We start from the raw sequence: 70,554 nt of genomic DNA on the forward strand, positions 1-70,554 counted from the left end.
CTCTTTTGGGGAAAGAATGGTCAAATAACATCATAAAGGTGTTTTCTTTTCCAGGAAACTAGATTTGGATGCTCTTATTATTTTTACTCCTTGGTGTGAGAGGGTAATTTTTAGCCTAATCTACAGGCTATGTCATAACATTTTAGATCTCCAGTCAGGAGAGAATTGAGTTCATACTTTGCAGCTTTCTTGGCTGGTACTGTGGGAAGGTTACCTTCTTTTACCTCATCTCTTAAGTTTTATTTTATAAACAGATTCTCTCTGTAAACCAGGCAGGCTTGGAGCAGTAATTAGTAGAAAAGACAAGCTTTATACATATCAGTAAGTTATTTGCAAACTAACGGGGAGGAGTAAGAGAGAAAGATTTACACAGCATAGAGTCATGCATAATAAAAGCCCTAAAGTAAACAACCATTAAGTGTTGCTGCCCAGACCTTTCCGAGTTCTACGTTTCCTCAAAGAAGTACAAAGAAGCCCCTGGAGCGTTATGATCCACCTCTTAAAGGAGTTGCCAAGATGTATCACCTTGCCCTAATTGGCAGCTCTGAACGTAACTGTTTGTATTTGAAGGACTCGCCCACGTTTTCATCCAGGCTGAAGGTTTTCTAAAGCACAGCATTGTTTAAATTGAAAATTTCTGAAGGCTAATAAACGTAGGTTGTCAGGTTTTTGTTGCATGTAAATACTGTGTGAACATTTAATGTTGTACTGGGTGTGCATGGAGGGCACCTGCAATACCTCATCCCTGTTCCACAGACGGCTCTCACTGGGGACAATTCAGCCACAAGACTAAAAGGCAACTTCGTGCCCACAAGGATTTTTGATTAACAGGAGAAAACCGGGATGAACACTGCAGGGAAATGCTGGACAGCACCTGAAAGCTTTGTAATGAAATAATTTTAAAGAACAAGTTCATTGGTTGCAAAACTTCTACTGAGGAAGCTATGAAAATGAAACATTCTCATTGTGCGTGTGCAAACCAGGTGGTTTGCATTTAGTTCTCAGATTCCCTATGCAAACACATGCAAATGGTTTTTTCTCTCTATTCCAGGCATATTCCTGGAATATTCTATCTATTCCAGGCATATTCTACCTTTCTTATGCTCTCCCTGATGCACATTCGTGCCATCTTAGACAAACCTATCTGACACTATTCAAAAGCAGTTTGTTCCCATCTAAGAGCATAACTTCAAAATTGCAAGTAACAAGAAATGTAAATTATTCCAGGTCTCTGTTAAACAAAAGATGACATGGTATGTGTTTCCTACATAGGATCTGCAGCCACTTGCTTAGTAAAAACTTGTACCCAACCTTTTCATGTGAAACAGCAGTTCAGAAACAGGACTTGATGTTTATTTAGCTTTTGAAGGCTGCCATTAACTCAACAGGTTAGATATGCATCCCAGATTAAAGCAACCAAACCATATCTTTTAAGCATCATGTAAGACAAGTGAGTTAACTGCAGCCAAATCCATATTTTTGAGAACTACATAAGCACCAGAGCAGTGCTTTAACAAAAGCAAGCTACCAACCAGCTGGCTGCATTAACCAACAAGAGAAGATCCCTTCCCAGCACAACAGGCCCACGACACTGTGCAGATATTAAAAGCACTTGACAGCTTTGATTGACAGAAACCTGGCCTAAGCAGTTGAGAACTGTGCATTTCATGCAGAGCAAGTTAAAAACAATGTATTAAATAACTTGGCCCTGACAGAATTTGTCAGGCCTTGCCCTGCTAGACAAGCCCGTGTGTGGCCTGCAGTTTCTCAGGCATGGTGCTGCAAAGAAAGGAAGTGTTACACAAAAGCTGCATTCTCTCTGCTGTTTGCCCCCATCCCTTCTTTGCACAGGATCTTCTGCCTTTGTCAGTGTGTACACAGACCAGGGAAAAGCTCCAGTTTCTGCACACCAGTAGTCAGGACTTCTGGAAAACAGCTATTCCAGTCATTTGTACATGTAAGCTATTGCTTACATTCCTCTTCTAGAACTATATTGCTATAGAGACTGTTTTTTAAGATGTGGAGAATTTTGGAAGCATTTATAAACAAGCCAGCATATTTATAAACAAAGCATTTTATTAATAAAATGTTTACACCTTTTTTTTTTTGCACAATACATCAGACTGGTAGTGATTTAGCATGTTATTACACTATAAAAGTTTATTATGAATGCTTAGGCTGAAAAGGCTGTTTACATTATGTCAAATCAACATTTCTTTATTTGCATTCTATGCACTATATGGGAGTGTAAGGACTCAAACAAAAAGGAGAGAACAAAAGCCTGGTTTTCCTCATTAGCCTCTACAAACCAACAATACAGACAAACCTGTACACGCTCTCAGGACCAGCCCAAGAGAAGACTAAAAAAAGTCTCAAAACATTCATAAGCTTGGGAATTCATCACTACAATATTTCATCACTAGTAATCTGACTACACTTCATGCAGTGAAGCAATGGGTGGGGATTTGTGCAGTTTACAGTGCTGCAAATGCTCTGTAACTTTGAGCGGCTTAAGTTGGTTTTAGTAAGAGACAATAGAGTAAGAAGGCACAGACCTTTCAACCCTTGGAACAGGTTAACCCATCCTAGAATGAAAAGGCAGAATGTTGTTATGAGTGACAGGAATTGCTGACACAAAGGTTAACCTTTACACATTTTACAGGCAAACATTTACTATACTGCAAGAGCTCTATGCATATCAGGTTTTGTGTCCTGAACACTCAAATGCAATTTCTCATTCAGAAAAAAACCTCTTTTTCTTCATTGTCCTCAGTGTGGGGGGTACAAGTGGGAAGATTGCCAGAAGTCTTAAGCATCTTAGCTACAGAAATGCAATCCATTTCTGTGCCTTAATCAATTAACTCACCATCACAGTGTCAGTGTTGGATACACAATTTCAGAAAGAGGAAGTAAAGAAAGAAAGTTAAAATACAGAAGAGTGGACCAGAGGCTTACAATAAGTTGCTCCTCCAAGTAAATGTGCTTTGAGCCTTCATTATGTGGTAAAACACAGTCATGGCACAGGTCTCAGCTGCTGTGACAGTTTCATGAGGCTGTGCTAATGAATTACCCTTTTGCTTACAAATATTTGCTGCTGTGACAGATACTTCTAGAACTTTGTGGCAAAAGAGACACTCACCACCTATCCTTGTCTAAATCCCATAAGGAAACAAAGACCAAATTGCCAAGAAAACATAATGGATTTAATAGGAAATACATACTGTAACATGAGTAAAAGTGAGGCAAGATAGTAGCAGTGAGTCTATCAAGGTGTCAGAGTTACAGAATATTCAAGTGCAACAACTGGATGGAGTATCACACCCACAGTGATGAAGAGCATGACAGAAGAGTGGTCTGTGTCCTTCAACATTTGAAAAAGTTGGTTTGTTCAACAACACTTATGTGAAAACATCAACAGAAGCCAAGCAAAGCAAATCCCAACCTTCTTAAAAGAAAATCTTTACAAAAGTAATTAGCTCTTTAAATAAAATTTATACTTAGTGTTTAAGCAAAAATTTAGGAACATCAATTTGCAGGTTGATGTAACAGGAACAGTAAAATTGTTTCTTCTTAGAAGTCTTAGTTCAACAGTGAGCAAACTCATCCTACTGCCTTGATTCTTCATGTAAAATAGGGAGCACCAAGTAACTCTCAGCCATTAGAACTTTTCTAGGTATTTCTGAATAGCTCTTTATGGCATGTACACTCTGACAACACTATGTTAAAAATTCAGGGTTGGGTGGGGTGGGAGGAAATGGAGGGGGGAAGGAGGAAAAAGCTGACCCTAAGAACATTTTGACAAGTCAAAGGCTAAGCTCATCAGTATTTTTGGATTTCAGGATAGTCTTATATCCTTGAAAGATTTGCATCTGTGACACTTTAGGGATAAAGTCTGGTCATTCTTGTTCAATTTTTTCCAAGTTGTGCATTTTTGACAGTAGCTGAGCAAGAAGTGATTTGCACTCAGACTTTTGAGACGTCCAGAATATCAGAAGGGATTTTTCAGAAACAAACATTAGTGTCAGAAGGCCTAAAATAATTTTAGGGAATGAGGTTTTGGCACCTGAATTTTTGTATGATATAAAAATATGTATTTTCAAGCATATTCCTTTTGACAAGCTAGAGCCAAATGACTCAAAGGAAAGCTAACATGACTATTTTAATACTAGAATCTGTATTTCCATCTTACATTGGTAATTCACACCATCATCATAGTTCTGTAAATCTTCTGTGACCTACCATCACTAGGCTGTGATCTATTACCAGAGATGGGATCTGAACATCAAACACCAACAGTTTTCTTTAGGGAATTTTTTGCAGATTTTTAGAGACTTAATTCCAAGTATACAATTCTTCTGCTTTGAGTAACTGACTTGTGATGTACAAACCATCTCAGGTGGCTGTACAATGACTTCCTGCTAGAAAAGTTAAGAAAGTTTGTCCTTTTCTCTCAACTATGAATCAAAAAGCCATTTTTAGAGGCTGTAAGTATTCAGGAGAGATACATGAAGCCTTTTTACAAAATGAGCAGGCAGTGTAGAAGTTGAGGCCAGTGAATTATGCAGGTTCTCCTTGTTTTGGAGATGATTTTGCCCTGTTTGTCTGTGGCTATTGCTGCTGAGTGAGGTTCACTGCAGAGTGAGCAGCTCCACTGCTCTGACAGCTCCTGTCCTGTAAATCATCCAGTCCTGTGCAGATTGCTGACACAGCTCACCACAAATAGCCTACACCATCCTTAACACACACTAAAGACTGTTTCACAAGCAAGTAATTCAAACATCACTGCTAAAGCTTCCTTTTCCAGCTAGTAATGTGTTCTACTGGAACTAAACACTAATGTGAAGGAATAATTTAACCTTAACAGTGTAAGAAAAAAAATCTTGCTGAGGCCAACTTTTAAACCATTCAAGATTTTCACCGTGAATTCCTTTTTGATAATTAAAATGAAGCTCTAACCAAGATTGTAGCTCTCCCTCAACCAGGTTGAGGGATTAGACTTCCAAATCAATAAGTAGGTCTTGTCTCCTCTCCTCTTACCCTCTTCCCAAGCAAGTAAATAATCCTTCTTGAGCAGGCTGGTAGCATCAAATGTAAAGCAACACATCAAAGACTCCAGTCTGCATAAAACATCCTCTAAACCATTAACTGTCTGATCCTGCAGCACTTAAAGGAAGGGTCTCACTGATGTCAGCAGGGATCTGGAGTGCAGTGATTTGTTGGACCTAAAATAAAGGCTTTACCTTCACAGTAACAGCAAAAGTTGTTAGAATTGTCTTAGAACTTTTCAAAGCACCTGTAACAATTTTCACTAGTATGATTACTAAATGTCAGCTTCCAAATTTCACCTAGTTGGGTACTTGACATAGCAGTTTTCAGCATGTATATAAAATATCCTACAAAACTACCTGCAGCACAGATTGAGAACCTGGCAAGTCAGCTAAGTGACTGTTTCAAGAGAGGGTCAGATGAAGATACCTTCCAAAACCTGGAGAGCACATTCAAGTTGCTCCAAAGCTTAAGAATGAAATATTTATCAAATTTAATTTTTGTTCAATTCTATAACTTTCATGAGAAAGAACTGGTGGTGTTTAGAAGTTGCACTAGTCATATTTTTTCAGCTAAAAATGCTCTGATCAATGATATAACATACACCTCATTACATTTTTACATACATGACACTTTGCCATTTCAAACATGTTCTGCAGAAATTAATCTGTGCAATATGCTCTGGAATGACCCTGCTTGAGCAGGGAGGTTGAACCAGATTAGTCACTGTGGTCCCTTTCAACCTGAACCATTCTGAGATTGTGTAATTCCCTTTGACAGTATCTGAAAGTTGAGTCTCTGATGAGCTCCACTCATTAGACAGAAAGACATGGTGGAATAAAACTTTAATCCTGAGCTTTTTGAACAGCTTCTTACCAGGAAAAAAGCTATTAAAAATTTAGCTGGAATGGTTGATAATCTGCACTCCAAACACTCCAATACCAATGCATCTCCAAATAGAGAAGCTATGCTAGGAGAAAATATAATCAATTCCAGCAAGCCTAGTGCAAGATCAAAGCAGCTGACCTAACAAATTATTAATACAAAAGAAACCACTTTTCTCTACCAAAAATGAAACAATGAGCATGTGCATCTCATGCAGGGAAGATTGCATTCCAGCATTCAGCAGGGCCAGTGATCAATAAACACTTATGTGGACTCAGAAGAACTTACATCAACTGTCTGTCTTTTTAAACAGGCAAATATTAAGCAGCAGCCTCACTCCAGGGCTGGCAGTTTGCACAATCTGGAACACTGGCTGTTACACTTCACCTGCTGCAATTCCAGATCAGAACTGCAGAAAGAGTAGGGTGCACACCCATGGAGTTGGATTTCTTGGGCTCTCTGGAAGCATGGAGCCTGTGGGACTATGGCAAAGAAGGCAGAATTGGCAAGGTGGGCAGGGTAAGGAAAAGGCATGACAAAAATGTAGTCACCAAATATCATTAAATTCACTGACCTGCCCAAAAACCTCAATGTACCAGTTTGCCTGTTCTGCTCCAGCTCTCCAAGAATTTTCAGTAAAACACAAATGAATCTGAAGTACAAGTCCTTTAATTTCTTACAAATTTTCCTACACTTCCTTCAGAGAAAATACTTGAGATGATAGAAAACCAGATTAAAAAAAAGAATAAGCATCATCATGAGCTCAGTTGGATACTAAAGCTAACCAGCATATTTTAGTATATACTCAAGTCTATTAAGCTCTTTTTCTTCAAAAGTATAAAAGTTTCTCACTAGTGCTGGTAAGAAACAAAAAAGTAAAAATAAATAAAATAGCACAAACAGGTATGGTCAACCTATAGTTTAATTGAAAGCCTACTAAAACCCATACAGAATAAGCTAAACACTGATTTGCTAAAAACCCTCACAGATGAAAAACCCCAGGAAGCAAGAGGTAATGATCTACATTACCACATGTCTTAAGGTTACTTCCTATGTGTATTTTTGTGCCTAAAATAGGAAAGACTGGGTGCACCCCAGATGAAAGTTTGTTCAACAGACAGGCCTTGTGCTGCCCCACCAGGATGTTTTATTGGCCCTTTCAAATGTCATTGAAAGAGAAAGAATTTCATCTGCCTCTGGATGAACTCACAGTGACAATACCTAAAATGCAGGAAAAAAAACCCTGATGGAGATTCCTCAAGAGTTTATCCCTAGGTGTGGAATGGAAGGAGTGTAGAAGACTCTATTATTTTTTACTGTTTTTACATAATTTATAACACTTTAAACACTGGTCTCATAAATATAATATGAACACTTTACACATGCCAAGCAATTAAAAGCTTTCCCCAAAACCTTGTAGGTCTTATCAGAACCACTGGCAGCATCTGTTTACAGCATCTCTTTTTAGTCAGTAACCACTTCATTTAGTCAGACCTGTGAGTAATTTTCTTTAACCAATACCTTAATATTAAAAAAACTCATAACAACAAAAAGATGCCTATAAGCATACCAGTTTGCCTTAAAGTGATTACAGTCAGCATGAAAAAGAAGATTGTCTGTGGTTTAAGATCTGTTGCTTGTGTCCCCACCCCCAGTGCAGATCATCCTTAAATAAAAAGTGCAAATGGGATTTGGGGACTGGATGGACTGATTTGCCTACTATTTGTCTTCAGTTGCTTATTCTGTAGCCATCTCACATCAACTGTCCCATCATACTTGGAGTAGCTACACCAAAATTTAAAATAAGGCTCACTGAAGAAAAGGAAGAAATGACATCTAACTTCCAGACTCCTCCTAACCCTATCTCCCACAAAAGTGCTCATTTCCCTTTTTACAAAAAAACCTCCCAAAACCTTGTTTACAAAACTACGAAAACATTTCAGTTCTACCATCCACGTAGTCACCTTCCAATCAGGCAAGGCCAAAGAAGTGATGATGGATCCCTTTGGAGCAGGGGACACCGCAGGCCGTGGAAGCCAGCAGGCTGCCCTGACCGCTGCAGTCCTTTCTGCGCGCGCAGGCGTCCGAGGAGCCGGTCCCTTCTTGGGGACCTCGGGTGTCTGAACACCAGCAGATAAAGATCTAAGACTGATATATAAACCCAACATGAACTATTAACTTCCAAGACCACCTACTGTATATAAAGTTTGACTTTCTGAGGGGTCAGTCAACAGCAGCTGCGCTTTGTCACCGATGGCTGGCGTCGAAGCTTGAAGCCCTTCCCACTGGAGGCGGGGTTGGTGTCAGTGGATGGAATTCTGCGACCTACAAGGAGGCAGGAAAAAGAAATACATAGGAAATGTTAGACTTGAAACTGGTTCTAAGCATCTGGTGTATGCTCTGTATACAAAAATGTGCCTTCAATTAGCTGTAGGTCACCAGGGATGACATTCCTGCCCAGCAGGATGGCAGCAACAGTCTGTGTTGTGTCTGTAAGAGGGATGGCTGCACAAAAGGACAGCAGAGGCAGTTTGAAGTCAATTTAGCAGCAGTTACACTTCAGATTCATCTAGACCTGGCCAGCTAAGCTGCAAAAGCACTTGGAGAATACTTTGCAGGATGCAATACCATCTGGAATAGCTTGAGAACAACCATCTTGACCTGGATTTCCACAGATTACCTGCATCAGGCTTAACAAAGGAGTGCTTGTAGAGAGAGCTGCTTTACTCATCTCATCAGTCTTTAAAATGGACTGTTCCTGGTTGAGCATTCTCTTCTGAGGAGGATTTATGATTTTATTCCCCCCATAATTTATTCAAGATCAATTTTAGAGAGCAACTATTAAGTCAATAAATCAGGAGGCTAATCTACAGCACATAGTTTTTACATCAGCTTCAATATATTCAGCTGCTTCTATAGACCCTCTTTTTTTTCTGAAGTCTGATGTTTCTGTAGTTTTCACAAACAGGCTGACACACCTGAACATTGGTGCTGCTACTTGATACATATCCTCCAAACAGTATTGCATAGAATTCACTATGGAATAGTGTCTTTTTATTCACACATATAAAAAGTATCATTGTTGTCCTCACCACAAATGGGACAGAAAAGATTTGCAATTTAATATAAAAAACCCCCAAGGTACTACAAACATACTTGAGGAAAATTTACATACAGTAGTTGCTATTCCCCATGCAGTAATCTGGCATTTATGAATTTTTATATTTTTAAAACCACATTTTTTTAGCCTAAGTACAAGCACTAAGAATGAGAACTTAATTCCTCAGATATATAAAGTCTGGATCGTCCTCATGCCATTTCCTTCCTCCTCCATAACCTTGGAAGTACTAATTGGAACATTCAATAACAGACATGGCAAGAGGACACTGACTTCTGACAGGAGTACCCAGCCTGCTATTTATCCAGCAGCATCACAGTATGCTGAAAACCTCTAGAAGGAATATTTAGAGGTCATTTGGTGACCAGAAATTCATGCAGCTCATTTTGCAGTTTGTAGTCATGTCAGATTGTAACGACTTTATACTAAAGTCTGTAAATTTTCACCCAAACAGCACAAAAAGTAATAGAGAAATCAAATTTCTACTCAAGTTTTTCGCAGAAGAAAGTAGTTTAAATACTTACTAATTAAACATTTTAAATACTTACTAATTTCTATAAAGAGTTCATTAATGTTTATTGCATTTTTCGCACTTGTCTCTACAAATATTGCATGAATGGAATCTGCATAGTCTTTAGCATCTTTTTCCATGACTTCTCTGGGGAAAAAAAAAACCAACAAAAAAAAACAAAGAGAAATTCATGAATGCAAAAGAACCCCATTACTCAAAACCTTAAGGGACAGATAAAGTTTTTAAGTGTCTCCTATAATGAATATTTTACCTGTTTAGCATCACAGTGCTCCCCTCATGCTGAAGCTGATGCTCATTCTTTACTCTGTGCTGTCTCCCTGCCTTGAAGTATGAGCACAGTCATGAACTACCCAAGGCCTTCATCCATCTGACAACACTGCAGTGATTTTGTCTGGAGTGCTCTAAGCTTAGGCCTGCAATCAATCCTTCTGCTGTGACATTCACCCCACCAGCTTTATATGTCCTAAGAAGATCCTAAAGCATTATTTCCAATCATGCTGTGCATTTCTTATGACTGTTTACCAAACCAAAGAATCTCCCAACACTGCACAAATCATCAGCACAGCATTTACTTTGCATGAATATGTAGCTATAAAAAAGGAATATTTTTATACTAAGCACACAGGTGCACAAGTTATTCTGCACCCCAAAGTAGGCAAATTGAGGATTTTGTATATTTCCTGAAACAAAATAAAAAATACAAACCCCAGTAGCTGTAAGGAACTCTGGACTTTACATTGTATCACTTCATGTACAATTTCTACAACACACAGGCTACTTCCAGTAATGAGGGACTTTAGGATATCAAGAGCATGGACTTTGAGCAGTGACTCAATTATTGCCTCTGATTAAAGTACAAGGAACCTTCCTCATTAGCTTGAAGAGCAATGTTTGCACTTATGATGCCAGCTGAGCATGTGAGATGTGAATTCTGTTTTAAAGAATTTTACACTCTATTTCCTTCAAAAGACATGCTACTTCTCATGAAAGTTATTAGAGCTCACTAGATAACTTCTAGGTATTAACAATTTGTAAAACCATACTCAGAGCAACCTTTGCAGTGGTTCTTTAAACATATAACCAGCTGTCTCCTTTGAGACACCAGCTGTGGTGCCTTTTCCAGCAAAACCTAAACCCAAGAAGTTTACACACACCTTCCTTCTGAATTTTGGCTTATTTAACCAGGACATCAATAAAAAAGGCCTTCTTTTGTTTTTAGTACATGCCTTCCTGAAAGTTTGGCTCTTCATAAAGTTTCTCAAGAGCTTTTCCCGCTCCCTGCAACTATTTTGGCCACAGCCAATTCCACCCCAATATTTAAGCAGGGAAGGAAGGCACCTGAACAAGCAAGTTAGAAAAACCTACACAATGCTTTCCAACAGGCTTGGTGTTTTTCCTAACAAAATGAGGTGCTACAGACTGACAGGGGCACTTCTTGTAAAGTGAGGTAAACAGCTTCTATTACACTATAGCTTCACAGGCAGTTTAGGTTTGTGTAACTTGGCACTGCCACCAGAAAAGGTAATCCTGTCTCCCTGTAAACTGCTCATTCCTAACTCTGCTATCCCCACACCATTATGCCAGCAAGTGTTCATGGTGTGAGAAAGATAAATATACTTGGATCAGTTTTCTTTTTTTTTTTTTTTAAGGGTTAGTTTTAATCTGGATCTATTTTACAGCCCAATTTACTGCCCAATCACACATGTACTCACACCAGCACAGGGGAGGAAGTGGGTGAGACCATCCAAGGGCAGCCTAACCACATCTTCTGACAGCACAAGCAGCTCAAACCCCATGTCCTCTGACAGCAGAAACAGCTCAAATCCCTTGTGAAACTACAACACTACAGCAGAACAGCTTAAATTGTTCTATACCTTTCAGCTGCTCTAAAATATTAAAATATTTAATGCTAGGGCTTAAGGAAAACCCTCAAAACTGACAGCAGTTATTTACCTGACATCATTAAGGTCACACTTATTTCCTGCAATAGCTACAACAATGTTGGGAGGTCCATGCTGGCGAAGCTCTTTAACCCAGTTCTTTAACGTTGAGAAAGTTTCCTAATGTGGGGGAAAAAAAAAAAAAAGAAAAAAAGAAGACGGAAGGAATTAAGAAATTAAGAGTCAGAACTGGCCCATGACACAAATAAAAAACCCCAGAAATTGTAATGCTGGGTCAAGATCAGGTTTCTTACCTCTTTTGTGATGTCATACACTATAATGGCTGCTGCTGACCCTCGGTAATACATCGGGGCTAAAGCACGGAACTGGAAAAAAGACAGCAAACATAAACCTGATCTTCCTGTGACCTCCAGAGCCTCACCACCATTAGCATTATATTGAAAAAAGGGAAAACCAAGATGACAGCAGTGCAAAGCTCTCCTTTACAGTCACCACAGTCTGTGCAGTAGAACACACGATCTCCCAGGAAGGCATTGTTCTCCTGAGGACAGGCAATAAATCGTGGGGGCTCAGCAGCACCTGCTGCAAACAGCAGCAAGGCAAACTTGATCTTATTTTGCCTAGATTAGAACCTCTCCCTTAACAGACTGTCTACACAAACATGCATGTGCTCCACTTTAAACACCAAACAAGGGCAAAAATGCAGGGAGAAGCAAGGTCAACTTTGACTAAGACAAAAATGTTAAGAAACCTAGCATATATTAATTTTGATCTGAAATGTTCAGAAGTTGCTATCAACTTCTAGCCCCATGGATCAATTACCAGTCTTAAATGCTAGAAATGTTGATTTCTTCAGAATCTAACTTATGGCTTTAGAGATTTTGCTTCAGTTTTCCCCTCAAATTTAGAAGCATGTTTAAACCAAAAAACTGCAAAAGCCCACAAAACTATCTGCCCTGTTGCAAATAGAGCTTTAAGGAACACACCAGATAAAAGGCTGCTTTCCTGTGATTTTCAGAATTAAATCTACAGCAGGTCTGTTTGCTTTGTAGGGCTGTACTTTTGAGTGGACAGAACCTTATGAATCCAGTGCTAAAAAAAAGTGATAAACAATCAAGTTGCATCAAAAATCTCCATGAAGCATTCTTAAGAACAGTGGGATATTCTGCCAACTTTAAAAAAGCCAAGACAACTGATCTAGCAACCAGAACTCCCCTTCAAAGTGCAGAGTAAACTGCATGTATTGGTTTCATGTAAGCATTATGATTTAGAGCTTTTGTGCATCTTATTACTCAGGGTAAAAATAATGAATTGGATACAGTTTTTCATAAAGGCTTATTCATTTCTAATAAAATACCAATTTCCTTTTGCTTAGTACAGTTCAACTGAGAGCAATATAATAAATCATAAAAATCTTGCTATAAAGCAGAATTCCAGACCATTTACATTTGGCTCTCAAATTCTGTTTTGAAAATAGGATTTTGAATGCAAAGTTCAGAATATAAAAATATTTAATAGTGGGAAAGGGAAACATGGGCAGGCATTCAGTTCACATTGGGACATAATCCCTCTCTTCCTTCTAAGTACTAAAATATAAAGGGAAACATATTTGGTAAACCACCACTTGGACTGGTTGCAACCTGGCTTTTTGATTATTCACTATTTACATTGGGAACAAACCAACTTTCACTTGCTGATTTTGTATTACTCTCATTTCCTGTCTGCTAACACTTAGATACTTTTTTCCACCTAAGAGCAGTCAGCAGATAAAATATATTAACAAAACAGATGTTACCAGAAACACTGGATTTTCCTTCTGCAATTTTTCCAAAGACTTCAGCTTGCCCCCCAGCCTCCAATTTGTGTTTTGAGAGAATTATTAATGTAATTATGCATAATGTAACTATGCAGGGAAACTCAAAACTGTTAGGTAAGAAGGCAAAAACCCTAATTACTGTAAGTCACCTCCTATCAACTGAACTCAGTGCAGAAGAAATGAGAGAAGAAATAAGGTATGTGTGTAAATGAGGTGTGTGAATGACTTGGTGCACATTTCCTGCTCTGGAACAAGGCTGTCCAGCCACCCCAAAGCACTGAGAGCAAGGGGGTGCCCAGTGCAGTGCAGCACCATTTGCAGCTGGGCTTTTGAAATGGGAAACAGCAAACACTCCTCAAGGAGCCAGGACTGTGGATTCCATGCATTCCACACCACAGCTCAGCAGAGACATTTCAGTTCCAAGAATGGTGTGGACATTTTTAGTATTCCAGATCTATTCCACAGAGGGAATCCCTTCCATAATTCATTGGCAGATATGTTGCATGACCAGAAAACTGTGCTACAGATTTCAGGGCCAGGCAGGTGTACAGCCCATTTGTGACAGCAGTGACAGTGCTGTCCTGCTCTGGAGAAAGGAACCTTTGTGAAGATACTGAATCATTTCAGAGTAAACATCCCTGCTCACATTTCACTGACTTCCTTGGTTATACTGGAGTCTCAAGTGACTTCTCTCAGATATGGACTACAAACTTCACAGGTATCACAGCTCCTGCTCTGACTTCTCTCAGATATGGAATATAAACTTCACAGGTATCACAGCTCCTGCTCTGAGTCCTGTAAAGACACCTTTCCTTTTTTGATTCAATAAAGATATCAAGCAACTTGTATGGAAGAGAATTAAAGAGGTATCACTGAGAGTCCAAAAATAGACCAGGAACATGCTGGCCATGTACAGAGATGCTTCCTCAGATTAGATGTGCTGAAGGCAAATTACAGGGTCCTCCCATTGCTTGCACAGTTCAAGTGAACAGGATGGAATGCTAAAACATAATGGATGCTTCCTGCCAAATAGTGGCAGGCACGTTTATAAAGCTTTTCATTTAAGAGAACCAACCTCTAAAAATTCATACTCTACCTCTCAGAATATCACTTTGCAGCAATAACATTCCAGAATGGGCTATGAGGTTCACTTAAGACAAACTATTTACAGCAAATGCTGACTGACTGCTGGCAATGGAAGGGCTCAGGATATTTTTGATAACACAGATACTATTGGACATATTCCTGGGAAACATCCCTGACAACTTCACTTTGCTTTATATGGTGCTGTTGGAAGGAAATAAATTGTCATTCAAAATTGACTAAATCACAATACAAATACACTGGAGTTACTTCCTAGGCTGTTATCAAGCCAGAGGGCTGGCAGCTCAGTTCCACCAGGATTCCTAAAGGTCAAGTCCCTATGCATAGGGATGACTGAGGCTTTACAAAGTGTTTGTTTTGTTTGTTATTATTGGGAGGGTTGTTTTGTTGGTTTGTTTGTTTTTTTGTTTGGGTTGTTTCTCAAGCCAATCCTGAAAAGCAGTACAGCTGTATTTGTCAATTGTTATCCTGAAGTTATAAGCCAACCTTTATCACAGTTACCTCACATCCCAAATAAACTCATCTTGAGTAATGCACAGCTGCCAGTAGTTCACTTGCAGCCAAAGCAAGAAAAAGCACTGTTAATGCAGCTACTGTAATTTCTACCACTCTCACTAGTAATCCATAAGCTAGCAAGCTCCCTGGAAAAGTCTTCCTCTTAGTTCCAAATGAAAATCATGCAAATTAATTAGCTGGGATTTCATTTGATTAGTCATTTTCTTCAAAGCTTTTGTTGCCTTTCCTCAGAACTATGAATGCTGCAGAGATCAAAACCCCAAACTACCAAATTAAAACTTAAATTTCAAAAGAGATTTGACACAGCTTCTAACACCATCAGATTTGATTAGTAAAACTTTACAGAAGAATAAAAGAGTAGTTATCACCTGTAACACTGCTTGAAACTGCTCTGGAAAACCTAACTCTACATCCTACTCACATTTACAACCCTAACAGTGAAGCTAACAGAATGTGTCAGCAGTTGTGTATTTTTCCAGAATCAAGGCCTTACTTGTACTATGAAACATGGTAATTTATCTCACTTTGATTCTTGTGCTGCTGCACTGACTGCAAATATTGCAGTTGAAGGTTTAATACTCAGCTAGAAATGGTACTAGAGAGAGCTGCTGGCTTCCCCCACACCAGCCTTGTCTTCTGTGGAAAGACCATTCCCCTTCAGTGAATCTAAACCCAGACTACTGCTCCATAAACTCCTCTTAGGTAATCTTCCTTACCTTCACACTTAAATCATGACAATGAGAAATAAAAACATATCTACAGCACCCACATCTTGATAGGAATCTGCACAGAAACAAGTGTTGTAATACATGTTTGTAAAACCAGATCACTTTGTGATTTCCAGGGGCAGAGTTGGAAACAACCCAAGCCCTGGCCCAAACTCTCTCCACAGATGCTGACTTTACTCACCCGCTCCTGTCCAGCTGTATCCCAAATCAGGAATTTATGCAGCTCATTTTGATACTGTACAGTCTTGGTCATAAATGAGGCTCTGAAAAAAACCACAGAGTTCATGCATTTTGAGAATATAAAAACATCCTTAGAACACCCATTACCACCATGAGCTTTCAAGAAGGTCCACATTCCACTAAAAGTGAGCCTAATTGCATTTCAACACCATTAATTAGCTGATGTATTTCTGCAATGAGTGAAGAAAACCAAAGTGATAGGATATTCTTGTAAAGCACAGCAGAGACTTTCACTTCCTTTAAGACTGCTGCAAATTATGCATCAAATCTGAATTTTCTGGTCAATATGGAAACAGTTTCCTAAATCATAGATTCTCACCGAATTTATCTTACTGGTTCTATAAACCAAAACATCCCTGTACAGTCAATTTGAAGTGAAAAGTTGTGTTTCTGTAATTCACATCACAACTAAACCATCCCCAGTGGTACCTGACAAGAAGCTAAATGCTTCTCAAAATCCTCTGACAATTGGCTGAACAAAACCCTCCAAATTGGAGTTATCCTTGATGACTTTTAGTAGGAATAATGTTTGTTTTGATATTAAATTTTCCAGCTGCTTTTCCCAGCCAAGTAGACACTATAACTTGTTTGATATTCCTTTTTGGTGCTCTAATGAATATTCTGCAGCACCTGGAAGTGTATGCTGGTTAAATCTGCCCTCAGCATCCTGAGGGGAGGAAAGCTGCAGAATTGGGACAAGGCTTCTGCAGCTGCCCGTGGCAGGAATTGAGCAATGACCATTGACAACAACAAAGTGTGATTGCTCAGCTGAGTCTAAGAGGAATGAAAACAGGACAGGAAACAAGATTGTATCTCATGAACTCAAAGACCCAGAGAATAAAGTTGAGGCATTCTCAGCTTTAGTTTTGCAAGACGCTCAAAGCTCTTCTAATCCCTCCTTTGTCCTCTCCACCTACAATTCTCAATTGGGAATTAAAAGCAAGGCATAAAAAAAGTTAAAAATTAATTTACTTTAAGTTTTTGGACTGTGTATCTTGTTGGAGCTTCACATAATCCCAGCATTTGGGCAAGTTTTGATTCATTTATGTAGCAAATTACCAAAATAACCAGTCTTCAGAGCAATGAATGATTTTGTTAAGGCTGGTAAAAGATAGATTTTCAGTCTGTCACTTCAAGCAGCTATAATGCTCTCAGTTCTGTTAATAAACCTCTGTTAACAGAGAAACATAAACAAAAGCACGCTTGTACAGAACATTTTGCAGTTCAATGTCAGTATTTATACTCAAAAAAAAAGGGGGGATGTAAGGGAAAGAGAGAGATCACAGAGACCCCAATTTTTCAGAAGGACAGGATGAGACACAGCTGATCTTTATCAGCAGGATCTTTTTTGGTAGAAGCTGTAGCAGAGCCTGTGGGACACCACACCTGAGACAGGAAGTTGTACTGACACTCCCAAACACTTCTTGGCAACAAGCAAAGTTCCACAAGCCAAAAATTGATTCTGATCAAAGCAGCCCAAAAGACACTTGCTAAGCAAAAAAAACCCCAAAAAAACAAAACAAAACAACAAAAAAAAACCCCAGCAAAAGAAAAAGATCCAACCACTCCAAGAATTCCTGATGCTTGCTCTTCCTTCCATCCATTCAAAGATTTGAGATTAATAATGTTGCTACTCTGAGGCTCAAATTTCAAATATCCCCCTTACCTATGAGACTTACTGCAAAACCAGTTTCATCAGTTAGATTTGTGTGTGCATTGCATACAAATGTGTAACATTTTAACTAATTAATGGTGAGACCTACCTGAATTAGTATGCTAACCACCCTCCAAAACCTAGGAGACTTACAGTACTTGAGCCTTTAAAAAAATGAACTAGAAACCGTGGAGTTGCATAATAATTAGAATTTGACATGTAAGGGTTGTGCACAAGAAAAGCATGCTGTCCCTTTAAAAGAAGCATCTGTAGTGTAATTTATTCATTGTTAGCTTAGATTAACAATACAAAAATGGGTCCAGACCTTACACATGAAAATAGAAGCTGCAGGAGTGCTGAGAGCACTCCTCCTATGTGTCCTGAGGTAGCTCACAAGCTTAATTAAGGCTGCAGTTATGTTTATTACCACACTCAGCTGCCACACACGAAGAACTCCCAAGTGATCTATTCAGGTAATTTCATTTTATTCTTGCATAAATCACATTTACTTCATTTAGTTTCTTACCCTATTGTTGGGTTGATGTTGGGATCAAAGCTATCTTCAACAAATCTCCACACAATACTTGATTTGCCCACACCAGTGTCCTAAGAAAAGAAAACAGTTGAAAGCAGTATTAATTACTATAGACAGATGATTATTTTGTCCTCAAATCCTTCAGTAAACTGCAGTGAATAACACATTCCTGCAGAGAATCTCAGAGAAGTTGTGAAACACTTCAGGTATTACATTAATTTAGTAGAAAATGAAAGGTCTGTTACAAGTTACAGTCCTCTAAACAAAATTGTTAAGATTTTTTTGAAGAACCACAAAAATCTGCATTCACACTTACTGTTACTCAAACTTTGAGCTTTTTTACAAAGCTATGCACATCTTCCAATGGAACAGCAGTGGGAAAAGACCACTCTTGGTAAAACATACAGCAACTGAGTACAGCTTACCAGGATAGAGGACCAGTGGAGTACATGAAATTATACAAGGGTGACACATGCATTCAACCTCTGACTAATGCTGTCCCACCCTGCTTAATGAAAGACTTGAAATTTCTTCTGTGATACACCTGAAACACGTTACTAATGCAACTCTACGTGCTAAAAATGGTGAAAGAGGAAACAAACCATGAAAATTCTTTGTATATCTTTGCACCATCAACTCCACGGTTAAAAAGCAAAAGATATAGAGAAGTCACATTTAGAAGTGAAATTAAACTCTTAGTGGTAAAGCACTTCTCAGTAGAAGCTGGACATTTGAAATTGTATTTTATTTAAGATGTGTGAAGACAAACTTTTTGCTTTGCATTTCCTGAGTCATTAAAACTTTAAGAAATAAACCCCTGAGGAATTGTTTCACTGAAAATGAAGTTTTACATCATTCATGCTTTTTTTTTTCAAACCTCCTGAATATTGCAGTAATTTGGGTACACTATGCATGATTGTGTTCATCTTGCCAAGCTATTTTCCTCTTGAGAAAAAACACATTAACATAGCTCTGTATTTTACACAGTTTGCAGTCTCATTAATCAGAGCAAATCTTAAAAAGAGAAACACAGATGTGGCTCCTGGCTCAGGGAATTCAAGGACAAGTTTTCCTGGGTGCTTATTCCCCTTTTCTTCCGTGGCAAAAGGTTTCTCAGGCCAGGTGAATACAAACAGTAGTTACCCCAAATACCTTCACAACACGAAGGGCACACAAACACATAATCTTCCCCTCTGAAGGGCAAGGTGGCCATTTAAAGCAGAAAACAACTCTGAACAGAAGGTTTCAATGCTGGTAGTGACACCTCCACCTGTTCACCGTGGGGCTCTCCAACCAAACCAAGCCAAAAAGCAGCTTCATACCCTTACGAATTTTTAAACTTCTGCTTCGCTTCGCTCCACGTCTCCTCCTTCCACCACCTGCAAGATCTTCCTGCCTATGTTCCTACAATATAAGTTCAGGCCCCTCCCTCTCTCCCACCAGTTTGATTTCAGGTGCTTCTATTTATTCTGTGGACTCCAAGCCCGAAAGGGCCTGGGAGGAAGAGGGACAAAGGCATTAGATAGTCATGCTTCCTCTCTTATTTTTTTAAAAAGGAGAACAGGGCAGAAAAGGAGCGATATTGACCCGTGGCAGACGCCTCCCTCGCAGAGGGGAAGGCGCGTCCGCCCGGTCCCCTCAGAGGGACGGGGCGAGGGCCCGGCAGCGCCCGGGGAGAGCTCCCTGCGCTCGGCGCCTCTCCGGGCTCTGGCAGAGGCTCTCCAGGCTCTGAGAGAAGCTTTCCGCCATCGCCACAGAGCCTCTCCAGCCCCTGACAGAGGCTCTCCGCCATCACCAGAGGCTTCCCGAGCTCTGACAAGAGGCTCCCCGCCACCACTGAGCTTCTCCAGCCAGCCCCTCATTCCGCTCCCACCCTCCCTCCCGCCGCCCAGCACTTACCCCCAGAAGGCAAACTTTCAGCTCCCTCAGAGCCATGGCGGGGCAGGCAGCGTCTTCAGCGAGCGCCTGAGACGCGGCCCAGCACGATCATCGCCGTCCCCACGGCGGCCGCCCCCCGCCCGCCCCGGTTACCCGCACACCGCGCTCCTCCTCAGGCTGCGCGGACGCGCCGCCATCTTGGGCGGCCGCCGGAGTCCCCGCCCGCGCCCCCCGCTCGCTGTTGTCCCCCTTGGGCGCTGAGGGACCACTCGACCCCCGGCAGCCGCTGCTCCTTCACCCGGTGGCGTTTCGGGGCTGACCCGGTGACAGGAAGCACCCGCGGCTCCTCCCTGTGCCCTCCCGCTCCTCCTCCTCGCCCATGTCCATTCCAAGATGGCCGGTAAGTGGGGCCGGCGGGCGGGCGGCTCAGCCGGGGCTGCCGCCGTCCCTCCGAAACCAACCCCCTGGTATCTCTCTTCTGTTTTTTGTTTGTAGGGATCCCTTTGTATTTTGTGGATTTGCAGGATGACTTAGATGATTGTGAGTAACTGTTTTTTATTTTTCCGCTCCCTGTTCAGGCCCGCGCTCCCACCCCGGGGTCCTCCTGTCGCCCTCTTTCCCTCTCCGCATTTTCACCCCGGTGAGGGCGAGGGGAGGATTTTGTGGCAGTTCTGGCAGGTGAAGGGTCCCGGGGTGTTGGGACCATCCCCGCTGGTTCCAGTGCCCGCTGGGCTCGGTGTAAACAGCAGCTCCAGCAGCCTGGGAAAGGCGCACGGAGGGACGAGGGGATCAGCCCCGCTCCTGTTGTCAGTGGGAATTAGGACACTTAGCCCAGGGATTGCTCAGCTCAGCAATGAGACTTTCCAAAGCTGTAGGGGCTGTGAGGACGCGTTTTCTGCTGCTCCTGCAGCTCGGGATGAAGGGAAGATCTCCGTGTGTGCTCCGGTTGGATCGCACAAGCTGCTGGGTTTGGGTTGGGTACCGAGCCCCGGTCCCGCAGCAGGGAACGGCTCCATCACACACCCGTGTAGTGCAGGGCTGTGTTCTAGAAGAGCTGGACACCTGTCAGACGTGAACCAGCCTGGTAAGCGCTGGGACTTCAGGAGATAAAGCTTTGACAGTGATACGAACTTCTGTTGCCTTAGAAAGCAGCTCTCTCTGTGGGGTGGCTTCCTTGACGCTTTGGATTGACTTTTCTATTAAAAAAGAAAGATGTTGTATTTGTTTCTTGTGTGAAACTTTGTTTCTCGCAAGACTTTTATTGTTTGGTACCTCTTGGAAATGTGAAATAGGTGGACCCATCCCACCCGCCTTCCCAGCTGAGCATGAGAAGCTGATTTAGGAGAAAGGTGGTTTTCAGGAACACCAGGGCAAATGTTGGAATACAACTGGGACCTGAATCTTCCGTTTGGAAGGTGTGCAGGGACGTTGCCTCTGTGGGAGGAGCTGGTTCTGTGGCGTTCTCTTGGTTGTTGCTCTCAGTCTTTGAGGTTTCTGCTTTTCCCTAGTAGGTAGCAGTGTGTAAAGTGTGAGAAGTAGAAATAAAAGCAAACTCAAAGGTCGTTTTCTTACGGGTTTTGGCCTTGGACCATCGCTGGGAGTGTTTGTTGTCCATTAGTGTTCACTCCTTGGCTGTTCTGTTTAGACTGTCACAGATTTTTTTGCCAAGTTGATTAAGAAGCTTGATGCTCGTAAGGCAAAACTCGAGTGAACAAAAATGTCCAGATAAAGACAGTTTTGCCATAAGTGGTAATTCATAAAAGAAGTTATTCCAGGATGAGCATGGAAATGAATGTACCTTTTAGAGATTTATGAAAATTGAATTATTTAAAAATATTCTTTGATTATGTTAATTAATTTGACGGTGCCTTTAGAATTATGGAATTAAGAGCTCTCTGTTGTAGCAGAGTTCAGGTATCCCATGACTAAGATAATGTTGTCCAGAGACTAGGCTAGCAAAGAGTTCAGGATGTGTTTCAGGAAAGCCTCAGTGAAATAAATCACTGGAACTGGATTCTTACTTGCTTAAGTAAATAGGTGCAATAGTGTCATGAACACTGAAGATCAATTGTGTTGAAACAGGAAGTCTAGGGACTTATTCTGAATGTGGGAAAAAGCTGTAGTAAAATCTAGCTAAATTCAAGTGCAGCTTAAAAGTTGCTTTTCATAAGGTAATGGGTCATCTGGAAGAAAGAATTAGCTTATTTATGCCCTTTGTGTAATTAATAAGAAAGTATTTAAATAATTTGTTTTTCCTTCTACAAGCACCAGGAGGGAGAATTACCTTCTTGAGCTGATTAAACCATTGTGCTGGGTGCTGGTATTTACTGGTTTGTGCTGTGAAATCTGAATAGTGACACTGGGGGATGACATTGAATTGCTCCACTAGGTCCTGTGACCCTGAGTTTCTCACACCTCTGAGCAGCATTTAAGCACAGTGAACTCAAGTTCAGCTGTGAATACTGTCACCTTTATTTCTGTTTATAGGTGAACAGATTTCAAGCTCACTTTTTTGATCTAGTTTGAGGAAAAAATACTGAATAATAGATGTACCTGTGAAGGAAGATTAGATAACAAATACTAGTTCAGTATTTGGGATTTGCTTTATTTGGTGTATTCTGAAACCTGGGGGTATCCATTGTGTCCTATTTTATGGAAAAAGAAAACTAAAATTCTTGAGAGCAGACAAAATGGATTCTGCCATGATTATTCCTTACTTATGTGTAGTGAGAGTGTATGGAAAAAATGTCAGGTATTTAACTCTCAATCCTGGGCATAAGTAGTGGTGCTCTGTTTTCTCTCTGCTCTTGGAGGCACTGGTGTGTGCTTAAGTACTTTAAATGAATAATGGAGCTGCTCCATGCAGTAAAATTAAACGTGTTCATGATGTTTACAACATTAGTCCCAGGTGTGGTATTGTAGTCAAAGTTAGAACTGGGATTTATTTCATTGTTGTTTGAACTGGTAGGAATTCTGCACTATTTGAAGTGAACTAATAGCTTTAATTGTTAAAGTGTTTCTAATTAGGGACAGGTGGGAACTAGGCCAAGCTAATGACAAGTATATTGATTCTGATCAGTCTTTCTTTGTGTAACAGGTGCCTAACCTCAGAAGTCAGCTACTGAGTGGCTGGCCTGTGTGAATTTCCAATATATACACAATTATTGCATAGACACAAGGGTAGTCAGAGTTTGTTGCAACCTCAGAAGGGAAATCTGCAGATGCTCTGTAACTTCCCCTGAGCCGTCAGGGGCACAGAAGTTTCTTCTGAAGCAGCAAATCTGGATCTTCCCTCTTCAGATGCCTTGACTGGGGGGAAGTCCCAAAGCAGATTTATCCCAGACAGATCTGGGCTCTGCAGAGTGTTTACACTTGTGCAGAAAAATGTTTTGAACCAGACAGACCCTGCTGTTAGGAGCAGGCATGAGAAATAATAATGACCACTGGAGGGGAAAGAAGAGTGTCAATGCAATATGTCATCATTTTAAAAAGCTGGGAATAATTAGCATCTGTTTCCTATTGTGTGGCTGTGGGTTCACTTGTAGTATCTGTGTGCACATTGGAAATGTCAATGTTTAATCTAATCCCACAGTTCTGTTTGTTTGAGATCTGTTGAATTTGTTGAGCATGTTGTCTGTGAGAAAAGCAGAATTTGGAATTTCTGTAGTATTTTAACTCACCTGGCTTCCTTGGAGACCTTAAACCAATCTGCTTTTTTTCCCCTGAAGACCCAGATATAGTATTTTTCTCCAAGTATGTTCAGATGACTTCCTCTTTTACTGAGTTGTATTTCTGAGTGTGTTTTGACTTTTGCTGAATAATTGGAAAGCAGAGTTTTATATAGGAAATGTTGGGAAAAAACTGAGGCTTGGAACAGAAGGATTTTTAACATATCAAGTGAGAGAAGAGTGGCTTTACACAGAAAAAAGCCCATAGTTAATAGGGAGCTCCCAGCACCTTCACAAGTGCTGTGAAGTTGAAGTTTTTTCCCAAAGTTTGTGATGTGCAATTGTCAGCTGAGCCCTCTTAAATCAATGCATGTGGATCCTTCCCTTAAAGGGCAAAGTAAAGCTTGTTTAAAGCCAAGGATTTTGACAGTTAAACTTTAAAGCTTGAGTTTACAAGTCTGTGTGCAAGTTTGTACTCAAATTCATTAGATACAATTTAAGACGATTTTGTAAGCTGTTTGCAGTGATGTGCAATTACTTTTCTTTTAAAGAAATAGTTACTGGTTTCTTGTATTTTACATTGTAACATCTCTTGCTGACTCTTGAATTTTTTTTTTTTTTTTTTTTGGTTACTTTTCATGTCTTTCAAGTTGGCTTTGAAGATTATGGACCAGACTGTGATAGCATGAGGATAACAGCATTCTTGGATATTCCTGGCCAGGATAACTTAACTCCACTGGCTCGTCTAGAGAAGTATGCCTTCAGTGACAATGTATTTAACAGGTAAGGGCACAGCAGGCACACTTGGTGCCACCTGAGTCTGAGTGCACTGTGCATGGTTAGATCTTGCTGTGTCTTTCATCATTCTCCCAAATACTTGCCTGATGTTATTTCTATTTGAATAACTTGTAAAACACTTCCATGAAAAGAGATTTTCAGTCTTGATTATCAAATAAAATCTCTTGATTCCATCTTTATTTTGTTGGCATTGGAATGTTCAGGGAACAGCTTGATCTGTTTTGTGGTGCCATTTACATTTGATAAGTTCCCCTTCCATCCCATCTAAGTGTCACTGGCTGGCTTTTAAGGCAATTGTTCTGTTCACTCCACAGGCAAATTATTGCCAGGGGTCTTCTGGATGTCTTTCGAGATTTCAGTAGCAATGAAGAAGATTTTCTGACTGTAATGGAAATAGTGGTCAGGCTCTCTGAAGATGCAGGTTTGAAAGTTTGCTTTTGTTTGTTTTTTAATTTGTGTCAGTTATTTTACGTAAATTGCAACATAGGAAATGCTGACTTCCCATTTTGAGAAGACAATGAATGAACTAAGGAAGTTGAATCATCCAGCAGGAAGATCTGTCAGTGGAAACAGATTCATTTTTATCTCTTGGTTTTGAAATATTTTTTATGGAGATGTTAAATGAAAGGCCTATTCTTAGTATAGGGCCTGAAGAAACATTTTTCAAGAAATTAGTTAAATTTGATTTGTTGTATCTGGTTGAAGTGGCACAGAGCAGTTTTGTGTTTTAATAGTTCTTGTGCATACATTCATGGTGACTGATTTTCCAGCTTGTGATCTCATTTTATTGGATTGATTTGGGAACTGATCCCAAGTCTCTGAACTGTGATGATGTATGTGAGGCTACTCTGTTTTATTCAGCTTTCCCATAGGAACAGGCAATCTCTGTGATGCTGTTTCTATGTTTTGGTTATTTAATTTTCCTCTCGTGAAAACATAAAGAAAAATGCTACCTTTTTTTTTAAGGTACCTGATCTTCATTTCATATTTACCAATGTAGTCTGACTTTTATTTCCAGAGCCAACTGTTCGCACAGAGCTGATGGAACAGATTCCTCCTATTGCCATCTTTCTACAAGAAAGTCGACCAAAATTCCCAACAGCATTTTTTGAATACCTGATGCCCATAGTGGTGAGGTACCTCACAGATGTTAACAATCAGGTAGGAAAAACAGACAAGAGGAGTTGAATCTTTGGAAAATTCTGTGTGGTTCAGTGGATTTAAGGCATGAGAAAGAGATAAGAGGAAGTTCCACGTTGGTTGATATCTGGCTTTTATGTAGTGCTCTGTGTTTATTGGTTTCAGTACATTCTGCTAGGGAGGTCTGATAATTTTTTTTTGTTTGTTTTTAATACTTCCCTTAGCAGATAGATAATGGGAGACTTCAGGGTTTGTCTGACAGCACATGGACAGAATCTGTTACAGGAGTCGTGACTTGAAAACTCTGTCTTCTATTTCATCTTTTATCTTATTTTCAGAATGTGATGAAATGTCATCTAATGATTGTATTAAACTTTAGTATTTGTTACTAATTCCTTATGATAATAAAACTAAGACTTTTTTTCTGGGTTTGGTTTTTTTTGTGTCCATTCAAAGGATAGAGGCTTTTGTGGTTCTTGTATCTGTAAATGTTGTTTTTATAGTGACAGACTGGTTTTGTGTGTTTGTTTATAGGTCAGAAAGGCAGGCCAGGAAGCACTGCTGATTCTGCTGGAACAAGATCTCGTGGCTCAGAGTGACATTGAAAATAAGGTGTGTCCAATTCTGCTGGACCTCTCTGCTCCTGACAGTGATGATGAGTACAAGGTGGAAGCTGTCAATGTAAGTTGATAACATTAATTTATAATGGTGATTAAGATGAGGTCCAGGAATAGTGCTGACATTGAATAAAGTAAGCCATTAAACTTTGTGTTTATTCAGTAAGATATTTGTATTTTTACTTTAACAAAACAAGTCTTTAAATTTTATTCTGAATTTTTGAAAATATCAGATTTAAAGAGACCATCTTTATGCTTCAGGATGCTAAATGATGTCAAAATAGTAGCTGAATAGCTTTAAAATACAATTGGTCCTTGGCAGCCTTTTTTAAAATTCTTGTTAGGATTGTTACATTGCCCAGAGTGTTCTTTACATTTGCTTTACCAGGTTTCACAGTAATGTTGTAGAAATGTGACCTGATCTCTGTTCTGAAGTGTTCTGAAAGAAACATTGCCTGGTGACTTTCAAGAAATCAGTTGACTCCACAGAAAAGTGCTGGTGTGTAATTACATTTCAGCATGGATATCTGACACTTGACCTGTAAAATATTTTACCAGCTAGATTTTCCTCTTCCTTGTTTGGGAGTTGGGAATTGCTTAGGCAATTTTCCAGGATGACATCTGAGCACCAGATGCCTTTTAGGAGTTTGAAAATTTGTAGGAAAGTCCTTGAATGGTCTGTTCCTTAGTTGTTAACATTCTATTACAAAGGCAAGCATTTATTCCTAGAAAGGAATAAAGCTTATTTTTTGTGAAGGTAGAAAGCTTCAATATTTTTTGAAAAATAAACCCAGAAAGATGAGGGCTGTAATCTGATGATGTTTGTGTAAGCATTAAACCCCTGGTGCATCAGAGCCCCTTGCTCTCTCCCTTTGCAAATACAAGAATCACAGCAACTTCTCCCAGAAAGTGGGAGCTGAAAGGAAACACCCAGCCCAAAGCACATGATTTTCACAGCAGAAACATGGTTTGTGTTGGTAGAGGAAACTGATGGTTCCTCAGAGAAAGCTGAATTAAGGAGCATGGTGCTAACTTCCTCTAATTATACACTCTTAACTCCTAAAATTCCTGGGCACCATTCCTGTAAAGTGTGCAGGGGCTCACATAAATAACTCATTTTTCTGGCACTCCCATTTTTGTGTCCTGCTGTATGGCAAACTTCTATTTTATTGTGCTATCTGAGCCTACAGCTGGGACTGTGCATGTTTTTAAGTATCTGAGCTGTTAAAGACCAATCTCTTACTTGCATGCTGAAGCTTGGGATATTTCTAATATGCTTCAAGAATGTGGATTTTATAAGATCCTTAGTGCAATGGAACTTTTGTCTTCCCCATACAAAATGCCAGTGTTGGCCACATTGCAAACACTTTGAAAACAAATCTATCAATAAAAAGTCTATTCAACCAGATAAAAAAGACAAGGAGTTAAATGCAGAAATGTTATGTTCTGGCATAGAATGATTTAAAGTAAAGCTGTGTTTGTGCTTTACATAAAACAGGTGTATGGAAATACAAATAATCTGGAGCAGTTTCATGTATTTGATTGTAATCACTGTCTTGCTCACTGAGGTAATTTTTAGGAGGAATATTTAGCTGTGCTTAAAAGCTTTATAATTTTCTTCTTACTCATATTCCTTTCCTGATTTTCAGATAATCTGTAAAATGGCTTCTATGTTGAGCAGAACAACAGTTGAGCACATGCTGCTTCCTCGTTTCTGTGAACTGTGCAGCGATGGGAAATTGTTTCAAGTCCGAAAGGTTGGTGTGTGCCCAGCCCTACAGCACCTGGCAAGGAGTTTGTACTGCTGTTCAAATGCTCTCCCACATAGTTTAGTCATAACTCTAGCTGATGGACTTTGAAAGCATCTGGAAGAGAGATTTTGATTTATTGACATGGTTCTCAGTTTCTGTGGTTCAGTAAAGGAACAGATAATAGACTTTGGCCAGTAGATTGGGTCCAGTAGTTGAACTAAGTCTTGCACATTTAATAGTTGTGCTCCATGTTTTTTGTAAGCTGCTGTGCTTGGTTATAGGACAGTAGCAACTTGTATAATTTCTAGCATCTTATTTCAAAATTCAAAAGTAATAGACATTTGAGACATCCTTTCTTTAAAAAGAAATCTGTTATTATTGCAAGGAGAAATCCCCAAAGTGTAAGGGTTACTTTAACTCATGTTTGAGTACAAAAGGAAACTTGTAGCATAAGAAGTATTAAAATACTTGTGTAGACTTAAGGGTCACACCAAGCTTCAGCTTGCTCTGCAACATAAGCTGCACTTGCTGGACTTTGAGCTGCTTTTATTGCCTTGCAAATAAGCCCAGAGAGTAACTAAAATGTGTATGAACACAGCTCTATCTTAAATGATTTCAGATTTTGCCAACATCTTTTTCCAGCCTGAGGGGATGTCCCTTTTGCCTTAATTGGAGCTCTGTAATGGCCTGTAAATGGCACGAACTTGAGACCTTGATTAAACTTTGCTTCAGCAAAGCACTTAAGCCACCTTGAGCCAGGGTAGTGCTGTCAGTACACCTAAGTCCTGACCCTGGTATCATGTTCTGGCCTGCTTTGGGTTTGACAGCTGCTGCTCAAAGTGATTTAAACTTTCATGGGGGCTTATTGTCCCTTCTGGTGCTTACTGGAGCAGATGATGCTCCTCATGCAGGAACCTTTATTACTATTGATCCCAAAGGCATGTGGTGTATGGACACTTGCTCAGGGACTCTTTGTTTGGATGAGTTAATATTACATGATGCAGTTACAGGCCTGAAATTGGAAGAGTCAAAACATGTGCAGTTGTTTGATGGGATAAATAATGCATGGTGGAGTTGGTAATCAAACTGATGCCCTTGAAAGAGACACAGTGTTATTAATGCCTTTTTATTTCTTAGATTTGTGCAGCTAATTTTGGTGACATTTGTAATGCAGTTGGGCAAGAAGCCACTGAAAGACTTCTGGTATGTAAAAACAAAATCAATTTGCAAGACCTGTATTTCTCAGTTCAGAAAGTTTAATAATGAGTTCCTTTATTGTCTTCTCTATAAATTAATCAGTGTGCATGCATTTTTTAATTGATTTGGCTAAGGCCTTGGTTGCAATTACACAGCAAAACTGGGAATTAAGAGAAATGCAAAGTTCTTCCTTTGCAAAATATGTTTAACAATGTAATTGACAGCAGATATATATATGTATATATACATGTATTTATGTACACACACACATTCTAGAATTCCCACTTTCATTTTTCCCTGAACTAGATGATCATCATTTCAATTATGATTTCAGGGAAAATAGGCCATTAATAATTCTTTTTATTCTTTCTTTCTGCAAATAGTTGTACACACATTCCTAATGGAGTGAAAGACAGATGGGTTTTTCCAATTCCTTTAATTAGTGTATGCATTTAACCTGTCCCTCTTTCTTCTGTTCTTTACTTATTGTCTCCAGTTTTCAAACAAATACTTTGATATTGCTGCAGTTTTTGTTTACTCTTTAATTAGTTTTGGATTGGCTTCTTTTTGGCAGATTCCCAAGTTCTTTGAGCTGTGTTCTGATAGTGTGTGGGGAATGAGGAAGGCTTGTGCTGAGTGCTTCATGGCAGTGTCTTACACCACGTCCCCAGAGGTGCGCAGGAGCAAACTGTCCCCACTGTTCATCAGCCTGATCAGTGACACCTGCAGATGGGTGAGTAACTGCCTCTGGCATGCATGGATGCCTCCTCCCAAGCAGATCCTAAACAAACAATGGGCAGCTTTAGCAATGCTCTGAAGTGCATTTGCTGAGATCAGAGCTTAATGTGCTAAAAACTAAGCTCTAATGAAATAGTTTCTTATGTCTCCTCTCTCTCAACAGTTTATAAATTTAAATACTCTTCTGAGAAAAAGTTGCTTGTCTTAAATAGATGAGTTGAAGTAAACAGATGTCCTTCAAATTTATAACTCCCCAAAGATTTCTGTACAATGATTGTAGATACATGCTTGGGTGTATCACCCTTACCTTACTTGGTAACTGGGTTATATTTGGTATTAAATGAAGCTGTTATGTTAAGAACCGATTGGTTCTTACCAAAAATTGCACCAAATTTAGATTTTTCAGCTCTGTGAGAGTTGCATGAAGCCTCACTGTTGCTGTCACACCACCACAGGTTCGTCAGGCTGCTTTTCAGTCTCTTGGCCCATTTATTTCTACCTTTGCAAACCCTTCAAGTGCTGGTCTTTACATTCGAGAGGATGGGACACTGAGTATCCGACCACCAGCACAAGATGTGAATTCCAATCCCTGCCAGCCAAGCAACAATATCACTGTGATGTCTTCCAGTGCAAATGCTGCACTGCCCAGGTAAATCCTGGGAAAGGTGGGATGTAGTGGAGGGGTTTAGAAAAAGAGGGGTTTTGTTGTTTGTCAAAGCTAAAAATTCAGTTTGAGAATGCAGTTCCAGAAAAGGTCTGAAGAGTGAGATCACCCATTTGAGTGTAACCACATTATTGAAAAATTCACTTTGGCTTCACAGGAGGGCAAAGGGAAAACTGGTGAAGTAAAGCCTAGTGGTAACAAATTCTGTCTTTCTTTAGAGAAAAGCTTCTGTTGTTGCTGCTGTCTTTTATCAAGTATTTAACTGAAAACTTCTTGTTACAGAGTATTTGAAATTTACTTTCAATAACTTTGTTTCTAGCTCAGAACAACCAATGGAAATCAAACCGGAATCTTCAACTGAGGAGACTTCAGCAGAAGTTCGTACAAAGCTCTCTGAGGACCTAAATAAAAATTCATGGGAAGAAAGTTCGGGTTGTTGTGCCAGCCCTGGAGAAGATGCGTCTGGTTTGTGTCAGGGTGACCAAACTGCTGCTGGTGCCACTGAAGGCACGAAGGAGAGCAGCATTCCGGGGCTGAGCTCGGGGCTGCCGCCTGCCGAGGACGTGTTCAGCACTTTCCTGTACTGGCGCCCTCCTCTGCCCGACATAAGCCAGGACCTGGAGCTGCTGCAGTTCAAGGCTGAGAAGCACAACGAGACCTGCTCTGGGCCATGCAATAACTGTGTTGCTAGCAATGAAATAAAAAAGGTGCTAGAAAGCTTACAGGAGCACATAGATGATCCAGATGTTCAAGGTGAGACTCTGTGACAGTAAAATGGTGTTTTCTCTGAGCAGGTTTTCTGGCCTTTACAAAACACTTGGCTGCATTTTAATTAGCTGGATCTTCATAGGGTGATGAACCTACCTTGAGTAGTAAATTATAGTAGAAGGTTATGCAACAGCTTTTTTCATAAGACCTAAATTATTTCTAGAGCAGCTGGGGAAATGTTCCTGGCTTCTGTTTCCATGAAAAATAAATTGATCTAAAGACAAAATGGAAAACAGCTTGTTAAAGACAGTTTTAACAGGTTTTGAGTATTGTAGGTACTGTGGGATTAGTGACAGTGCTACGTGTTACAAGCTGAATTCATCTAATATTGGCTGACTGAGAATGGCCCTAATTTCAAGTTCTTCCTCCTTACCCACCTGAAACAGGCCTTTGTCAAAAGCATTGGAAGGATATTGGCCTGATAGTGGGATATTGGGATATTAGGATATTGGCCTGATAGTGGGATAGTGATCTGTGCTTCATGGACCAAATCCTTCTTGTCATCCATAGTCAGCTCAGTTTCTTGTTTTCACCAAGTCTCTTGAGTGCTCTGCAGTAAAATGCCTTTTGCTAAATGTTTGCTAATACAGCATTTGTGTGCAACTCCTACTGGGCTACCTTTTATCTTTTCAGATGAGTTAATTACAAGTTTAATGCCTTTAAATGCAGAAAGGAGACTAAATAACCAGCTTTTGCTTTATGCAGCTCAGGTCAAAGTGTTGTCTGCTGCTCTCAGAGCTGCTCAGTTTGATTCTGTTGGTGACTGTGATGCCAAAAAAATGGAAGAAAGTGGTGACAATCTTCAGAACAAAATGATTTTGGATGAAACAGGGGTTTCAGATGCTGCCTGCAACCAGGTGCAGGGGGACACTCTTTCGTCCCCTGCCTCCCAGGATGACATCAGTGACCAGTCAAGCACCAGTGTGCTGAAAAGCACAGTAAGTACACATTGTGTGCTCCATGTCTGAGCTGTGTGGGGTTATGTAGTCCTGGCATAACTGACCCACTTTTGATCCAAAGCCTTTGAACATTACTAGACCAAAGCTATCATATTCTACTTACTCTAATTAACAAAAGAAAAGCCATTAAGGGTTATCATTTCTGTTTGCACACAAATGACCCAGGAGGTAAAGATTTGCAGTAGTCTTGTACAGGTTGTTTTTTCTGATTAAATTCTGTTGAGTATAATTTAAGTTAATTTCAAGAGCAAAAACTATTTAAAAGTAACCATCCAAAATGTGTATGAATGTTGGGTTTGAGATGTTAGATTGCTTTCTTTAGAAGTAAATTTTAACTCCTGCTGCCCTTCTTGCTGCTACAGTCTGTTTGCCTCAGTGTGCAACTGTTGTCTTTTTGTACTTGCATAAACACACTGAACAAGGCTCTGCCTGTGCAAGGCTCTGCCTGTGCAGGGCTGTTCTGAATCTGAGCTCTGTTGTTCTCCACTGTGATGCTTTGAAATAGCCCAAACAGCACCAAATCTCCTTCATTTCACTACCTGGTACCTTCTTTTACAGGACTCAGAGGAACAACACAGAGGAACAAGTGTCTTTTTGAGGAAAGAGCAAGAAAATAATCCACCATTTGAAGATGACAAGTCAAAATTACAGGTGATCAAAATGGCATCTAATGGATTTAGTGGAGTAATTAATCTTACCCTTAATGCAGTGATACCTTCTGCAATGGATCAGTTGCAGAATGTAAGGAATGCTCCAGAATTCAAGGAGAACCCTGTTTTAGATGAGAAAATTAGGAACATTCTGTTGCCTTTTTGGTGCCTTAGAGGCAACCTGTGCAACCAAGGTAGGCACTGACTGTCCTGCTCTGTCACTGATTCACTGTTTGGCATCACCATAGAAGGAACTTTGAGCTTGGTGGATGCAGAGTGTTGATAAAGCTGTAGTGACTGTTCCTTGCTGACTGCTCTGTTCTAATGAGAGGATAAATAACCACTGGAGCCATGTACCCTTGGTGAGGGTAACACACACAAGGGCTGTTGTGTCTCTTGTGTTTTGGTGCTGGCTGATTGGTAGAACTGTAGCACAGCAGCTGTGCTTTCTTTCTGCTCCTAAATGGAAGTGTGTCTGTCTGTCTGTCTGTAGGACATCATCCCTCAGCCTTTGCTGGACCAGTACCTGTCCATGACTGACCCTGCTCGGGCCCAGACCGTTGACACTGAGATTGCCAAGCACTGTGCCTACAGCCTGCCTGGGGTGGCCCTGACATTGGGCAGGCAGAACTGGCACTGCCTCAAGGACACCTATGAGACACTGGCTTCAGATGTACAGGTAAGAAAAAAAAGTTTTGTTACAAAAAATCAGAAATTAGAGGAGGAGATTTTTTTCTTCAGTCTGTACTGTGCTTATAAGATCACATGATTTCATATAGAGGAATAAAAGTGCACTAAAAATATAAAAATATAAAAATATAAAAATTCCAGATTTCAATCAGACTTCATAGATGTGATGAACACTTTCTGGTAGCCCTGTTTGTCCTGCTCTCTCAGTCCTCACATGGGGTAGTTCAAAGCTTGTGTGTTGTGGCCATGGTGCCTCATACTTGCCCTGCTGGCCCGTTTGCAGTGGAAGGTGCGGCGCACTCTGGCGTTCTCCATCCACGAGCTGGCTGTGATCCTGGGGGACCAGCTAACAGCTGCTGATCTGGTGCCAATTTTCAATGGCTTCTTGAAAGACCTGGATGAAGTGCGGATCGGTGTCCTCAAACATCTCTATGACTTTCTGAAGGTAGGAAAATATATGTTTCTCCATATAAAATTTTTTGACTCCATTATATGAAGAGTTTTTGAATGAGCTGTGCATGTCTTGGTATCTAATCAATGTTTAGTTTTTCACCATGCTACCATTTTGTGTGTGTGCCTCTATTCCTTCTTTTAATGTGCCTCGCTTCTCTTTTCTCCATATCCCAACAAAATACCAGGCTGAAAACCCTCTGTAAATATGGTTGTAAATGCTGCTGGCTGTTGTAAACTGGGAAAATTGGCCCGGTAGCAATTTGTGTTTGGGGCTGGGAGAGAAGAGAGCAGATCCTGGTGGGCTGCTGTGGAATACACACAGATCCCTCAGCTTTTGGTTCTCTCATATCCAGAGATGGTGCTTTGGGTGTTGCTAAAGGGATGACTTCTTGCACTTTGGATGTCACTTGTGTGTCCAGGCACTCAGCTGACTGTGCACAGTTTTTAGGAAGCACCTTGTGATTGGTCACTTGCTTTCAAGTAGGAAAATGCACATAGGTGTGAATAGTGACACACCAGAGAACTGCAAGTCTGAAGTTTTATCAGTTTTATACCAGTAATGTTTTTCCTTTAGCTACTTCATGCAGACAAAAGGAGGGAGTATCTTTACCAGCTGCAAGAATTTGTGGTGACTGATAACAGCAGGAACTGGAGGTTTCGTTACGAGCTGGCAGAGTATGTAATTTTGTTAACTTCTGATTTTTAACCTGTATTACTAACTTGGAAATAAGTAATTACATTCAGAAGTTAGCACATCTCAATTAGAAGCTAAAAGTTTCTTTAGGAAAGAAAAAGCCACTGGCTGTTAGGATTATCTGGGGGGAGTTGAGGGTGTTTGGGTTTTTTGATTTGTTTTTTTCTTTTTCTTCACAAGTTGTGTTGTAATGTGTGACTAAAACTTAAATGCCTGTGATTTAATAAAATGGAGATCTGGTTCACTTGCAGCTGATGAAACATGACAATCTGATTGATAATATTCAGTGAGAATTTATTAGTTCCAGTCTCTCTTGCAAAAATTAGTGAAATGCATGTAAAAAGTAATGTTTTTAATGTGTAGGAAAGAAAAAACAGTTCTTAGAAAATAAGTTGGTTTTTTTTTTTGGGTAGATTAACATCCTGCAGTTGTTTTTCTACAAGCCCTGTAGATATTTGCAGCACCATTGTAGCCATAGTTTGCAGATAAAGTCTGACCTCTGTGTTTATTTTGTTGCTGTGTTTGGCCTGTTGAGGACTTGCTCTCCCTTTGTAGCTTGGCACAACAAACTCACAGTGGTACAGAAGTTACACAGCAGCTCCTGAGCCCTGGTGGGGAGCTGCCACTGCCTGGGCTCTGTGTGGCTGCTGGTTCTGTGGCTGGAGTGACTTCTGGGTGGTTCTGTGATAGGAATTATTTTCTGAAGTGTAGATTTCTATACTGAGGTAAAAATTCAGTGTTTGCTTTGCAAGAATGTACAGGGTATTGGTTTGAAGCTGAAAAAGGCTTCTCATGCTTCTGTTTGTAGCTTTTGCTTTTTCTTTTACAATGTTGCTACACTGGTACATGTAGCTTGGATCACAGTTTCTCTGGGCCTCCCTGATGGATTAAAGCCTGTACCTGTACCAAGTGAGGAGAAGAGCAAACTGCTCAAGGGCTCTGTAGTAACTCTGCTGCTTTGGTGCTCCTTCCCCACTTTAGGAGCTGGTGAATACTGCACTCAGCACAGTAATGGTTTCCTTTGTGTTCCAGGCAGCTGATCCTGATCCTGGAGCTCTACAATCCCAATGATGTCTATGACTACCTAAGGCACATTGCACTAACTCTGTGCTCCGATAAAGTTTCAGAAGTTCGGTGGATCTCCTTCAAACTGGTAGGGGATTTAGTTCACTTCCTGGCAGGAGAGCAGCAAAGTGGTCCTGCAGAGGGTACCTGAAATCATTGTGTTTTCAGACAAGTAGGGTGAATAGGGATGTTTTGATAAACACAGGAATAGATATGGAAAAAAGTGAAGTGGAAAGTTTATAAAATATTTTGAGTTGTCAGACTGTCACAGATACTGACATTTTTCTCTGTGGTTGTATGTGAATGAGAAATCCTTTGAAGTGAATGAAAGCCAGCATATGTGAATTGGAAAACCTTCCTCCATTCTGGGGAAAAGAAAACCAGAACAAAACACAGAACAACCAACTACTGATCTTTCCTCAAAGTTGATTTAATTTGTTAGGAAGCCTACAAGTAGAGCTGACTACATTGAATACAGTGTTCCTTGCAGAATTCAAATGAAATTGTCTTTTTAAATCTAAGGGCTGAAGCTGAAGTTTCATTTGTTCTTTTTGTTCCCTCCTGTTCCCATTCCTTTGGCTCACAGGTTGTAGCAATACTACAGAAGTTCTATGCAAACAGTGCCAGTGCCCTGGGATTGAATTTCATCAACGAGCTCGTGGTGCGGTTTCGCCACTGCTCCAAGTGGGTTGGGAGACAAGCCTTTGCCTTCATTTGTCAGGTTGGAATGTTCTCTCTCTGGTTCTATGTGTACATTAAATTTGGGGCTTTGCAGCATGTGGGCAAAACTGAAATTTGACTCACAATTTTTTTGGTTATTTTGGGTTTGGTCAGAGTCAGTGTGGTCTCAGTGCTGGCATCTGGCTGTCCCACCCCAGGCTGGATCCCTGTCTGGGGCTGTGCTTCCAGCTGCCACAGCTGGTCCTTGGCTATCTGCTATCCCAGTGGCCAACAGAGATGCATGGCCAAGGATTAAACACATGTTAGGCTAAAGGATCACAAGAGCTCTTCACACCACCAATGGGTGCTGGATGCCAGGAACTGTTTCCCTCTTTACTGCCACCACTCACCCCCTCCAAACCAAAAATGCTTTCCTTACTTGGGTAGCAGTGAGGAGCAAGGGTTGAACTTTAAAAGGGAAAAGGGTGATGACAAGCAAGAGAGCAGCATTTCTTAAAATATTCTTGACAGAAATGAATCTGCTCTTTCTGGCCCATCTTTGGCTGAAATTCAAAATGGTAAGACACAGGGTGAGGTGTTCTCATTCAGAGCTTTTTTAACAGGCCAAATTAAGGACAAGGTGGAAAGAAATGTAAGGAATGGCAAATAGTGTATTTTTAACATAAATCTTGCTTTTTCTGTTGTGTGTTTGTCTCATAGGCTGTAGTAGAAGAGGAGTGTATGCCTGCGGACCAGTTTGTTGAACACTTACTCCCCAGCCTTCTGAGCCTTGCATCAGATCCTGTGCCAAACGTCAGGGTCCTGCTGGCCAAGGCCCTCAGGCAGACATTGCTGGAGAAAGGTGTGCTCCTTCATTTCCTTACAAAGATCCAGCACCTCTGGCTCTCCTCTGGCAGCTCAGTGGGTGCAAGGCTGTAAAACAGAATCACGCCCTGTAATCTAGCATTTAAACCCAGATTTGAGAGTACTGGAGTGTCTTTTCACCCTCGGAAGGTGGATGCTCATCCCCAGAGGGCCGGAGCTGCCTCGGCCGGCGCTGCAGGTGCCGAGCGGCCCCACACGGGGGCACTGCGGCCCCGCCAACCGCGCCCCGGGCGGCGCTGCCCTCGGGTCCGGCCTCCTCCTCAACACCACCTGAGCTGTTCCGCTGGATCTCGGATCTAATTCGTGTCCTGCCCTCTGATTATTCAGAGGAGGAAGCACAGAAATCTCCTATATTTTTTTCAGAATAAAGTATGGAGAAGGGTTTGGAATGCGTTGTACAGGAGCAGCTTCCTGTTGCTCATTGATACATTTGTATTCAGGGCTCGGCAAAAAAGTTTATCTTAGAAGTGTTTAAGTACCTAATAAGATGAATCAGAAGCAGCATATTTCTCTTTCTCTGTCAGCTTCCTTAGTTTCCTGTAGTTTCTGTAAGGGGACTCTAAGCTGAATAAGCTGCCCTAGATGGTTTTGGCATTCTCTGTATTTCTGCACTACTTATGCTCTAGGGTTTATTCCTTTGGATTTGATTAAAATTGTCTTTTTTCTCCCCTTATTCCAGCTTATTTTAAAAGTGTTGGCAATCCTCATCTAGAAGCTGTAGAAGAGACCATTCTAGCCCTGCAGTCTGACAGAGATCAAGATGTGTCTTTCTTTGCTACCATAAAACTGAAACAGGATAACATGGACAATATCACCATTGAAAAACAAAACTAAGGAGTTGTTGTGCAGGGAAGGCTGAACAGCAGGATGGTTTTTCACCTTGTTTCTGTTAGTGTGAGTAATGAGGACAGATAAGGTGGGTTTTGTTACCTATTTGAGCAGGAAAGGGGGTGTTGAGAAACGTTACAGTCTTCATTTCATGACCTTGTTTCATCTGCAGCGGTGTGTTTGATTCCTGTGAGTAATTCCTTCCTTTTGGTTTTCCCTTTATAAATGGAGGTGATAACTCTGACCTCACCTGCACTTCAGTATTGTCTGTAAAGTCTTACACTACACTCCGTGTTTAAGCATAATTGGAATTTACATTTCATTTTTTAAACGAAATATTTCCATTAGTGCAAGTTTGCTATAAGCTTAAAAAGATTGCTAAATCTTAAAACCTGATTATAGCAAACTTTCCTGAAGCTGTTCTTTCCTCACTTTCATTATAATCTTTGTACTGTTCCACCAACTACATTTATTTGAAAAAAAAGTGTATATATGTGAATAGTTTTGAATTGTAACAAAAAATTATGAAGAACTTAATTCTGTACCAGTGGGAATAGCTCAAAAATCATTTCAGTTTTTAAAGTAGTTACACTGCTAGAATGAAGCATTGGTTGGTCATTTTTATGTGTGATACTTTTCAAAGCACAGAGAGCTCAAGATTCTTTGTATATTGTGAGGTTTCTATTAAGTTGTTCCTTCTGAGCTATACCCTTACAGTGTCACCAGATCATAGTAGCAGCATTTCTGACTGCCCTTGCAGGTGTCACAGGCCAGGTTTTGTTGCTGCTGCCTCTCCCAGGAGCAGGCAGACTGCAGAGTTCCTAAGTGGAAAATTCCTCCTTCTGGCCCAGCAAAGGTCACTTGAGTTGAGAGATTCAGTTCTGCAGCAGGAGCTGGAGCTGTACAAGGGTATCACAGAGAGATACAGGCTTGGGTCTGTTTGTTCTACATGCACACCTCATTTAACAAACACCTTTTAACCTGCCCAGTGGTTAAACCCCAAACAGCTTTTCCTAAGAAACAAAGGAGCTCTAAATTCTGCAAAACCCCAGTGGGGAAATGTTCTGGGGAAAGGTGGTGCCACAGTTTGCTCTGCACCCTCTGTGGGTTGTAGGGCAAGCTCTGGGGCAAACACCAAGTCAGACATGGAAGCTGAAGTGGGATGTCTCCTGTCTGTTGGAGCAGGGGCTTGGAAGAAAGAGCAGAATTGTGTTAAGTCAAATTGAGTAGCCTCAGAGAAACTATAAAGCTTATACTTCTGCTGGACCCTGTCTTCTTTTGGATCCCAAATCTGCAATAATGTGGGTCCTGGAAAAAAAACCAGTCTTTTTTTTATTGTGGATTGAAACTTTGTCCAGCTCAAAAACTACTGCTTAAATACTAAAGAAATGGTTTCATGTGATAACAGTTACTTTCTTTCTGAGAGCAGAGTCCCTTCTCCTCAGCAAACAGTGTAAATATTCACCCTTATTTCATGTCCCATAGTAAGTAGTTCACATGGGGGAAGGTTTTCACAGCAATGCCTGTTTTGGTTCTGTTTGAGTGTGGCAATACAGTGAGTAGGTTCCTCAGCTGGGTTCTGTATTTTGGGAGGGCTCACTTTTGGATGAGTTAACCAGTCATGTATTATAATATGTACAGTATTTGTAGCAAATTGTTTTCTTGTAAGATCACAAAATGCTCTTTGGGAGTTGCAAGCAGAAATACATCACTGCTACTGCAGCAAGCAGTGTAAACTCTGCAATATTCTACATTTAATTTTTTACAGGTTTTTTTTATAATTTAAAACAAATGCTTCTTCAGTACAGATTTTTATGATTGCAATTTCTTAACAAAAAGACTCCTCAAGTTAATTTTTTCTAGTTCTAATATCTTTTTCTAATGCTGGCATTATACTGATATTTTCTAACAGTTCAGATTTTCTAAGGCCTTTCTGACAAGGTTTCACTTCTGTTTTTTATTATCAGTTCATTAAATTTCTCAGCACTGAACAGATTTTTTTAAGTGTGTGTATATGTAAGTATGTTTGAAATATACTGTATATAAATGAAATACCCTGAACGTTAACCCAACCCAGGTTGCTGTTTGTCAGATCACCTTCAATAGTTACCTTGACTTGCAATAATCCACTGGAAAACACAAGCTTCCATAGGGTTTAGCATGTTTGGTTGTGTTCAGTAGGAGTTTTTAACTAGGATGTGTGTAAAGGGTAAGCCACCAGCTATAAAAGTTCACTAAAAGGCTGAACAAAGCTCTTTGTTTTTTAACACTATTTTGGTACCTCTCTGGCTCCCAAATTCAGGTCGGTTTTGAACGAGGCGATTTCAGTCGAGTGTTTAAAACCTCCTGTTCCACCTCCACAGTTGCATGTCCCAATGGGGGCCAGCATAGTTCTGGGATGGGTTTTTGTAGACAATGTGCAGGTCTGTTACCCAGATTTACCCTCTGCAAGTTTGTCCTTTTGGTTTAGTTTTAAACTAGAAATGATTTCAGCATGACTAAAAGGCTGCACTTTACGTCTTGTCTAGACAAATGTATGCAATGAGTGTGTTCACGTGCAGTTCTCTGGGTTGTTTAAATTATGCAAAAATATGTATTTAAAAAGCCAGGTGGAGCAAAGTTAGGTAGTCCATCCACTTTCACAGCAGCAGTAAGAATATCACTTCTCAGCATTTCTAGCTAAGGAACATGACAAGAACAGTAGTTGGTGCAATATTGCTGGGATGCTGTAGGGAATGAGCCAGCACTTGTGATCCAAAGCATGTTGGTCCTGTTGTTTAGGTTTGAGCCTCACCTGTGGCCCTGGTGGGGTGAGCATGTGGCAGCTGTGTCACTACACCGTGGTGTTCAGAGCCCAGTTAGGTGGGGACACTCTGGAAGTGTCACCCATTTGTCTGAATAAAGAATCTATGTAACTTTCTATTTGTATTTATCTCAATAAATCCTGTGACTGTTTTATAAACCAACTTGTGGTAACTGATTTTTGTCGTGGGTGAGATGTGAGTGCATTTCTTGGTTAATGAAACCTGTCCTGGGTGTAAGCACTGTTGTCTGTCAGACCAGGACTGAATGTGGAATTATTTGTACTCTGTAGTAAAAGAATCTTTAAAATCTTTAAAATCTTTAAAGTTTCACTTTAAATTGTTGGAACTTCCCCTACCTGTGGGGATATGGAACTTGCAGGGAAGCCTCCTTCCAGGCTCAGGCAGCACCTGAGCAGAGTTTTGTGTTCTTGGCAGCTTCACACCAGGGTGGTTTTGTTTTACCTGGGAACTCCAGGCTGCTGCACATCTCCCTGGGGAAGCTGAGTGTTGGAACTGGGGAGCAGAGACCTGGTCTTGCTTTGGCATTGCACAAACAACTTTTTAGCTCAGGGAATTTTTAAGGAGAAAGAAAGAGAAGCTGTTGTTACACCTGTTCCATATTTATCAATAGACACCAGAGGCTCAGAACACTGTGGCAATTGTTACATTCCCTTCTTAAAGTGAACCAAATGAACAGAAATTGTTAAATGCCAGAGTACAATACAGCTTATAAAGCCCAATAGACATCAGGAAACTGGTGCTGATTGGGCTCTTACATGTTTTCCTCTTGCTTAGGAAAGAGAATTGTAGTCAGCTTGCAATCTCCCTGACATTGTTCCTGATGGAAGCAGACAAAAAGTACCAATGAAACAGAAGGGCTGCAATTTAGTTAATTTATGCAAAACACAATCAGCATTCAAACTGGGAGTTACCAAGCAGAAATGTATTGATAGAAAAGCTGAAATACTCTGTGCATAAATTGTGAAATATTAAAACAGGATTTCAGAGAGACTCCTGGAATTCACAATACTCTAGGCCAGAGAAGATTCAGGAGGGAATTTTGTCACTGTCAAATTCATGAGGAGGGGCAGAGGGCCTGAGATTTAGTCCCCAGCACTCAGGCCATGCCTCGCTGTGCTGCTCTGCTGTGGCACAAGAGCTTGGAGCAGTAAGGAAAAACAGAAACAGCTTTTCAGAAGAGTGAATAGCAGGGAGGATGATTGCTTATGAGGGGTGGCTGCTAAGGATCCATGGGAGGGAGGGAAGAGCAGGGAGGAAATGACAAAGGACTGAGGGAAATGGAACTGCAGCTGAACTGGGGCACACAATTCCAGAGGCAGTCTGTCTGTAGCATGTCCACACATTCTGTGCCTTCATTTTCTGAATTTGCAGTGTTGTTGGGTTGTAACCACCAACTGTGTTCAAAGGCAAGCAGAAGCCAGCAGTGAGCTGTGCCTGAGGATCTGCTGACCAGTAGAGTTTGGGGAGGGTGGTGGTTTGCAGAGGGGAGCCAAAAGTTATTAATTTCCTCCTCTGCTTCCAGCAGCCTGTTTAGGTTGGTTTGATGCCTAAGCCAGGCTGCAATTGAGGTTTGTGCTTTGGTTTCCCTTTAGGTTCCAGTTCTCTGTACACTGTTCTGTTTGCAGCATTTGCTTGACATGACTGTCTGGTATGGGTTGCTGGTGTTTTTCTGGAATTCCTGTGTGTACAGGAGCTAATAAAGGAACTGTCAGCTCAGAAAGCCCATAAATACAGTTCTAGTGGCTTGGGACAAGAAATGCAGAGATCCCTTGGCCAAGCCTCTTCCATGGAATTTCTGATGCTATTTCAATTCATTTGGTTTCCAGTAGCCAAACAACCACTGGGGTCAAGCAGAAGTCAAGGTATAAAAATTCATGGCTCTGAGCCCCCTTACCTATGAGCTGCCATATGTTAGAGGAATGATCTAGACCACAGCAGTTGTCTTCTGTCCCCTGATGAGTGTTTGTATGCATAATTCAAACGTGTGCATGTGCTTGAATTCCAGCTTTTATTGATTGAATTGGGCTCTGATAATAAACAGTATAAATAAATCAGAAGGGGAGTTAAAGCACTGATGTGCTGGGGGGTTGGAATTAAAATGAGTGCAGTGACCTCGAGCAGGATGTAATTTCAAAAGTGCCTGAAATATGCTGATGACATAAAATAAGGCTGGGGAAGTTGGAGGGGCAGAGGAACAAAACAAACTCATTGAAAATGATTTGGATTTATCAGGATTACAGGCAGGTAAGTGGCTCATGCAGTTTATTGTAGGGGAGTGTGAGGTAATGAGAGCAGGGACCCAAAGTAATGAGAGTTGCAGTCAGTCAGGGTGGTGTGGAATGTGGATCAGAGCCTGTGGGAGGGCAGGTGCAGCGCCCATCACTGCTGCCAAACGTGCAGGGATCCTCTCATGCTGCCCTGGCAGAGCACAAACTTCCAGAGGCCAACCTGTGTCTGGTGGTTTGTACATGAGGAGAGGAGAATCCAGCTTGTGATGTTACAGCAAACATGGTCTGTTACAGAGCTGCCTCATAGATCATCACACTGATTTCAGACTAGAAAAATTAAAAAATGCATTGTTTTGGACTGATGAGTGCCCTGACAGCCACGGGAAAGCAAAGAGAAATTGGCCAATCCTTCCAGTTGGCTAATCTGGAGGTGGATTCTGTGGTTTTGAAAGTACTTGTTTTCTTCTGGTTTTCTTTCCTTCTTTTTAGTCCTAATGTCTATTTTAATTTTTTAAATGTTTCATTTATCCCCTCAATTGTAAGGTTTGGATTTTTCTCAGTTGTGGCCAAACAGCTTTTGAAACCAAATCAAAGGCAGAAACAATAAAAGGAGAGCTCTGTGTTGAATTCTGTCGATGGCCTCACAGCTTGTATTGTTCTGATAGAATCCATATTAATTGTCTCTCTATAAAAGGCCTTTCTCTAACTTGACCTATATCTCTGCATGGAATTTTTGCACTTATTTTTCACTAAAGAAATTAGATATTTGAAAATACAATTTTCCCGTTTTGCCTTTTAGGGCCCCAGTTTTACATATGCCCTGAAAGATTCCCAATAGTCCATAATTTCCAGTATCCTAATGCCTATCATTAAGGGCATATCAATAACACAGAGATTTCTCTCTTCCTTTGAGCTCTCTGTGCTACATTCCATGAAATCCTTTATTGTCTGGAAGCCACAGCTTCAGTTTGCCACAGCTGAGCAGGGCAGTGAGGAGCTACAGGGAAAACACAGCTGGGAAGGACAGAAGCTAAGGCAAGTCACAAATAATAACTTAATCTCCTACCCTAATCCTCGTGTCATATCAGAATTAAATCAGGAGTGGGGAAAGAATCCTTGAGGAAGTAAGAGATGCACTTGGGATTTTTTTCTTTTTGGACTATTTTCAGGGGTTTGTGGCCTCTGGTTGACATGGTGCCCCTGCCTGGGATACTGGGAATGTGCTGGATGCCCTTGGAGATGAGCTCTGCCCCAGCCAGGCGTGGACCTTGCTGTGATTTTGATGTTGTTGCAGAAATAAGGACAAAAGGATGAAGGATGCCCTCCATGTTGGGCATCCATTGGTTCTCCACAGCAAAGGATCAGTGTTGGCTACAATCTGCAGCCTCAGAGTTCTGTTGTCAGCTTGGGCTGTTGTCACACACTTAGCTAATACCCTCCAGTAATTTTATTTCTTATTCACATGCACACTTAATGTCCTTAGTCATTAGACTGAAAAATGTTAACCTTGTCATAGTTAGTGACTGGAAGCAGAAAAGTCCATTTAATTCTCAGGGGAATGAATTCTAATTTTCTGCTTGTCAGAAAGTGGCATTTTACATATTTTTCTTTTTTCTTCCCCACCAGTTTAGTGCTAAATTTAAATGTGTATGTCATAGGAATAGACCTTTAGTCAGTGCTAAACACCCCAAAAGCCTTGGCAGGGCTCCAATGTATCAGAGCCTTGACCAAGAGCTGCTGCTAAAGCTCATTTCAGGCACTGCACAGAATGGGGGGGTGAGAATGAAAAGTTAAGAGATAAGAGGTCAGCTCAGAGGGCACATTAACATTGCATGTCAGGATGCATTTTTCCCCCAGCAAATATGGATGGATGAAAAGCAGCTCATCTGGAATAAGATGTCCAATGAAGAAATAAATTATGTTAATCAAGCAGACTAGTACTAATATTTGTCATTAAAATGTGACATCTTCTAATTAATGTCACAAATTACTGTGAACCTTTAAAAACCATACTGGTGGGAAGGGAAGTTGTCTGCAGATACTGAGTTCCCTGATCTATGAAAGAGAAGAGCTTGTCTTGAAAAATAGATGGCATTTATGGCAAAGAGAAATAATCCTCCCACAGATTACAGCTGTTCACTGCATTGTTATGCTGGTGGTCTTATCAGTGGATGTTTTATATGGTTCTTTTTATTTTATTTTTTGGATGCATTTTCATAAGGCTGTTCTGAGGAGGACATTGTGTACCCGGAGCTGGATGTATTTTGAGAAAGAGACACCACTACAAAGAACTGCGAGTTTAAATTGCAAAGATGGATGAAGTAAAAATGAGGGATGGTTATTTTGCTTTTTACAGATGGGAGCTGAAGCAGGGGAGGGACTGTTGTGGCCAAAGTCACCCTGGGAGTCCCTGGAATTGCATCCTGATCTTTGAAGTGCAGTTCCAGTACTTTACCCTATATTGTCTTGTCTTCCCTTGCTGCTGAGTGTGGATTTGATATGCACATGTGTGATGAGCCAAGCATGTTCTGCATATGTTTGGCCAAACTGTGACCTCAGGGACATGAGGGGAGTGCTCCCTGGCTGGGTGGGAGAGCTTCCATGGCTGGGCTCATCCAGGGACTGCACAGCAGTGCTGGCATTTCCTTTATGAAATGAAAGCTTGGTGTTTTAGCATCTGTGGGTTCTGGAGAGGCCTGGCAGGGCAGTGGGTGATGCTGCAGGGCTGATTGTGTGAGCCCTTGTACTGTCTGAGCACCAGAGGCTGATTAATGATTAGTGTGTAGCAAATTAATAAATCAATACCACAGACAAATAAACATCCATTCCAGGGGGCTCTCAGTCTCTCTCCTCTGGGGGAGAAGGGAGACCTGCAGGCATTCCATTCTTCATTGACACAGATGCCTCTGGACCCTGTGCTCTCCTGACACCTTGCAGAGGGAATGCACCCTTGAGATTAATTATATTCCATAGGTGCTTCAATATGTGCTGGTAAAAACCTGACATCTTGGGCTTAGTTTTGTATGCAGATGTTCTTGCAGGGAAGGTGAGTGGTCAGCACAGCCAAAGTGGGCTCAGGAGGAGCAAGCCCTGCCCTGAGGGGGTTTATCCACAGGGACTCATTTCAGACAATACCTTTGAAGTCTAAAGTTAAGATTTCATTGCCCAAGCTCCCTCTGTAGCTTTGTGGAGAACAAGGATCCTGTGGTGTATCATTGAAAGTCTGAATTTGGACTGCAGTCCTGAATCATGACCAGAGTTTAAAAGTAATGCATGTGGCACATCAAACACCTCTGACCTGAGCCTCTTCTCAGCCAAAATCAGGCAACAAATTGAGTTACTGTGTTGTCATCATTGGGCTGTCAGAAGCATAAAAACTTCTGTGCATCTGGCCTTGTTTTTCAGAAATAAAAAAGCATTTAAAGTTGGTCTGATACATTATGGAATGCAGGTAATTAATGCCCTTGTAACAACCAAAGGGAGAATTCAGACAGAATTCAGATGTGGTTTCTGAATCTGTACAAACACCTACAAATCCAGAATGGGACAGGGGAGTAAATAAATCCCTCATTGGCTTAACTGAATTTTCCATTCTTCTTGCATAAAAAATGTGTGTGTACGTCTGTGCTATGCTTGGGGCATAATTTATGTATTGCATTAAATAACAAGTATATGTGTGTATAATTAGGAGGGACAATAAAGAAAAGCAGTTGATGAAATTGAATTATGCATAATAAAGCTGTAATTTTTCAGGGAAGGCTGTCGTCATCAGGAGAGGAAGTGAAGCTTGTTTGTTTTGAGAGACCTGAACTGGGAGTACAGTCTTGTAAGACTTTGTATTTTTATGTCTCACGGGGTTTGGGTAAGACCAGGTGAACAAATCAACATTTTGGAACCTGAGCTATAGGATAAACTTTGCAATCTGCCCTTATGGGGACTGTTCAGGAGGCTTACAAGACAGTGCTGTGTATTTATCTACTTTTCCACAGTAAAAATGTATAAATCATCATTATAGAGCCCTTCAAAAGAGAAAGATTTGGCTCACTAGGTTTGAAGAGCCATTCTCATATTTGGATGCTGTTACACATCTATGACCACTCTGCATGTGCTTTATTCAGCTTCAAAACAAGTCCACCAAGGCTGCCAAACACACACATGAGATGAATGTAAAAGACATTCCAAATAATTGCAGTATTTATGTAATTTGGAGTCTTGTGTGTTCCAGAAACCCTCAACAGCTGGTTGACCCCAGCAGGAGCTGAGAGGGGCACAGGGAGTGCCAGGGTCTGGCTGCCAGCAGAACCAGCCAGGCCCTGCCTGTCACTGCTGCCAGGTGAGGAGGGATTAGCAGTGACTCCAGCAGTGCAAAGGAAAGGAAAATGGAAAGCAGATTTAGGAAATTCTCCATTGTGAGTCCTTTAAGTGCAGAATTCTGTGTCTATGCTTGCAGGGCATTTTAATTGAGATTTGTTGAGTATGAGGAAGGTGGTTCCCTCTCAAGTTAAACAGCCCTGGCCCAAGGTGAAGGAGTAAGGCTCAAGCTGCCCATTGCTTGTGGCTATCCCAGTAAAATACTGATTTGCTCAGCACTCCTACCTTAAACAAACAGAAGGGCAAACAAACATAATGAGAAACCTGGTTTGGTCAAATCTATGGCAAGAGCTTTTCTCATTTGCACATAAGTAACTGGATTTATTGTGGACACAGCTTCTGGGAGAGCAAAAGCATCAGCAGTGCTCTTTGCTAACCAGGTTATTGTCCAGTTTGCACTGCAGTGTTCCCTTTACCTGGCACCTGGCTCAAGACCCCCAAAAGTTGTAGGTTAAAGTGAATTTTCCTACTTTAAATATTCAGGGCCCATGTCCTGGAGCAGAGTTCTCTGAGCCAGCAGCACCACTGTGCAGAAGCAGCAGAGCCAGCCTGACTTCTCAGGCCTTGGCCTTAAGCAGCAAGGGCTGCTTTGTTGCCACAGAGAGCTCCCAACTTGGCCTGTGACTACAGCCAGGGAGGAAATGAGATGGGGGAGAGATCTGCATGTCCATAAACCTTGTCCCTTCATGCTTCCTCACGTGGCACTCAGTTGGATCTCACTTCTCCTGAGAGACTGTAAATATGTGGGGTTCGTTCTTTAACCAGTGCAGTGCCAAGATGGAATCTGTAACGCAGGCGGTGGGAGCAGAGAAATCACACAGCTTTCATCAGACAAAGGACACGGCTGGGCTCTGGCAAGAGGAGCATGATGGCTGTTTCTTTTTCCAGACAGGGACTGGAGCTCGCTGCGTTTTTTTGGGCTCTTGCTTTGTTTTTGTTTTACTCCAGCTTTTAAGGATGAGAATGTTGTGTCTGACGCGTGTCAGCGAGCAGGGGAGACTCACGAGCAGAGCCGGGCTCGTCTTGCTCCCCGGTGAGGAATAAAAGCAGCGCCCGTCTCTCACTTCGGGAGGAGGAGGAGGGGCTGCGGGAGGTGCGAAGGCATTGTCAGGCTCGGGTCGGGCTGGAGCATCGCGGATTAGCCGGGTGTCACCGGCTGCCTGCAGGCATCGCTGGGAAAGCCGCGACAGAAATCAGAAATGTGCGTGCAGGGCTGGGGGCGAGGGCTGCCATGGCTTGTTTGGGTGCAGGGCTGCTCTCCACGTTTGTGATCTTTTGGGAAAGCAGTCAAGAAAATGGACCGAATAAAGAGCCCTTCCTTTATCAGGGAGCCCTTCCTTTATCAAGGAAACAGAGAAAACGGCCACTTCTTCAGCCCTGTATTGGAACTCTAAATAATGCTGGTTTTAGAGCTGTTAAAAACCTAGATTAACAAGAATTGTGTCCACATTTAATTCCAATCTGGTACCTGCAAATCTGATTTTGCACCCAGGGAAGCTGCTGTCAATGGAGCCAGCAAACTGAACGTGTGGTGCTGGTGGGGAGTGAAGATTCTTTGTTCTGTTTATTTCTTCATGGTTGCATCTGTTTTTGTGCTTTGAAGTCTGCAGGTTTATTTGAATATTTAGTGAATTTTTAGTTTATTTCACTTCTTTAGTGAGGCAGATAAAGCAGTGAAGGGGAAATTATGAGGAAAGGGGCTAAATTCAGAGTCACTTGGGCCACATCCACAACCTGTGACCACAAGGTGTAAAGGTGTTAATTTCCATTAATAAAAGCACATTGTATTGACCCATCACTTCCAAATTTCAGCTAGATCTCATCTGGAACTGCAGAGTGCAGCTCACCTAAAACAGGACACACGAGGTGAACAGAATTGTTATGTTTTAAAATTATTTCTCAATACCATTAGTCTTTTCCATGTATGACTGAGGAACAATGTTTTGTTCACTTCCAACCCAATCAGTTTCACAGCACAACAGCATCAATTTCCAGTACAGTTACATTTATTCCAGTATGGTCCTGTGAAATGGTCTGACATGCTTTCAGCTAAATGACAATTTGATGGGATGTGAAAACCACAGGAGTCAGGAAGAAGGTAATAGTCTGTGAGCAGCCCTTATCAGTCTTGCTACAAGGGCTGGGCTTCAAGGGGAACAAAACACAACACTGAGGAACCTAAAGCAAGGAGGGGCTGGGCTGGGTCTCACAGGAAAGCAGAGGTTTCTGCTCTGGTGGCCAGTGACTCTGTTAGATCAATGTTTGTCACTTTGCTACCTTGGACAGGGTGGAAGGAACCAAAAAGAATCCTTCACTAAAGGAGGAAAATGATGTGTGTGAATGGGGAGCTTTATGTCTCTGCAAATTTTAATAACGTAATCTACATCCTCTGGTTTGTAAGGAAACAATCTCAGAACTGAGGTTACCTCAGGCAGAGAGAGCAGGCAGTGGGATGAGCTGGAAACAGGAGTTTGCTGTTCAGGTTAGGGCTGCACTGAGTGTCATTGGGCTGTCCCAGATGTCACTGCAGAGATGTCTCATGCAGAGCACTGAGGTTCATTCTCCAAGCACCCTTTTAGGCACTGGATCACTTGTCTGTGTGCAGGCTGTGGCTGCTTTGCACTTTGGTTCTTTCCAAATGTACAGCAGCCCTTGCATGGTGATTGCAACCTCAGCAGTGCTACTTAGTCAGAATCACCAGCAACTATGATCTAATAAAAAAACTTTATTCTCTGTAAAATGCATTTTAAATAAATAGCAATCTTTTGACTCTGAGCTCCTGGTAAAGTATCTTATATTAATGAAATTATAAATAGCAAGTGCCAGTTCTGTGCCAGTTCTAACAGCATGGAAAAGAACACATTGTGAAGCAAAACACCAGGTTTTTGTCCCCCAATTTAGTTGTTTGTTAAGTGAGTGCTTGTGAAAAAGATAATTTTGATTTCATTGTTCTCCAACTTAAATACAGCTGCCATTTAAGCCTTTGCTGTTATTTCATCACCCACCCAGGAGAGCACCTGCAGGACACATCCTTGGTGGCACACGTGGGGCTGACCTGTTTCCACCTCTGGCTCTGGTGCCTGGGTCTCAGATCCAGTAACATTTCTGTGTGTGCAGCTCTGTAAAATGAGTCTGTTAGCAAAGTTCACCTGAAAACAACACCAAAGGCCAGATGGCTTCAGCTTTCTGAGAAAGTTCTGTCAACCAAGGAGTTGCTCTGCAGCTCCCTGTGCTCCCCAGAAGCTTTGCAAAAGACCAAATGAAATTTTGGTTGGAGCATCAAAGACATCTAAATACACTTCCATCTTGTTCTCATATTTTGGTTCTGCTCTGACTTGCACAGAAACACAGGTCTAACACTTTTATACAGAATTAAAATTGTTTAGGCTTTTGTTGCACTTTTGAAGTGATTTAATTTTGTTTTGAAGCGTTTTCTGGTGTATGCAGAGTTTGCTGACACTGTCCTGACCTTGGAGACGTGTGATATTTTACAGTGTGCAGTGGCATTTATGTACCCAGCCTGGCTCCAATAAATAGGTTAATTTCCACAAATTAAAGGCCAGGTTTCAAACATAACAAGGTGATACAAAATTCTGTAATGACCTTTAGGATTCAAAACTGGGGCAGATGACTGGGCAGTCCTTTGTCAGCTGCAAATTCACAACTTCTACAAATTTTTTCATGTAAAATGTTAGAAGTTTTGGGAAAAAATAGTCAGGTTTGTAGTTTCATATAACACCAAAACCCTGAATACACGGGACAAATAATAACTGACAGATTTATGATGAAGAAATGACTTAAAATTTTAGATTATATTCTTTGCACATCCCAAATTAGTGTCTATCAAAGTATCCCCTGAAGTAAAGGTACCTTAAATGACAGAATGTACAACCCTTAATGTCAGGCCAGAGTTAATACTCAGACATTGGAATAAGAGTCAGGAATGTCCAACTGTAGATGCTGGACAAAGAATTTATTTTGGTTTTCAAAATCAAACCATGCTCATCTGGATTTGGATTTCACTTCATACAAACATCCAATGGGTATGTGGTGCTTTGATTTATTAATATAACTCTTTAAAGCCAGTGGAATTCCCCTTTTATTTGGCCTGAATTAATGTAATTTAATTGCTACTAAATGCCATATCAATCATTATTATACCTGTTTATATAAATCAGACAAGAATAAGATCTTATGACCTTAAAATAAACTGAAGAACCACATACCACATGATTAAAATAAGCAAGAGATACAAACCTGGCAATGACAAGAAAGCACATTGAATTTAAATATTTTTCTTACAATTGTCTTGGTTGTCCAAAGAACAGTGTACACAGGTTATGGTTAGTAGCTAAACTACAATTTAACTTCAATTTCCAGAGTCTGATTCCAAGTTATTCTTTATTTTGGTTTTTAAATAAAGTGTCTGAAGTTACTTCTGCTATGTGTTCTCCTTCTTGGGTAATCTTTCCAAAGGATATGACTCACTTCTCCATTATTTGTAAAGAGTATGGAAAAAAGTAAAATATTATTATTTTGTGGGCATTTGGAAATGGATGTAAAAAAAAAAAAAAGGTGGGATGTTGATCATTGTGAGTCATTTCTTGGGAAGAAGGGAAGAACAAACTCTGGCTGCTGCCTTACTGCTGTGAAGGCGAAGGACTTAGTGCTGACTCAAGCAGGAGATATGGATGGCTGCAGAACACAAAGGAGATCCTGCAGCAGGGTTCAAGAGGAAAACCTTTCTCCTCTAAGTGATAAGGAGTTAGAGGGAGCTGCCTGTGTTGATTTCCTGGAGGCTCTTTTTTGCTTTAACAACCTTCTGGTGTGAACACCTTGGCCAGTTAGAATTCCACTGTGCAAACATTTGCTGCAGCTCAGTCTCCTCCTGGGTCTCCAGAAACCCTGGCAAACCCTCAGGGGCACAGTGAGGAGCAGGAGTGAACCCAGGGCACTGAGGGAGCCCCTCCAGTAACCCCAGAGCTCTGCTGCCTCTGAGCAGCTTTCCCTGGCTGGTGCAAATACTGCTAGACACACAACAGAAGCAATAGAAATCCTTTGTAACCCATTTGCATACTGATCAACTAATGGAAAAGCCCTGTTTTGACAGCAAAACTGATTTTTCAAAGTACTTCTGTACTTTATTTCTGTACTAGGAACTATTCATTTATGTGTGTAACTGCACAAAATACCTGCAAGGCACACCCAACACAAAACCCAGTGTATTTTATGAGTATTTTATGAGTAGAGGTTCTCATGGAGAAACAATTATAAAAATTTGCACCGTCATTCCAATTTCCAATGAATATTTTTAAATTATAGTCTTATTAGTGATAATAAAAATAGTATGTGCTCTGTGATCTCTACCTGAGTTTATTCATTGTTATTTCTAAGTTACAAGGAGAAGCTCTGAAGCAGAGTTAGCAGCCTGAATGCCATAGATTCAATGAAGTGAAATGAAAATGTTCACCCTTTACCAAAATGATTGTGGATTTTTACAAAGAGCAGAAATGCACAACAGTCACACAGTCCAGGATATTTCCTTAGCAATGCAGATGAATCTTTGTGCCTCTTTATTTCATAATGTCACTTAGAAGACTCCCATGGTCACTTCATTCTACAGACAGATCCTTTGCAGCTTTGGACTTGATAATCGTGCTCAAGAGCCAGTGCTGGAACCCCTGATCTCCAGCCAATAAATCCCTGGGTCGTTTTAGGTACTGGAGGAGATGGAAGCACCTAAAATCAAAGTAACATGTAAAACCGAATGATGAAAAGGTTTTTGGTTGAAGTTTCTGCAACACTGCCTTTTGTACTGTAGTGTTCTAAAATCAACAATCAAGTCTTTGCTTAGTAGTGTATGTTGGAATTATTTTTTTTCCAAGGTTGGTTCAATACTAAGGGCTTTAATTGCTTAACATTATTAGAATTTTTGTATTATTATTATTATGTATGGAAAAAGCTCAAGTAGAAGATAATCATCATCATCATCATCTTTAAAACTGATTAACTTCAGTAAACAGGAGAAATAGTGTTTTCTCCTTGCTGCAATATATTTGGTAATGCAGCTATGGAATAATAATTTTAAATCCAAGTGCTGAAGATATTACTGACCAAGCTGGCTTCTACATCAAGAACTACTACCTTCCTTCTACTCTAAAAGATGGGTGAGCAGCAAGTTAATCTGCAACTAATCTAGCTAAAAAGGAAACAAAACAAAAGCCAACAGACTCTGCTCAGTGACTGCTGTGCTTACTTTGGCTGAATCATCTCAATTGGGCACGTTCTATCATTTCAGCATCTGGGGACTTAGCACAGAAATACACAGCAAGAGAACAATGTTTCAGTTCTCTTGCCAGAGTTGCTTCACTTTGTTCTTTGGCCAAGATTAGAAAATGTTTATGATATTGAGGTGGAGCAGTTCCTCAGAAAAGATAATTTTTATGGCCAAAAGTGCCACCCACTGAGCAGGATAATGAAGGAAATCATGTCCCACTTTTGGTCTGGGGGAGGGGACTGCAGGAGCTTTTATTAGTCTAACCTAGAGAGAACAGATTTGACTGTTACCACAAGGTAAATGTGCAGAAAGACACTTCTGAAAAGGATGTATGAAACTTCACTCTGAATATGTAAAAGGTGACCTAAATCACAGCCAGCCCTTCTCTTCCTCCCAGTTCTGAGGTGAAATGGAAACTCTGTTCCACCGTGCACCAGGCTCTGCACGCCTGGGGAGCAGCTGAGACCTGCAGGATTTGTTAATGCACCAACACCCTCAGGGGCTGGGACTGCAACTGCACTGACATTGGAGCTGTGGGACAAAACTGAGGAACAAGGAGCAGTACTGGTAGAAATGATGCCATTGCATTGCTTTACCACACTCAGCACTAGCTCCTAATTTTTATTTTAATTTAATCTCAATAAAAGCTTTTACTACCTCCATACCTTCTCTCCCCACCCTTGGAATCCTTTGAAAGAAAGCTAGTTCAGCAAGTAAGAACTTCCAATCTCCTTTATTTCCCTAATCTTCTCTAAGTGGACTAACCTTCCTTTGCATTAGCATATTCTGCTTCCCCTTTTGTGAGCAAGTTCCTCTCCCAATGTCACTGCTGTAGCTGCCAGTGGACTCCCCCTATTCACTGGTGATCCTGACACACTGTATTTATAAATTAAACCATCACTCACATTCTACTCTCCAGCTATTTGACAGCTTTAAGACCCTGAATATACATATAAATCATACAAAACAAAATAATTATGACTTGGATTATTAGAAATGGCTTCTTATTAATTTGTGGTACTGAAGAGGACAGTGGTATTGTCTCTGACAAAAAGCAGACTCTTAAATAAAGATAGAAAAATTACAACCATATCCAAAGGGCAATTCCTTGTCTTAAACAAATGCTTTTAAAGCACAGTTTGGCTTGCAAATGCAGTTTACTTTGACCTTTAGTTAAAGACCCCCCTCTATAAGACAACTGGTTTCCAGAGCTTGTGTGGTTTCTTAAAACAGATGTTGCTGTATTGCAATTTTAAAATCTAATTTTCTAACCTTAATGTATTTTTCCACAGGTGTCACAGGTCGAACCTGCAGGTGATCTGGAAGCTGGAGCTTGGGCTTTGCAGCTTCTTTCTTTTCAGGTCCAAGCAACTAAAACCAAAACATATTTAAAAACTGGATTCTTCATCTTTGGAAATATACTGTAATATGTGAAATCCACACCATTCCCCTCATTGTTGCAGATGACCTTCCTGTTCTTTCCCCCTCAAGCAGGATTATTTATTTCAGTGCTTTGGAAATTACTGGAATTTTTTTTTGTTTCAGAAGACATGCAAACTTCATTTGTAACTATGCAGGGGCTGCATCAATCCTGTTCTTTAGCAATGAAATACTGTGATTGCAAATGTAACATCATGTGCTACTGTGTTCTAATATCTAAACATCACTGAGAAGAGACATCACTCCAAATATTTTCATTTGTTGTAGATTCCCCCACTGACAATTTAATTAGCTGGAACCTTTTCCCCTAGATTTTTAAAATACCATATGGAGAGACAAAGGGGAAATATTTTCCTGTCAGTGTGCATCTAGTACTTGTTAGCACTATTAGGAGTCATGCTTCTCAGGAGAAATATATCAGAATATGCACAGCATATAAATTACCACTTGATGTATTTTATTCAGAAGAAAATGGAATATTTGAACCATTTCAAAAGTAATGCAGTTGCTACCTTGGATGTCAGCGTAACAAAGCATTCTCAGTACACTTCTGGTCTTCTGTGCTCTCATAATTTTGTGTCCAGATAAATGTGTGCTCAAGTTTTGTGTCCAGTAAATTTGTGCTCATGTGTTGCTTATCTTATAAGCCATATTACATGACATTCAAGTTTACCTCTTCAAGAGGTGTTTTCAAAAATCCCCATTTCTCAGCCCATCTTTTTGCAGCATCTCTTTCGTTTTCAACACGGTTTTTCCTGAAACCAACACAAAACATTTAAAATTACCTTGAAAATTTTCATTAAAAAAAACCCCAACATGCCAACCCCAACTACCGATGTCACAAAGCACAGCACTTCAGCTGGAAGCTTTAAACTTCCATCTCAAAGCAGCGCGTTTATATACAAATTATCACTATCTGACTCGGAGCTAATGGGAAAATACTTTCCAGAGGTTTGAAACGCTGTATGCGAAACAGTGAACACTGCATGTGAAACAGTGAACATTGCATGTGAAACAGTGAACACTGCATGGAACACTGCACTGCTTTTAAATTATGTTAAGAAGTGGAGGAAGTTGGAAAGTAAGCACCAATGATGCTTTCAAATATACTTTCATTTACTGCGTTGGCTGATGAGGTGCCCCGACCCCACAGCCGGCGGGGCATGAGGGGTGCACTGGAGCCCCCTCTAAATGTGAATGACTTTATACCCAGGCACGCTTCACCCAGCGCACCCGCTCTTTAAACACCGGACTCTTCCAGCGCGGAGCTGCGGGCCGGGAGGGGAAGCTGGACGGCAGCAGCAGCAGCAGAGCAGCGGTGCTGCCGCTCCGGGCGGGCTGTTACCAGTTGTTGTCCTGGGCTATGTAGTTGGGGGGCTCCATGGGGCCGGGGCCGCGCCGCCTCAGCCCCGCGCTCCGCCACGGCCGCTCGGGCGTTGCGGGGCAACGGCGGGAACTCGTGTGGGCGGGCACAAGATGGCGGAAGGGGCGGGAACGTGTTCCATGGAATGTGGGGAAGTGCCCTCGCACCCACCGAGGGGAAGGATCCCCTTCTCTCGTCCTTTGGGAGCTCTCCGGTGGCACCACATCCATGTCGCAGGGACAAAAAGCGAAATAATTCCCCCTCACTGCTTCCTCCAGGCCCCTCAGGCGGGCACAAGATGGCGGCGGGGGAGCCCCGCTGGGCGGAAGGGGCGGGAACTCGTGTGGGCGGCACAAGATGGCGAAGGGGCGGTCCCAAGGTAATGAGGAGGCGTGTCAAAACGCGTAATAAATTAATGTCGAGAAGTGCATATATAGTTATTGAGGGGAAAGATTCCCTTTTCTTGTCTTTTGGAAGCTTTTAGTGGCAGTACAGCCATTTCTCAGGGGAAAAACAAGTAAAAACTTCCCACTCTCTGCTTTCTTGAGGCCCCTCAGGAGGCCAGGGCAAGTGCTTGGTAATTTTTTTTGTGTGTCTTTAAATGAAAGGAAAATGCATTTGGGTGAAGATGATTGGAAGCTTCTTTTTAATCTGCTGTCCTATTCTGGGTTCCTCTTGCTACACACCAAAATTGCTTTTGATAATTTCATTGGGGAACAACACCAGTCCTGTGATACGGTGTCTATTGCGTCTCTTTTTCATGTAGTTTGTAAATGTCCTTTACAAACTACATGTCAGAAGTTCTGAGAAAGATCTTAACATACTTTATGGCTTCTATGTGAGAACCCAGAATATATTTACAGCTTGTAACGGGTTCATTGTTTTCCAATATATTAATTTTTTGGTAATTTTATTTTCTTGTATTTGCTGGATAAAATATTTCAACAATGAGTGGAGCCAGCTGGCTCTTTGCCCCCGTGGGTTTAAATGGCTCCCCCATCTCTTTCGTGTTGTCTGGAAATGGACTTGTGTGAACACCCTGGAAATAGTTAATGGAACTCTCACACTACTGGGCACTTATTATCCTTATCAGAAAATAAATGCAGAAAGGTTTTGACTTCAGCTGAGTGGTTTAGAGGCAGTGTGTTTGAATGTTTAATTACTAGACTTCTTAAAAAAAATCCAGAGTACCTAAACTACTTAAATATTTGAGTACCAGAGTATATGCATTTCTTAGTTATTTTAGAAGTACTAAGAATGTCTGAGTATGAGGAAAAAAAAATGCCTTCTGTAGTTCTAAAATAGCAATTAATACTGCTCTTCTGGGTCTCTGAAAATCATTAAAGTATCAACAAATGGAATATTTCACTTACACGCCATTTCTTGATTCTCTAATTGATAATTAGGCTCGCAATTAAATCAGCTGGGTCTCCTATCACACCCATAAATGCTTACTCATTGTCCTACTTAATTAACTCCTGCTGCTTTGTCACATTTATCTCAGGAGTTTTCTTATTGCTTTGATGCTTTCCTTGAAAAAGGTACTTTGTTAATGAAACAATCAAATCTGTAGTTTACTGTGTCAGGGCTTAAAGTGCGCCAGCATTTGTCAAGAAGAAATGAGAGATGAAACTTCTTACATTGACAACGTGGAAACAGAACTTTGTGATGTTCAAGTCCAGTGTGTGAGCAGGGAGTCCCAAACATTGCTGTGGTGCTTTGGCTCTGGCTGGGCAGATCCATGTGTACCTGGCTGGCAGCTCTGTAGAGGAGCTGGCAGGGCTCTGCCTGGGCTTTTGGGGTGGAAAAGGGCAATAAAAGCCCTCCATTGATGGCACATAGCAGTGAGGGAGGGGGAATGAAATATCCCTGAGGAAAACTGCAGTGGGGTGCACCAGTTTGTGTTCCCTGTGTTTCTCAAGGTGCCATCTTCACATCTAAAATTTGAAGAGCAGCTTTATTATTTTCTTTCAGCTGCTCTAATCTGGAATCTTCCCTCTACATCAGCAATGTCAGAACTGCTGAAAGTGATGCTCTCTGCTGAGGTGTTTATATTTTCATTTATAGATCCACGTGTATCTGTGCTTACGCTTTTGCATTGAAAATATTTACCAAAAAACATTAGGTAGTACTGGCAGGGTTGTGTTTGCTGCTGCACAGTTTGCAATGTGAGGTGTGGAAGTCTATAAAGGAGTATTTGAGCATAACTTCAGTGTCTTTTTGTAATGTTTTTACATAATATTTCAGATGTAGGCAGCCTGAGACTGCCTTGTTATGATTGCTGTGATTTAAGTAATGAAGTCCCATTGACACAGACTGGTTTCATTTAAAAAAGCCCTGCTAAAGTCTATCACATCAAGAACATGTTAATTGGAGTTCCTGAATTTCCATTTATGAATGTAATCCAACAGCCTGGTTAGAATCATTATATGTTGTGGCAAAATTTAGAACTCTCATCTTATTGTGGCTGTAATTATCCAGTGGCTTCTGAAACAGTGAGGGCATGTTTGTTTTCCCAATGATAATATGTTCCTTTTTTTAATCCATAAAATGGCACTTACAGCTACAGCTTTATGCAGATTTCTGTGCTTGAAAAACTCAATAATTCCTTGGATTTTATTTGATTTTTGAGCAGATTTATTCCTTTTTTATTCAAACTAAAGATTTGCATGAGAGACTGCTTTACAGTAAACCTGATGGGTGCACTTGTATTTCTGTTGTGCTGGGTGGAAGAAGTGTACGTGCCCTCCAAACAGAATTGTTTGTTCTATGGACATGGAGACCTTGGCCACTTTCTGACTGGAGAAGGAGCTTGCATTAAAATCCCTGAGTCCCAGGCATTGTCTCAGACACAGCTCCCCAGTTGTGCTTGCAGGGAGTTTGCAGAATGCTGCCCTGCTGCAGTTTGAAATAATACAGCCACCACTTGTAGCCACTGCAGAAATTTCTTGTAAATGCCAATGGGCAACACTTGACAAAACTCTCCTGCTGGTAGGAGAACTACCTAGGCACCATATGAATTAAAGATGAAGGAGAAAGACACAATTTTAAATTTTGTTGCATTGTATAAACTGAAATCAAACTCTTCATGGTCTTTGAAAGTATTTTTTTGTTTCAATACAGCTCGTGTTTGAAATCAGAAAGCGTCTCCTTTTTTCCTTTTGCCTGAAAGGCAGGGGGTCTGGGACATTTTAATGGCTTTCATTGCCTACTCTGCAAATATATGATTGCTGCACAATAGTTTCTTTGCATGAGAATTGCTTAAATGATTCAAAAAAGATTGGAAAATATATTTCAAGTTTTAATTTTATGCACAGATCATTAATGAGCAGTGCCCCTTAGAGACTTGCTGTCAGTTTAACATATTCACAATAATCTCAACACAGATGTTATTCCTTCAAAATCCTTTTAGAGGGAAGAAACCAGTAATTTTTCCTTAGATAATGTCAGAAAATATGTTATTGTTGAAAATTACATTTTGATCCCAGAATGCTATGTAAAAAATCATTGCTGGGAAGAATAAGTAGCACATTGTTTCTGAGGTAAAATGCATGTGAAACTTTCTTGAGGCTCCTGTAAATTTTAAAACAAGTGAATGTTCTGTTAGTCTCATGCAATTTTGCTTCCCTTGAGGGTGATTGCAGGCAGTGGAGGGATATCAGCATCTAAGTGTGTTCTAATTTAAGAGTGTATTTGTTATAAGTTTAAATTTCTCTATTTGTAGCCATCACATGATGAAGTTATTGTCTCTTTTGGATTCATTTTCCTCTTCATTCTCTGAGCATATAAATTAAAACAGTTGCTAGAAAGAAAGTACATACTTGGAATAACAGCTTTTTGTTGGAAAGCTCTTTAAGTTCCCTTTCTGTTTTGTGTTCTGTAACATGCCTGTGTTTTCTTTTTTCTCTTTAGTGCACTCAGGTTGTACACTGCTTGCTTGGTCTTGCCTGAGAACAGCTCTGAAATTATGCTGGTACTATAAAAATGATAAGATTGTAAATATATTGCTCAATATTGGAGGAAAACTTTTCTGTTCCACTAAATCTGAAGTGAAGTTGATCTCCAGTGGAGAAGCTGCAGCCAGTTCCCTGAAGAGACCCCAGCCATATGGGAGTGGTGCGTAGGTAATGTGAAAGAGGACATTTGGGAAAGTGTTGGATGACTCAAAGCAATGGTTCTGCAATTTTCCCAGGTTCTAAGAACACTTCTAGGACTGCATAATAGTTGGGAGGGGAGTACAGAGTGCACCATCAGTTCTGTGCAGAGAGAGCTGGTTGGAATAAGTCCCATCAGGTTTTTCAGAAGTTGTTTGGAAGAGGAGGAGGGTGAAACATGAGGGTGCAGTCCACCCATCACCAAAAGCAGGAGAATTTCTGTGGGGGGATAGAATGTGAGAAAATAAAGATGGTGCAGAAGGTGGGCTCACACCTGAGGAGTTGCAGCTGTACCAATCCCCTAAGATTAGGAACAGGCCTGCCCTTAATAGGCCACAGCTGTGTCCAGTAAGAAGAAGAGTGCTACAAAAGAGTGGGGTAGCTCCTTGTGCTGTGCAGAGAGATGGAGTTGGTTGTGCTGTAAGGAGCTGCCCATGAGAAATCACTGGGAAAATATGGGAGCTTTACAATAAGACTACAACAATTTTCCAGCCAAAGAAATGTTTCAACCTCTCCTTGGGAAAGAAGCAGCTCCTTCAGCCCCTTAGTGGGTACTCTGGGAGAAGGAAAGGTTGCAGTTACATAACACAAAGTGTGATCTCAGTTTCCAGGCTGTTTTATGAGCCCTACTGCACAGAATGGCAGGGATGATGACTCAGTGAAACTTCAGGGTACTGCAATGGAATATCCTGTATGAAGATGTATTTATTTTGCAAAGGTAGTTCCAATAGATTCTAATTTCTGTACTCTGCTATTAAGAACAGTACAGAGAAAATCTCTGTTTAGATGATGGTTGAAAATAGCTGTAAAACTGCAAGCAAACACAAAAAAGACAAAAATTCCAAACATTTGCTTTAAATAGGATACCTTTTACTTCAAGTAACAAGCATGGAGAATGAAATTCCATTCTGTTGTAGAATACAAAGAGTAAGAAATGCATTCAGCAGCAATCTGTTGTTTTAATAGCAGCTATGGGAGGTCTTGGGGTTTAAATTATTCACACTGTCATACTCGTGTCTAGGTTCACCCTATTTTATACTTAGTTGCACTCAAAATGCTCTGGTTTTTGATGTATGCACTATAGGTAATGTTGCCATAGTGAAAATGGTTGTACAGTGCTCTAGTAGGAAACAGCATAAATCTCTTTTCCCAGAATCAGTAGTATTGATATTGGAAAAATATAGGCTGTTAGTATTAAATTTAGGTTAGGGTCTTGTTGCTTTTCTTTATACTGAAGATAGAAAATATTTTTTCATTATAGATTTGGAAAAAAGGGGTTTTTTTTAATTAGTTTCTTCATTCAAGGTTTGGTAGCTTTCTTTGATCAGATTTGCTGCTCCTTATGTAAACTGCACCTTTAAAACTAACCTGAACAGGTTCATTGCTGTAAGGAAAATCAGTTTTTAAATAGGTGATGTAACATGATATATGCAATAAATGGTAAATGATGAAGCACCTTAATGTATCTATAGACCTTGGTTTAATTGTGCTTTGACTAACCTGGATTATGACATATAATTTGACACATACACATCCCAATTCAATCAAAACCTCTTTCAGTGGCATCTTAAATAGTAGGCACTCATGCAGAGTTTCACATTAAAGTAATTATGGGGGAGGGGGGAGTGGTAAGAACAGAAAGAAAGTTTACTCTTCCTCTTTATAGTGAAAACAAATGTGTTTTTCTCCAGAATCTGCCAAGCCTGTGTTTTAATGATTTAACAGATGGAGTTGGCACATGTGAACCTGGAAGATGCATCTGTCTGATTTTTCCAGTCTGAGGATTTTTTAACTGCATTAATGGCACAGACAATGGTAAAATATCACCTCCCCAGGCTGCTTTGCTCTCCTAACACATAATGTCTTTTAAGGAAAAAAAAAGTGATAGGAGACTGGGGTGAGCAAAAGGCCACAGAAATGAGGATTTGAAAAGTTTCGTATTTTCTGTCTTTACTGCATTAAGCTTTTAAGCCTTTCACTTTGAATTTCATGTGTATATGGTGTGGAAACAGAAATTCTACCCAGGCAACATTATGTGAGATCTCAGGGTTCTATTAATTAATGGCTTTAAATAAACACCATTTAAATTAGGAGGCCAATAGCCACCAGTGCTTTGTCCTATGTAATTGAAATTGAGTGTTGCTTTTCCAATTTGATGATTTTAGTTTGTTGGGGGTTTGTTCTTGCTAAGGTTCTGCTCATGTATAACTTTAGGTTTTGCAACCTCATTTAGTCACTTGTACTGTTCATTCAAGCAGGCAATGCAAATGCTTAACTGTTTGGAATGAGGGCTTTAATTTGAATTTCTTTTGGACTGGAATCCTCAGCACTCACCTGGATTTTCTGCTGAAAGCAATGGAACACCTTTCTGTGCTAAAATCCTGAAGTCTCTTGGTTATTTGCACTGAGCTCTGGGACAACACTGCAGGAGCAGATGACCCAGTGTGGTCCTTTCTGGCCTGACCCATTCAGGGAGTCTGAAATGCCTCAGCAGTTCACAGGAGTGAACTAAAGGGTGTCTGTGTGAGAAAGTTCCCCTTCTGAGGAAAGCCTTGTCCAGGGGCCAGGCCAGTACTCCTGGAGCTGCCCAGCTGCTGGCACTAACACTAGGGAGAAGTGCTCTTGCTTGTGGAAGGGTCATTCATTCTCATTCTGTTTGTCAACAGAAGTGTTGTGATAAAATGAAATTATCTGCTCCAGGCTGTGAACTGTCCAGGACTTGCTTGAACAGCACCATCCTTTGTGGTTCACTTCAGTTTTACTTTACTACTGCTGAGAAAAAAGATTTCAAGAGAAACATATTTCATTGTTAATGAAATTAGTGGAGCTTTTCAGTCTGTCATTGAATAAATTTTAAATGACAGCGAAAAGGGCAGAAAAACTTTTCTAAGTGCTCCAGAGTTTCAGTTTTAGTTTTTGCTGGAGAAAAAGGTCTTGTGATAGAGGTGTACATCAGAAATGACTGCAGTGCTGTGCTTCACTTATTTGTGTATCTATCCTTGATTCCAGATATCACACACTAGGGTTTACTCACTGCTCACATGAGGGATGTATCTCTGCCTGTGAAATGTGCTGGGCCAGTGTTATCACATTAGGGGTTTTCAGGAAAATCCACTGAAAGTCCTCGCAGATGCCCCACCTGCACTTCTTGGTGAAATGGGGGAGGAGGTGGAGCCGTGGTTCTACAGCTGTGTTGTCTTCTGTCTTCCATCTCCTTCCATCTCTGTAGTGCTCCAGTCTTGATGTCATGGACCTCTTTGAGACTCTTAAATTAGTGAAACACATTAGGTAAACTTATTAACAGAGACTGCTTCTCCATTTCCTGCCATTTTGTATAGCTTACATTGCCTGTTTTATGTGTCTAATAACGAGGCTCTTGCTCTGGGCTATCAACCATCATAGGATTCACAACCCCTTGGAGGTGCCTCTTTCACTTGATGACAGTTTAGGCTGCCAGCTTCAAATAAATTCATAGCTTCAGGCTGTAGTTAGGTGGATCCAACACTACTGCTGCCTGTCATCTAAGTACATAAATGGGAGGGTTTCAAAATGTCCTCACAAAGTTGTAGAAAAAGACTTGAGTCAGTGCAGGACCAGACACATTTATTTCAATGGTCTTATCCCTGATTCATGTTAGGTAGAGATAAATTTTATCTCTTGATTTTTAGTGAATCAGAAAGAGGGCTAAGAAACTCCTGCATTCAGAAGCACTCAAGTCCCAGAAAGGAGGTGCCAATTTTCTGTAAGCCTGGGATACTGAAAATATCACTCCATTAACCATAGCAGATATTGCTGTTTATTTTCTTAATGCCCTTTTGTATTTTAACAAATGGCTGTAATAATTTTCATCCTCATTCCAAGGTTTGATTAATTGGTTCATTGTGTTCTTTCTTCAGAAGGAAATGTGTTACTGATATCCCTTGGTATGAGTGACATATGGGTTCTAGCTGAAATGATAGAACGTCCTTTCATTTAGCAAAACAAAAATATGCTTGGCACTCTCTTCTTCTTTGCTACTCTTCCAGCCAAATTTAATTTGTGAGAGTGATGTGCTTCTTTGTCATTGGTTATGGTGACAGAACTTCATCTGGGTGAGATTCTTCATGCTTGTGAGGTGAGGTCCATGGGGTGGCAGCAAAAATGACAGAGGTGCTGCTTTCTCTGTTCTCTTCTGCCAGAGTGTTTAATGTTGCAGCTCAAATCAGCCAACAAATAGAAAAGGATGGAAATATCTGAAAACATGAAAATGCCCTGCTTGGTATGAGTTCTTTCCTTCCTTTCAAATTTTCTGGTACCTATTTTTCTTTTAAAAATTCTCCATTTCATTTTAAGATAATCTTCTAGAAAACTATAAGGTGAAGTCTGTGTTAAGGGAAATTGCCTTGAAATGCAGCAGTGGAAATTACTTACATTCTTCAGGATTCAAGCCATTTAAGAAACTGGGTGATTCCAGAGTTTTTTTGTCCATGCTTTGCTGTATGTGGGAATGCATCCACCATGAGCCTTCATTTCAAGCCCAAACCGTATGGACATGGTGCTGTTTGTGTCCTGCTGACTGTTTCTTCCTTGTGTGCTTTTCACAGCACTCTGTTAATCATGGGTGATTATTTTAGGAATCTTTGGAATGTCAGGTACATTTTGCCTCTCCAACAAACACCAAATTGCAAGGCTGTTGCCAGTTCAGGAGTTTTTATTAGCTTTTAATTCCTTATTTTATTTTGGACTCTGATAGGTAGGGTACTTTATTCATTCAACTGTAGCTTTTTACTGTGTAACTGAGATGAATTCCATCTCTCAGAGAAAAGAATTTCTCCATTATTGAAGGAAGTTTTTATATAAAAGCATCAAACACATCATGCAAGCTGAGTATAGATCATATAAATTTAGTGTCTGGTCTAAGAAAGATGAAATTTCAAATGGCTTAGAACACAGGTGCTGCCTCTGAGCCCTAAGTTATCTGATTTGGAATTTATAAGTGTGTCCTGGATAAGGAGAGGCAGTGTTGCCAATTTTAAGAGACTTTTGGGAGATCACAATTTTGTATCAGAGTACGCGCGCATATGTCGGTGGTGGTTGTTGTCAGGAAACTGTTTGTACTCAAGCATGGATTTAGAATTTTTTTTTTCCCAGTAATCTGTTGATTAATTTTTTTTCCCCAAGGAATAGAACAATTTGTATGGAAAAAGATGTAACTACCAGTATGTACATGTAACTTCCAGCTTCCATGATCTTATAAACTTATTTTTTTTCACAAACCAATTAGATTGATGGCTTGACCAAGCCAAGTTTAAAGTGAATAAGTTTATGCCCCACATATAGTCTACAGTGACAAGATTTAAAAAAAATAGTTACATAAGCTTTAAAGTAATCTGAGAGTCAACAATTAAAATATAAAAAGTAGTACAATTCCTAAAAGAGGAAAGATCAAGGAAAAAAGCATTCTAGATCAATTTTCTTCCTGTCCCCAGTTTCAAATTCATGATAGAATTAGGTTTCATTTAGTGTCTAAAGCTGCAGTTCTCTGTAATCTGGGAAGGACATGTCCAGAGAGAAGAGTGCTCTGTTTGCCATCTAAGTTCACCTGGAAATAATGACTGATCTGTGTTTTGAGTGGAAAAGTTGTCTTGCACCTGAATTATGGGTCTGGATCCTGTGGATCAACTTCAGGGAAGCTGAGATCTCCTTGGAGCTTAGAGTAATTGCTGTGTTGTTATGGTTAAATTATTTAAGGTTTCATTTCTGTTCTAGAGAGAGGGTATAGCAATATTTCCTTACTTCTGTCATTTACCTGATACCTTTTTAGGTACTCAGGAGAGGAATTCTGTGTTGATCTCTGTTTTGTAAAATCTCAAACTCAAGGAATTGTGAGGGGAAAGAGGGGACATTTGGGTGTTAATGTATAATAATAATAATCAATAACAAATAAACCTTCCAGCCCTCTCAATGTTGGCAGTTCCCTATTCCAGCAGCCAGGTAAGCTCAGCAGCTTACTCTGGTCCTAAGATAATTTATTTATAGTTTTGCTGTCCAATTTGGCAGAGTGAACCAGGTGATTTGGAAAACACTTGTGATTTTTCTGTAATAAGAAATGAGGTTTTCTTTTAAATAGCGTGGTAGTTATAGTAATAAACTATTGCTGAGAATAACTTTGACAATTAACACCAATGCAAGATAAACTGAATTTTGCGTCAATATTTGTAAAAAATATATCAAAGCACAGGTACTGTGACTGGAAGTGCCCTAAGGCAGCTCATGCCAAGAGCTGGCATAGGAGTGTCAGACTGCCCCAGTCCATGAAGCCTTTCCTGAGTTATTGATGAAGATTTCTCTTTCACTGTGATCATGTAGCAAAAGAAGAGTCAGCCAACAGAAGCTTTTAGTACTGAAGTGTAACTGGTGTAGGAAAATGAACAACTCTTCCATCATGGCACTGCTGGCTGCCATCTCGGGGCTGGTAAACACTGAGAGAGGACAAACACAGCAGCACAAAGAGTGACTGAATGCCTTTAAGGACTAGAGAGTGCTACATGACCTTTCATCACTTTAATCACTTGACTGGGTAGGAAATTTTTTAATGAAGGTCATAGGGCTGGAAAAATATCCTAGATGATCATGAAAGTGGCGTGTTCTGCTCCTTCTGATCTGGGGTTTTTCCAAAAATTGTCTCTGCAACCAGTATCTTTCCTTGGAAGAAAATACTTCAGCACAGTAATAGTAACAGAATCCTAATATTCTATGTGGTATCAGATGGTGAAGAGTGGTGGTTTTTTAAAGCAGTGGTTGGTGTAAAAAATCAGAATTTAAAGACTTTCTCTGTGGCAGTTGTTTTTGTAATTTTGTTTGAATGCCTTTAATCCTGTTCCCACTGTGTAAAATAAATCACTGGCATAATTACTGGTGTTCCTAGAGGCTGGTTGTGGCCTTTAGAAACTGGGCCAGAGCAAATAAAGTCAGTTTGACTGTCCATTGCTTTTTGAAAAGGTAGTCTTTGTTGTATTTTCTTGTGAAGCAGTCAGGAACTGCAGCCCAGTTACATCTAGACCCTACACACTGGTTGCTTATCCCTCTAATGACAATAAGAAGCCTCTTGGTTGACTTTTTGTGGGCATAAATCAAGTTATTTTCTTGTCCTTGTTTGAAACAGGGAAACTGAGTAGAGGGGGAAAAGCCAAGCAGCTCAGTTAAGAGATTAAGCTTTCATAAGAGGCTGGGATGAAGCCATACAATAAATTTTAGGCTGAAGACCTTTCAAAGAGAGGCTTGGAAGGAGAGCAGAGATTGGAGGTTTGGCTTCATATCCACACAGAGTTGCTCGGTGTAATCTATAGGGAATAAGTGATTGCTCGCAAGGGTACTGTGGACTGAAGGAAGAATATGATATATTGAAATTTTGTTAATATTTTTAGTTTGGAAGATTATCTGGACTCAAGCTTGTCCTCTCATCTGCAACTGTAGAAGTTGGAGGAAGGTTTGTTCAGTGAAACATGATTGTTTTTCAGTTTTCTGTTTTTGTTTTTTTAATAGGAGAGCAGGGAGTTGTACACTGCCGTCAAGAAGATGGTAATCAAGGGCAAGATATAAATCACAAGTTAAGTATTCAAGAGTAACAGATCTGAGGTAAGATGGCATTCAGTTTTCAGAGATGCTTGAGCTCTTTTTGTGCAGCTGGAAGTACTGGAGGTTGTAGTGCTGAGAGCACATTGATAGCACAGCCTTCCAACTCTGCTTCCCCTGGGCACACTGGGGTGGGACCATGCTGTTAATTCCTGTGATTGTCTCAGTTCTGTGCACTCTCCTTTTGCTCTGCTGTTTGCTGCTATTCCAGAGACTCAGTTTACATTTACACTGGCTCATTACACAAGGCTACCTTTAATATACATTAGGATTCCTTGTACTGTAATTTGAGGGATGCTTTGTTCTTCCTTTCCTAATTGATGCAATGAGAGCTGTCTGCAGAGACATCAGTATTAAACATCAGAAGAGAGTTTTGGAAGTAGAGCATGCATCTGATGAGCCATGTGAGAGTGTTGCAGGGAAAGACATCTCTGCTGGCATTAATAAATGAAAACAGCCCACCTTGTTTGAACAGAGAGACAAATGAAACATTTGTATCCTTGGTGATTTGGATGCTGGCAGAGAAGTTTTGTCACTCCTTTGACTTCAGACACTGTCTTAAAATTTTCTCTCAGAATATGTACCAAAGAAAAAGGAAGGCAAGGTCTGTTTTTTATTTCTTTACATGTTCAGCAGGAAGACAGTGATTTGTATTCAGACACATCATGTTGTTACATTACACAGTGAATCCCATGAAGTGTGATAGGTCTTGAAAGATGAAAAGTCTCTGTGGGACAGTCACTCTTGGGGAATTCACTTATCAGTTTGTATCATGGCTTTCCAAGTCAAATCAGAGCTGCAGAAATCCCAACATCTGTGGTGCATGCTCTTACTTTTTAAAAATCAAATACAACCATGAGCAGTAGGACTCCTGTTCCTGAGCTGTAATGTGTGAGCTTTGTCATAGTGTCATTAATATTTTGTGTTTCTCAGCACATGCTGACTCTTTGGCATTTGGGCTTTGCAGGGGCTCGTGCAAATGTTGCCTTCAGTTCCTGTGTTATGTAAATTCATTCCTTTTGTGTCACTTCCCACCCCCAAGTTTTGTTATCATTTGTAGCTTCTCGTGGACCCAGGCTCAGAGTCAAGTGCAAGCAGAGAAGTGAAGTGTTCGTCTGACTCTGCACCAAAGGCTTGCGTGCCTGAATTTCAGACTCAGCACAAACCCTTAAGGCCTTGAAATTTGCTTATGTCACATACCTGCACAAAGCTCTGCAGAATTTAGAAGTCTTTTTACTCTGGGTTTGTCACATAATTTGGAGGTTTAATTACACTCACGAAACTGCTGAGGTTATTAGAATTCACTGTGTTTCGTTAGCTGCAGGTGAGGCAAGGGAAGGCTGCAGAAAGAGTTGTGGTAAGACTTTTGCTTAATATGCTGAGATCTTCCACGTTTTTCCCATGACAGCTTGTCTGCCAGGTTACATTCCTGAGCCTCAAATATCACTGCAGCTAGACATCTCTTGAAACCTGACCCATTTATTCCATTCCTACTCATCACATTTTGGTGTGGAGGCTCAAATCTAAGTTTTCTGCACCGGAAAAAGTTGGAGGAAAACACATTTTTACATTAGTTTTCCCTGAGGGGGGGCAGAAAAGCTGCTCTGCAAAGTGGAAATTTTCTGATGAAGCACAATTTGTTCAGATCTCAGGGTGCTGCAGATAATAAGCATGAGAAGAATGGAAGACAGTAAGAACAAACTTCTCACTTTGATGAAATTTGCTTTGTGGTGATGGGGCAAATTCAATTTCCAAATTCAAATCAGGTCCTAAAAACATATTGAGTGAAATAAACAAATGTTGCTTTATTGAAACATTTTAACTTGAGCATCTTAAGCATCATGACTTCTGCATACATGGAAGACCTTAAGAAAATCTCACTGTTTTGTTTAAGGTTTTCAGATTCAGAAAGAGCTTAAATGAAATTTAGCCTGGAGTAGAATACCCTGCAGAATGTGTCTGTGTGCTCTTGAATGAGTGTGTAACTGCAGTGGAGGCTCCCTTTAGCCAGCTCTCTCCATATGGGTGAATTTACCTGGGCTGTCTCATCCCAGAAGGCAGCAACAGCTGGTGGTGTTATGTCAGAAAATGGAAAATAACTTCA

General features: G+C 40.7%; 3 protein-coding genes across 5 annotated transcripts; 1 reads left to right on the forward strand and 2 right to left on the reverse strand.

Annotated features, from left to right (window-relative positions):
- Positions 1-2,058: 2,058 nt before the first annotated feature.
- On the reverse strand, positions 2,059-20,112 carry RAB22A (RAB22A, member RAS oncogene family). Its single transcript, XM_071446896.1, has 7 exons — positions 19,975-20,112; positions 18,067-18,146; positions 15,828-15,909; positions 11,776-11,847; positions 11,535-11,641; positions 9,598-9,707; positions 2,059-8,256 (listed from the first exon to the last, which is right to left on the reverse strand). Exons 1-7 carry the CDS (start codon positions 20,008-20,010, stop codon positions 8,159-8,161), a joined length of 585 nt encoding a protein of 194 aa, XP_071302997.1. The 5' UTR covers positions 20,011-20,112; the 3' UTR covers positions 2,059-8,158.
- A 102-nt stretch (positions 20,113-20,214) lies between these two features.
- LOC139599556 (serine/threonine-protein phosphatase 4 regulatory subunit 1-like) lies at positions 20,215-41,144 on the forward strand. Of its 2 annotated transcripts, XM_071446894.1 has the most exons (20): positions 20,216-20,353; positions 20,449-20,493; positions 24,272-24,404; positions 24,734-24,840; positions 25,438-25,580; positions 26,094-26,240; positions 27,826-27,933; positions 29,065-29,130; positions 29,699-29,857; positions 30,318-30,511; positions 30,846-31,279; positions 32,000-32,232; positions 32,812-32,904; positions 33,397-33,582; positions 33,877-34,038; positions 34,621-34,721; positions 35,773-35,893; positions 36,392-36,526; positions 37,186-37,327; positions 38,030-41,144. In XM_071446894.1, the coding sequence occupies exons 1-20, from the start codon at positions 20,347-20,349 to the stop codon at positions 38,182-38,184; spliced, it is 2,871 nt and encodes a 956-aa protein (XP_071302995.1). In that variant the 5' UTR covers positions 20,216-20,346; the 3' UTR covers positions 38,185-41,144. The 2 variants fall into 2 exon arrangements, with proteins under 2 accessions (XP_071302996.1, XP_071302995.1); XM_071446895.1 differs by lacking the exon at positions 20,449-20,493 and having other exon boundaries at positions 20,215-20,353.
- A 10,389-nt stretch (positions 41,145-51,533) lies between these two features.
- Positions 51,534-57,015, reverse strand: CIMIP1 (ciliary microtubule inner protein 1). 2 transcript variants are annotated; one of them, XM_071446803.1, is made up of 4 exons: positions 56,854-57,015; positions 55,993-56,074; positions 55,152-55,250; positions 51,534-53,341 (listed from the first exon to the last, which is right to left on the reverse strand). In XM_071446803.1, the coding sequence occupies exons 1-4, from the start codon at positions 56,910-56,912 to the stop codon at positions 53,210-53,212; spliced, it is 372 nt and encodes a 123-aa protein (XP_071302904.1). In that variant the 5' UTR covers positions 56,913-57,015; the 3' UTR covers positions 51,534-53,209. The 2 variants fall into 2 exon arrangements, with proteins under 2 accessions (XP_071302904.1, XP_071302905.1); XM_071446804.1 differs by lacking the exon at positions 56,854-57,015 and adding an exon at positions 56,665-56,800.
- Positions 57,016-70,554: the final 13,539 nt, after the last annotated feature.

Source organism: Agelaius tricolor, unplaced genomic scaffold (assembly GCF_023055355.1).
Source record: "Agelaius tricolor isolate 1412-34295 unplaced genomic scaffold, bAgeTri1.0.p SCAF_23, whole genome shotgun sequence".
NCBI classification, from domain to species: domain Eukaryota; kingdom Metazoa; phylum Chordata; class Aves; order Passeriformes; family Icteridae; genus Agelaius; species Agelaius tricolor.

Excerpts from the sequence above, each read along its gene's own strand:
- LOC139599556 (XM_071446894.1), top strand. Across the intron at positions 20,494-24,271 it reads GCAGGATGACTTAGATGATT|TTGGCTTTGAAGATTATGGA; the intron begins GTGAGTAACTGT and ends ATGTCTTTCAAG. Across the intron at positions 24,405-24,733 it reads AGTGACAATGTATTTAACAG|GCAAATTATTGCCAGGGGTC; the intron begins GTAAGGGCACAG and ends TTCACTCCACAG.
- RAB22A (XM_071446896.1), bottom strand. The coding sequence starts at position 20,010 with ATGGCTCTGAGGGAGCTGAAAGTTTGCCTTCTGGGG. Across the intron at positions 15,910-18,066 it reads AACATCAACCCAACAATAGG|AGCCTCATTTATGACCAAGA; the intron begins GTAAGAAACTAA and ends GGTTTTTTTCAG. Across the intron at positions 11,848-15,827 it reads ATACAGCTGGACAGGAGCGG|TTCCGTGCTTTAGCCCCGAT; the intron begins GTGAGTAAAGTC and ends TCTTTTTTCCAG.
- CIMIP1 (XM_071446803.1), bottom strand. The coding sequence starts at position 56,912 with ATGGATGTGGTGCCACCGGAGAGCTCCCAAAGGACGAGAGAAGGGGAT. Across the intron at positions 56,075-56,853 it reads GAAGGGGATCCTTCCCCTCG|GAAAAACCGTGTTGAAAACG; the intron begins GTGGGTGCGAGG and ends TGTTGGTTTCAG. Across the intron at positions 53,342-55,151 it reads CTGTGGAAAAATACATTAAG|GTGCTTCCATCTCCTCCAGT; the intron begins GTTAGAAAATTA and ends CTTTGATTTTAG.